The sequence below is a fragment of the Cupressus sempervirens genome, chromosome 9, assembly GCF_028749045.1.
Source record: "Cupressus sempervirens isolate cs-2001-9-10 chromosome 9, ASM2874904v1, whole genome shotgun sequence".
NCBI classification, from domain to species: Eukaryota; Viridiplantae; Streptophyta; class Pinopsida; order Cupressales; family Cupressaceae; genus Cupressus; species Cupressus sempervirens.
In genome coordinates this window covers 301,956,243-302,028,331 of record NC_143126.1, presented here as the reverse complement: position 1 = coordinate 302,028,331, position 72,089 = coordinate 301,956,243, and the positions used below count along the sequence as shown (strand labels likewise).

Genomic DNA, 72,089 nt, shown 5'->3' with positions numbered 1-72,089 from the left:
TCATGTCGAAAGCTTCCACATATTAATATATAGGAAAAAGATAAATTATTGTTTGTAGAGTAGAAATTATGGCTTGATTTTGCATCTAGATATCTCAATCTTGAAAATTTATTCCTTAGGTGTATGTTTTTTCATGTATATGCTTTATCCATGTGTACTTGAGTTGTGGAAAAGAATGCTAGGAGTTGAATTCCCTTGAGAAGGAATAACAATAGGGTTTCAACCTAGAGATTTATCCCAGGTAATGTTTAGGAAACCCTCACATGTTCAAACTCTTGCATGTTCAAAGCCAACCTATGAATTTAATTTATAGCATCCTTTATTTTATTTTAGTTTTTTGGAATAGATGTGTAGGAATATTGTACATATATGCAATTCTACACTTTAACAATCTATGTGTCACCTCAAGGAAAAGTGTAACCATAGAAAAAAAAATCACAACATAAGGGAACAAAAGAGCATCATAAGAAATAAAAACACAATAATAAGAAGCCAAAGTGTAACTATAATGAATAGATGCACAAATCTTCTTAATATAGGCACATATCTAGTGAAATAAACAAATGTGCATTTCTGCATAACAAAAGTGCATGTATATTGAATGGATGCACATAAATAATAAACAATGTGTAGCTTTTCAAAACAAATATGCAGGGATAAGGAATGGATGCACAACAATAGGGAAACTTTGCAAATCAAAACTCCTAAGTTAGTCTTCAGCATAACGATACAACATAAAATGGATATTTAATATAAGTGGTATAATTTTTATTTCTTATACTTTAAGTTACATTCTATGTTATAGATCCCACACCTTTCTAGATAGGTTTCAGCCTCATATGAGTTAAAATAAAGATTATAAATTTTGATGGTTGTAAGAAATTTCAGACTTAGCCAAATTTTAGGAATCAACATTTCATCTTGTCATTTTTGCGTCTTGTGACCTTGTATAAAATTTTGAGGGATTTACTATCTATAAATGTGATAATCATTCATGTAAAGTGTTTGATAAGTGATTGGGTGCATCTTATGTGATGAATTAGGGTTTAGTATATTACCCTAGAAATATGCCCTAAACTAGCCTTCTCTCTCTTGTGTGATTGAGTTGGAATCCAAATTGGATTTGTTTTAGGTCACCAGAAGCTTATGGATTTTTTGGTTCCTTGGATAAGGAAGTTGCTAATACCTATGTGATTCTACAATGTTGTTCATGTGAATATACTTTGATATATGAGTTAGGGTTTTGGACAAGGGGAAAGAGACCCTAGGTTATTGTTCCCTATAACTCTTTGTGCTTTTGGATTCTTTTGATGAGTAGGGTAGGAACCCTAGGTGAGTGGCTCACCATAGGTGTTGGGACTTGGAAGTGGCTACTAGGGAACCTATGTTTGGAAGCTATAATCTTGCATAGGTTGGTTCCATTTGTGAGTTACTTAATAAGTGATAACATAATAATAAATGAACTTATGGGTTGGTTTTGGGATTCACACACTAAACAAGAGAATTGTGGAAGTGTTGTTGGAGTACTCAAGGAAAGGACATCTTGCGTAACTTATAGGTCCCAAGCCTAGGTGGTTGATCCTAATATTACTTGTTCATGCATGTCCTTGCAAAGTACTCAAGGAAAAGATATCTTGTGCCTAGGCAGTTGATCCCAACACTTTAGGAAGGTATGATGACACTCACCTAGTTGCAGTTGAACCCCTCAGTCACCTTTTGCCTCTAGTTGTCCATTTTCTTTGTATTATGCTTTATGTGGCCTTATGTTACTTTGTACTTGACTTCAGTTATAAGCCTTAGATTACCTTAGAGCCTATTTGGATCATGTTATTATTTCATAGCTTAGGGGAGTAAACCATTTATGGCTCCATGTGGTTGGGTGGCAAAATATTTTTGAGGTATTATTCGAGTTTTCATGGATGGATTTTTATGGATCCTTGTTGGGAATTTGTTGAAGGTTGGTTATTGAAGTCCATTTGTGCCATTTTATTGAAGGAGATCTATCTATGTAATATTATAACATAAAACCTTGAAGAAAGTACCAATCATTTGTATATGTATCAAAAAATGAAAATCTATGTAAGAGGGTAAAGGGTATCTTTAGGAGAAATGAAGGGATATATGAATATATTGTATTATGTCAAAAGATGATGAAGTTATAGCAAGATATTATACACTCCTTGTATATAGATAAATATTTGATGCACCATGTACTCTTCATAATGTTATGGAATGAAATATCTAAGTAATTAGTGAATATAATACGAATTTGTTCACATGTATGGTTGATGATTTTATTATGTTTCTATTGGTATCTCTACCTATTGTTGTCTATTAGTGTCAAACACAAGTCATTTATAAGGTAGAGTCAAACAGTCATCACTATGACTGAGCTACTCTACATAGGTCGAATTGTGTACACAAGCAAGTATACCAAGCTCTATAGGATATGAGTAAGCGTATGGTCACTCAGTATTTTCTATATGTGTCAAGCTCAACAATGACTGAGAAAGTTTTAACCATACAAGTGCCAAGTTACATCATATGTTCTGAGCATAATACAGACCAAGTAATAGCAATGTCGAGTGTCAAAACATAGTAAAGGCTAAGTAACATAGAGTTTACACAAAAGTTAGGAATGGAACATATTTTGAGGTAAAACATTTTCAAGACAACTTAGAAAGAACATTTAATATTTGTAGAGTTTGTTACATAAAGTTTATGCATTAATGATGTTGATTACATATCCCTATGTTGTGCAATCAATGATTTAGATGGAGAAGCTATTGTGGAAGAATCTAGAAAAATCTGTATGGAACTCTTTAAATAAAGAAGATCTTAACCTAGGTCTGAGTATGAGTATGTATGAAAGTGAAAAGGTGATGAGAATGATAAGGTGATACAAAATGAAGTGAAGGATCAAGATTAGAACACAGTAAAAGGTTATGTTATCACTTAACAGAGTAAGTTACCTAATCATAGAAGTAAAAGGGAAGACAAATGTTATCAAATCAAAGGAGAGATCAGTTAGCAAGGAGAAGACTCAAAATTAGCTTACAAAGCATACTGGGAGTCAGATATTGAGTCAATTCTAAATGACTTGAATCAGGCTAAATCTCTTAACAAAGTGGTCTTAACATATCTTTATAAATCTCCCAAAAAAGTCCTTACTTTGTTGTAAGTGTTAAATCCTCTAACAAGGTGAGACCTCATAGTCTCTTAATCTTTCAATAGGGTAGACCCCTCATAGGGTAGATAGTATATTATGATCAAACATTGTAACCATAACAGATTAACTTTATTACTGCAGTAGTGAAGATTTATGGCTGTCATCCCCACCCCAATTATACCTTCACCTTGGAGGTTTTCTAGGTAACAAATATTGTGTTATGTGTTTATTTTCATGCATGTGATAGATCATATTTACATGTTATAATAAGTTATCATTACAAGTTCTACATGCAAAAGTTTACTAATACATGTGAATGAATTGGTGAAAAGTTTAAAGTGTTTAAGATTGTGATTCACCACCCACCCACCCTCGCCCCCCCTCTCCCACCCCACTTCTCAATATCTTGTTATCCTATTTATACCTCCATCAATCAATAATTGGTATCAGAGCACTAGCTCTCTAATAAAAAGTTTAATCACTTGGAGATTAGATCTTGGAGATGGAGGCTTTCAAACTGGACAAGGTTATTGATAATTAGGTGTTTGCATCCAAATCATCCTACAAAAACTTGAGAAAGCAAGACAAGATCTAAAGGATTTCCTAAAAATAAGAAAGGAAATGGGTATCCAGATAAAACAATTTTCCTATGAAGAAGTTAAGACTGAAGGATTGTTTGAATCAATCAATCCAAATGACAAGGCATCTACAAATCTACTTGAAAAGAATAAACTTTTGAATGAAGAAATAAGAGGACTAAAAAGAGAACATGAAATACAATCAATAAGATTATGTGAATATTGAAAATAATTATTCAATTTTATTTTGTCTTTGATGTTACACAAAATCTCAACTCTTTACCGAGTAGTCAATGATAGTCGAGCTCACTCGAGCATCGAAGGCAATTTCCTGTATATATCGAGCATTTAGTTATAACCAAGTTCAGAGATAGTATTGACTGAGCTCAGTCGGTTAATAAAGTGAAGTCGATATTGACCGAGTTGGGTTAGTTAACATCAGAACTCTTGTTCTAACTAAGTTGGGTCATTTAATGAAGGGATCCTCTGTGTTGATCGAGTACTCAATTATGTAACTGAGTACTCAATTTTTTATTAGCTAACTGTCAACATATTTAGTCTAATAAATTTATTGGTTAATACAAGAAGACTTAAGGGATGAAAATTGTTTGACTAAAAGAGTATTCAAGATGACTTGACAAGGTGAATCATATATATGAAAGGTCAAGTTGAGGATTGAAATGTGGAATTGAAGAAGATGAATTAAGGAAGAAAATTTGAAGGATATTTGTAAAGGGAAGAGTATCCAAGTTGACCAAGATGAAAAGAACATTATGATCAAGGAGGATCAAGTAATCAAGCCCAAACTAAGATCTTAATCAACAAAGTCAGTTGCATTAGCAATCAAGTCAAGTCATTCTTACTCTCTAATAATTGTAGCAGTGAATCAAATCTTGGTAACAACTCTTCAACAAATCCTTTAACAAGGTGGCATTTCTAGATTGAAGTGTATGAAGACCTCTAACAAGGCCACTCCTAATAGGGTGAATTAAATCCTCTAATAGGGTCACACCTAATAGTTTGTTTTGTAACCTTTAACAAGATTGGCTCCTAACAAGGCTCACTTCAGAAGAGTGAAAAATGGTAACTAGTTACAATTGGTGGTTTTCCCAAATTGGGTTTCCAAGTTAATTATTGGTGTCTCTTGTGTTCATGTTATTTCCTTTATGTTTCTACAACTAAGTTAATAAAGGTTAATCACATTAATATCTTAAAATCTAATTATCTATGTTAATGGAGTGATAGTAATATATTTAATGTTAACCAAGTTATAGTAAAATATTCAATGTTAACTGAGTTACATTAGGTTTTGGTTTTATATTGTGTTGACATCTCAAAAGGGACTTGGATTTGTTTTTGTAGTAACTGATTCACCCCTCCCCTCTCAATTACTTCTTTCCATTTCCAGAAATGAAGTGATTGAACAAAAGAAGAAAGATGAAGAAGACAGAACTATGGTTGAAGAAGACAAAAGGGTAATGGCTACTAAAATTGAAGAAAAGATATCAGATGTACAGAAGCTCACAAACACAAAACTGGACATGATGAATCAACTTATTCTTGCAAACTAGTAATTGAATCACAAGGATGTGGAAATTGCAAATCTCGAATCACAAAAGGACATATTGAAGAATGAACTATAAATTGAGAAAGAAACTATGGAGAGATTCAAAAAATATAAAGAGGCAATGAAGTACTTTGAAGAACTTATGAAGTCATCTAGTTGTTCTAATGGGTTGGGACATTCATGTACTGAGTGAGGAGAATCATCTAGGAATGGAGAACTAAGGAATGCAAATGAGAAACCATCATGCTCTCGCTACGGAAAACTTGGTCATACTACAAATATTTGTTGAAGCAAACATGGTATGCAAAATTCTAAACCTAAGTTTATTGGTTACCATTTTTATTGCAAGAAACAAGGACATCAAATACATTAGTGTAGATCAAGACTGAGGAATGCATCTACTACACCTAGATTTGAAGGATATTGCTATAACTATCAAAAGTATGGGCATAGAGCATATGAACACATATCACAGACAAAACCTTATTGGACAAATCAGAGGAAGAATTATGCACCTAACAATGCATGTTCCAAATGTCAAAAGTTTGGACATTTAAGCAAGAATTGCAGGACTCAAGTACATTTAGCAAATCAGACAAAAGATAAAGGAAAAGTCAAAGTAGACATTGAGAAATTTAGGAAAGAAATGAATCAAAAATGGAAAAAGAGAGTAGAAGATGGAAATAGTGGAGAAAATGGAATTGAGGTCACCCAATCCAATAGAGAAGGTGATTGTGTCATCTCAAACTAAGCAAAAAGATGTGTATGGAACTATATACCCAATTGATTTATCATACATTAGTTCCTAGCATGAAATGTGCCAAAGTTCATATTTGCATAATAAAGATTCATAAGAATAAATATATTAAAGGTTTTCAAGCATCAGTAAAATTGTTTATGTTGACCGAGCACATCAGAGGTGAAATGGTAGAGATTGAATAATGTGGAAGAGAACTAGCTAAAAGGCATGAATATGGACCAAGACAGTTGGATTCCACTTATCTGAGTATACAGCATTAGTAGAGACCCTAAATTGACCAAAAGAATGTATATATCAAATTTTGAAGACATTATATCATACCTTGCATACAGATTTCAAGAGAACAAAGCAATTTGGCAATTTGAGCAACTAGCAAAAGATTTCAAGAGCAATTTGGATGAGAAGCTTGAACAAGTGAATATCTGAACTATGTCGAGTAATTCAGAGAAGAAAGAACTTCAAACCCTAACAAAAATCATGGTAGCTTCATCAACCATTGGAATGAATCAAGAGGTTAGTAGAATTCAACTGGTGAAGAGTGACTCTTGTCCTCCACCAAAGTTTCAAGATATTCCAAAGATTGTGATGAAAGGAGATTCAATGGATGTGCTATCCTTAATACCACCTAAAGTTATTATGATCCATGATGTTAGAAACTGCTATGTGTGTAAAATTGGAGGAGTAGGAGATTATGAGATCAAAGAGCTTATGAGAAGTTGTGCAATGGAGGTATCTTGAAGGATTAATTCAAAATTGTTGAAAGGAAAAGGTTAACTTATACCCTAAAATTTCCAAGGAATTTCAAGATTGAATGGATTAAAGGTGTTTTGAGTAGAATCTATGACATGAAGTATTGGTTACAGAATGGACCTATGGAGATCATGAAGAAAATTATTCATAGGGCTACATGATATCCAACTCTACACAAGAAGAAAACCATGTGTTGCCTGAGTCATGAAGAAATTGAGGCAAACACCATTGCAAACATTTCAAATCCATTAATTGAATTTGCAATTAGGGTTATAGCTCACAAATTCTATCAATCAAGCAGATTGAATAGTGTGTCATGTATGGCAATGGATCAAGCATGGAAGATAGTGATGAAAGATCATGGGTATGACCTTGTCAAGCTACAAAGACTGCAACTAGCAAAGAATTTTTCATCTATAAGGAAAGTAAAGAATCCAATGTGTAAGTTTAGATCCTTCATTGTATGTATTTTCCTTTATATCCAAAGGTATTTTCTTGGTATTGGTAAATTTTTTTGGGAATAAGACAAACCAGTGATAAGACAGATTGATGAGTATATTACTCAATTAGGAGTAAATTTTGAGAATGTTATGGATGCTTATTTTGATTAATTTAAGCAAAGAATGAGATTGAGGATGAGGATACCTGGAGAATTGGTCACAAGATATTATAGCGACATATGTTTTCTTGTAGATACAGAGAACACATTTGTATAGGAAATAAAGCTGAGCGAGACTTGGTTACAAAGTTTTGGCTATGAAATAGATAATGATGTAGTAAGTGAAAACATTGAAGAACTATTGAATGAAGAGGAGGTTGAACCTTTTGGAAGATATGAGGAAGAAAAGGCTAGAATAACTATAAATATCAAGATAGCTTAAAAATAAAATAAAAGGAAGAGGATGATTGAAGACGTAGAAGCTAAACTAGGCACCGTAGGCAAGGGAAAAGAACCTTTACCGTTAAGACAAGGTCTTGGAGAAGATGAAGAACAAGATGGTGGTGATGAGGAAGAGGAAGAAGAAGAAGGTGACAATGGTAAAGCCCTAGTTCCTATCACTCCACCAAGAAAGAAAGCTCAATAAACCAAGAGGAAGCCAATAGTGAAACCCCTCTCTCCTCCACCACCAAACAAGCCAAGAACCAAGGCAGTTGCTAGTGTTGGGCAATCTACAAAGAAAAAGGTAGTAGAAATCATAGAGCCTAGTGCCCCTAAAACAAAGAGAAGGAGATTTGTTGGAGGACCACCCATAAGGAAAACAAGGTCTATTGAAGAGGTATGTGCAAACCTAAGGAAATCTATAGGATTATCTAGTTTTATATTTATAAAGTATGATACATTGGATAATACTGATCGAACCAAAGTTGAGGAGACTATGGTAGAAATGATTGCTAATCAGAAGCTTGCCCCTAGCAAAATTAAGAAAAAGATACCCAAAGATTTATTTGAGAGACTAGAAAGGAGATGGAATTAGGCAGAAGTAGAAGAGAAAAACATAAGGACTGACACATTAGTCAGAGTGATGCCTAATTTTTCCCAGGATCAATAGAACACATTTTTGGAGTAGTATAGGAGCATATTTGTTCCTAAGTATAGAATTTTTTTTATCTTACAAAATAAAATGGAATTTGTAGCACAATAGACTGAGTTTCTTTGGAAAATCATTTATGGTTTATCCACCAAAGGAGTAGAGAAAGAGATAGATATTGTAAACATTGAAGATGATTGCAGTTGTGGAGAAAGATCAGGTGTGCCAAGTTTGCAAGGTAGCATGTCACCTGTACATGTCAACACCCCTGACACTCCAAAGGTCAAGAAATCAAAGCTCATTGATACAGAGGCAAAAGGTGAACAGAAAGAAACAAGTATAGAAAGTAAGATTGTTTTAGCACCTCATATTGAGGAAAACACATAATCAAGTAAAGTTGAATTGAGTGTGATTATTGTTGTCTCAAGCATAGATGCACAAGCACAATTGAGTGGTGAAACTTCACCAACTCCTAAAGTAGTATTGAGTAGTAGCACTCCTTCACCAAAAAAGGGAGAACAATAAAGGATAATTTGCCAGATATTGAAGTTAGTTTGGATGAAATAATTGAGATGCCAAAATTAGACCTGGCAAAGATCACCTTGGAGCAAACATTTTTTCTACAAGAAGTTTTGGCAAAGAAGAAAAGGAAAGAAGAGCTAAAGAAAGATTTGAAGCAAAAGCAAGTACTTTATGATGTAAAACATGTTTTTATTATTGTTTTTGATATTCAAAATTTTGATGAAGAAGAGCCAATCATCAACCAGCTTGTAGATATAGTTGATCAATTCAATGTTGGTAATATAGAATCAAATGAAAATTTGATGGATCGGTCTACAAGAAGATTCGAGAAAAAGATTGTGGAAAAAGTTTCCATAACCATTTTTTAGTAGAAAATGCAATTGCAAGAGAAAATACACGTTATGACAAAACTAATTCAGAAGGTACAACATTTTTTTAGATTTGCCAAGATTCACAAACAGTATGCATGCACAAATTAACCAATTTCAAGTTGAGATGAAGAAGTCCAACATTATTATTTTAGAGTCAATAGGATCAAGCATTGATCATCACAATAATCTATTGAATGCTCAAGGCACATTGGTTGAGCTTCAGGTAGCTAACAACAATATGAGATCTAAATTGATCTCTATTCAAGTAATGATGATACCTCATCTTGAGGTCATGCAAAGGGAGATGAAGTCAGCCTAGGATCTTATCACAAAAGATCAAAATCTTTCAATTGTTAATAATTTAATTGATCTAGCTACAAGATTACAGTTATAGAATCATATTTTGGAGGCAAAAAGAATCGCATGGGATCATGCATTGTCCATGATCACTTGATTTCATAAGGAATTCATTGAGAAATATGGATTTCTTCCGCCCATTCAACCCTAGCAACAGTGAAAAAAGTGTTAAAAAACAAGGGGGAAATAGAATTGAAAAGGGGGAAGGAAATGAATTTTCTACTCATTTTTACATTGTTTATTCATTATGCATAAGTCATCAAACTTAGGGAGGGAGCTCAGTATCAGATTGTATTGTAAAGATGTAAATATGACAAAGTGTTTTTTCCACTAATGTCAAAGGGGGAGATTGTTGGTATCTCTACCTATTGTTGTCTATTAGTGTCAAGCACTTAGTTATTTACAAGGCAGAGTCAAACAGTCATCACTGTGACTGAGCTACTGTACATAGGCCGAGTCATGTATATAAGAAAGTATGTACCGAGATCTGTAGGAGCTAAGTAAGTGTATGGTCACTGAGTATTTTATATATGTGTCAAGCTCAACAGCAACCAAGCACATTTCAATCATACAAGTGTTGAGTTACATTGTATGTGCCGAGCACAATACAAACCGAGCAACAGCAATGTCGAGTGTCAGGAAATAGCAAAGGCTGAGTAATGTAGAGTTTACATAAAATTCAGGAATGGAACATATTTTGAGGTAAAATATTTTTCAAACCGACTTGGAAAGAACATTTAATATTTGGAGAGGTTATTATACAGAGTTTATGCATTAATGACGTGAATAACATATCCCTATATTGTGTGATTAATGTTTCAAATGGAGAGGCTATTATGGAAGAATCTAGAAAACTCTTTATGAAACTGTTTAAATAGAGAAGATCTTGACCTAGATCAGAGTATGTGTATGTGTGAAAGTAAGAGTGTGATGAGCATGATAAGGCGATGCAAAATGAAGTGAAGTGTCGAGATCTAATCATAAGTCAGTGAAAGGTTATGTTATCACTTAACAGAGAAAGTGACCTAATCATAGCGGTGAAGGGGAATACAAATATTATATCAAAGGAGAGGATCACTTAGCAAGGAGAAGGGTCAAAATCAACTTATAGAGCATACTGAGAGTCATGTACAGAGTCAGTTCTAACCAACTTGAATCAGAGTAAATCTCTTAACAAAGTGGTCTTAACAAGTCTTTGTAAATCTCCTAACATAATCCTTACTTTGTTGTAAGTGTTAAATCCTCTAACAAAGTGAGACCTAACAATCTCTTAAGCTTTTAACAGGATAGACCCCTCATAGGGTAGATCATATATTATGATCAAATATTGTAACCATAATAGGTTAACTTTATTGCTGCAGTAGTGAAGATTTATGGGTGTTATCCCCACCCCAGTTTTACCTTCACCTTGGAGGCTTTCTAGGTAAAAAATATTGTGTTGTGTTTATTTTCATGCATTTCATAGATCAGATTTACATGTTACAACAAGTTATCATTACAAGTTTTACATGCACAAGTTTACTAATAGATGTGAATGAATTGGTGAAAATTTTAAAGTGTTTAAGATTCTAATTCACCCCCATCCCCCTCAGTATCTTGTTATCCTATTTATACCTCCATTAGTCAACAAATTTCATGTATTCTTATTGCAAGTTAAGTACATGCATTTAATTATATGGATTATAGCATTAGTTCTTGATTTGGAAATGAATGTTAGAATGGATAAGGTATCAAATCAAAAGTAGATGTAAAATTAATATATGGATAAGCTTAAGTACTAAGGATGAATGCTAGAAAAGAACTTAAGTAATATTTTTTGTGGGAACCTGTTAGGACTCTACACCTATGATCCAAGAGAGCTTATTAAGAAGAATTTATGTTCAAAAAAAAATGTTCACCAAACTTAGTAAGATTTAGACTTATCCTTTTGGGTTCCTTAGCGGGGCATTATAGCAAGTTATATGAAGATGGGGTTTTGAAGAAAGAACACAAACACCTAGAGAAGACAACCTTGAATCATGTTGTGGATATCCCAAATTTATTCCATGAAGACTAGGTTAGGTTTTTGCTAAGAAGAATCTGCAATTAATACATCTGATTGAAAAAAAACCTTGCAAAATCGTGAAGGATGTGATTCAAAGGGTTACTAGTTTCAATGGCGTCAGAGTAGAATTAAGCAGAAGAATAATCTCAACCAAAAATGTTGTAGACCAGACTAGTTTTGAGATAATGGTTGTTGCACACATTGCATAATATTGTTATATTGTATTTTTTAAATTTTTTTATGTAATGTTGCACCTAGATGGGCGTGTAACATGTAAAGATTCTCATGGGATATACTTTATGAGTTGTATTGTAACATTGTGATGATATTTCATGTAATTATTTAATATTGGGGAAAAGAAATTAAATGTCCAATATTAAATGTGGGGTCAATGGGTTAGGTAGCACATGGTTTATGTAATACCACTTGGTGGTTTTGTGGGACTTGCTACTATATAAGAAGCCACAAGGGTAGTTGTTGGGTGAGAAGAAGAAGAAAAAAAGGGAAGGAGTCGAGCGGGACAAGGCTTGACAGGTTAGCCAAGGGAGCATTTGTGAAGGTTGGAAGCATGGCATAGGATGCGTGGATTCATGCTTACTCACATGGATTGTTCGATTGTGGCTATGGCTTTGAAGGCTTCAATGATTGTATTGCAATGGTGTTTTTGTTGAATAATACATGATGATGGATGCTTTTGGAGGCTGGGTTTTTCCCTCAATGAGGATTTCCAGGGTATATCTTGTGTCACAATTTTTGTGGATATGTTGTCTATTCTCTTGCATGTGGATTTCAATTGCATATTTATTTTAGATATGTTATGGATTATGTGGAAACGATTATATTCTTTCTTGCAAGTTTCCTTACAAGTGGTATCAGAGCTAGGTTTTATTCTTGTAACCCTAGATTGAATCCATGGGAATGCATGAGAGGCTAAAAGAAAGGGCAAGACATATGAGTTTTTTTATTGCAGATCTGAGATTTTTGGGTTTGTTGTTATGATCGAATATTAGTAGATTTTGGGCATGTGAAATTGTTGGACACAATAATTTTTTGGATGTTTCTTTTAAATGAGGGTTTTAGGGAGAGCTTGCAGAAATGACCTCCTAGGTATAAAACAAACCTCACCATTGGATCTAGGTTGATGTTTCCATAAATTTTGATATATAATATGCCCTAGTTTGGCCATGTTCAAAGGAAATAAATGAGTTTTTTAGTTTCAGCCCATGATAGTCGTCAAATTTAATCTCATCAAAAATTTCGTCACAAAAGAAAAATTTGCAGTGAAAATGGTAAAAAGACTGTCTTAGTAAAGTAGCCATAACTTTCTCTTAGGATATCAGATTTCAGACTTCTTATAGGCATTGGAAAGCTAATTTAAAGCACAACTTGGTGTAGGTTTGGTTCTATAATTTTGACAATTTGTCAAGTTCTAAGAGCCCTAAAGTTAGATGTTATTTATTTTTAGCACATATTAGGGCATAACTTGGGCATACTGAGTCGAATTTTGGACTTTGAGTAGTCAACAGAAATCTCTTGGAGAACTCTACACATCGGTTCAAATTTGGTGCAGGTTTAGCATGGTTTATTTAGTGATATATTAATCTGAATAGTTTATGGTATATATTGAGTATGGTAGCATTGTGAGTTTATGAAATTGTATGTTTGGAGATTTAAGATTTGATGTCATTGTATACTCAGTTCATGTTTCAGATATGTTATGGATTATGTGGAAACAATTATATTCTTTTTTACAAGTTTCCTTGCAACTAGAGGCTACCAAGATGGGTGAGCTTGCACAATAGATGATATCCCTAACTATGAGATGGCATTCGTAGCAATGGTGATTGCCTACCAAATCTACTACTTGAGTCAAGAGAACATGTCGAGTGGTGCAATATATGGTGCATACCAAATTACTCATTACACACTTGACCTAAATGAGTGGCTTCACAGGCAAATGATGGAAAATCTAAATAAGATTAAGGACTATAGAAAGCACATATTGAAGTTTGGAGCTACTCTTGTGAGCATTTTCTTTTACTCTAGAAAGGAATTTCGAGGGTACCTACCCTTCACATGGTTGAAAGCATGACTTGTCACAACACAAATTGACAAACTCTATATAAAATTGAAAGGTAAAGGAAATGCTACCCCGTGGAGGTATTTCAAGAGTTTCCAGTAGGAAAATCATCAAGGAGAGGATTCCCTTCAATCTTGTAGAAGAAAGCAAGGATGAACTGAGTTTCCTTGCAAACCTAAACAAATGTATGATTCAGGCATTTCAACCTCAAACCCATTGGCTTACTGCATTTTTGTATGAAATAAGTGAAGAAGAGGTGAGGCCACACATCAAAAGGTTATTGGTCAATACCTAGGTTTGGGACATGCATGGAGAATAAAGGTAGACTCCTTAAGCAACAAGAGATGGCTTCACCAAAGAGGAAGTCAAGAAAATCAAACAGAAAGTTCCCAAGGCCACTATGTCAGGAGTTAAAGAAATGGATGTTGAGGAAGAGCTCACTGGTGAAGCTCTGTCAAATCCTCAACAGTGGTAAACACTAAAGCAGAACTTGGACTAGCTAAAGACTCATATGAGCCTAAAGAGACTAGAAGAGATACTAGAAAGAAGGAGGATAACACAAACAAGCCCCCTAATCTTAAAACATATAAAAGGAAGAAGAATGAAAAAGAAAAGAAATTTGAAGAGAATTTGTCACTAGTACCAAAGGAAAAAGAGTCTTCAAAGACTAAGATGGATGTTGAAGTGGAAAAGGTGGTAAAAAGAGGTAAGAAGCAACACACCTCACTTGCAATTGATGATATTTTGGCCGATATTTTGCATAATGGGAATTACATTACATTGAAAAATAGATTTTCAAGTTCATGAAGCAAATAAAAATAAGGTTTTAGGTGGCATACTATTAAGTATGAGAACGTAAAATAGGAAACCAATAGAAATAAGGGGAAAAGTTCCTCTTGGACTATCAAGAATTGTGTACAAGAAATGGAAAGCTAGCATCATTTTATTCAAGGAGATGTTAGATGATGCACTGGAAAAGATGAGGCTAGAATATTCCCCATCAAAAAGGAAGGCACTGATTGAGATCTATAAACAAGATTTCTCTATGACGGAGAATGTAGCCTTAATGATGACAAGGGGAGAGAAAGAACCATATAAAAATGTTGTGAAGAATTGGATTCACCAAAAAGGAAGTCAAGAAAATCAAACAAAATACTCCCATGGCCACTAAGTGAGTAGAAGTTGAAGAAATGGATGTTGAGGAAGAGCTCACTCGTGGAGCTCTGTCAAGTCCTCAACCAGTGGTAGACACTGAAGAAGAACTTGGACTAACTAAAGATTTGTAAAAAAATCCTGAAGAGAGCAAAAGAGATACTGGTAAGGAGGATGGCACAAACAAGCCCCCTAAGCTTAAAATGTATAAAAGGAAGAAGAATGAAAAAGGAAAGAAATGTGAAAAGAAACTATCACCAATACCGAAGGAAAAAGAGTCTTCAAATATTGAAATGGATGCTGAAGTAGAAAACGAGGTAAGAAGAGGTAAGAAGAAACACACCTCACTTACAATCAATGATATTTTGGCTAACATTTAGCATAATATGAATTACAATACACTAAAAATAGTTTTTATAAGTTCAATGAAGCAAATTAAAATAAGGTTTTAAGTGTCGTACTAGTAAGTATGAGAACATACAATAAGAAACCAACAGAAATAAGGGGAAAGGTTCTTCCTAAACTATCAAGAAATGTCAAGCTAGCATTATTCAATTCAAGGAGATACTAGATGATGTACTAGCAAAGATGAGGCTAGAATATATCCCATAAAAAAGGAAGGCACCAGTTTCTCTATAGAAGAGAATGTAACCTTAATGACTACATGGGGTGAGAAAGAAGCATATAAAAATGTTGTGAAGAATTGAAATGTTGTGGTTAAAAAGTTGGTAGACTTCATCATGAATAAAAAGGAAGAAGAAGAAAAGGCTCAACTTCCTCAACATACAAATCCAAAAGGCAAAAGCATATGACTTACTTTGTTTATTATTGTTAGGAATAAGGTGTCTCAACCTTGTATAATTCCTATTCTTATTATTTGTTTTGTAAAATGTATTTCTTGCAAATAATGTTGATGTGTCGACATCTTGAATTGTGTGTAAGGAGATCATGACTAAAACGGTTATGACAGATTCCTATGACACGTAAGAGCTATGTTAGGAAGATTCAATGATAGGTGAAGACATGTGGCAACTAAGATATTTGAGTACTATACACTCTACCCCAATAGTGGGGTTTGGGGCATCGCCCCGAAAAAAATTTTGGGGTTCCTATTTTCTCGGAGAATGGTAAAACCCTAATACGGTTTACCTTTGGGAGTAGCCCTAAAGTGAAGCGCATGTTATAAGCGTTTTTAGAGTTGCGAAGAGATGCGATGCGAAAAAGGTGTATTGTTGGTACTGTGAGTGTAGACACCTAAAAACCTTTAGAAAATAAAGTATTTTTATTTTCTGAAAAAGTCCTGATGACATCATCATTTATTAATTAATTAATTATTTAATTAATTAATTAATTTTTATGCCATTAAATCCCTTTATCTTAATTAAAAATATTTAATTAAGCAATCCCTCCCAAAAATGTTTAAATCTTATTTAAACATTATTTTCTTATTTATTAATTATTTAATTAATAAATTGACCAAAAATCCTAAAATAAATTAAAAAATTTATTTTTTGCCCAAAACTTGGCCAATTTCCTTATGACCAATAACCTCTTCCAAAATCTTCTAATCCTTCTTTAATTTTGATTAAAGGCTAATCCCATCATTTCCTACCCCTAATCCCAACTCAAAATATTTAATTAAGGTTAAATATTAATCCTCATGTTTATTAAAAAAGTTTTAATAAATATCTCCTCAACCCAAACCCTTGAAATAAATAAAACTTTATTTATTTCCTAAAAATCTAATTTATCCTCACCCTAAGAAGTTCTAGACTCTTCTAGAAAGTCTTCATCCTCATCCTAGGAAATTCTAGACTATTCTAGAAAGTCTTTATTCTCATCCAAAGTCTAGACTCTTCTAGAAGATGTCTTTAAAACTAATCCTAATCCCCTCCTAACCTTGTCACATTCCCTAAACATGAGTTAAAACTTCCTAACCCAAGCCAAAGTTAACAAATATCTCCTCCTTCACCCACCCTCATTAAATGCCATCCACTTGCCTATCCCTAAGCTAATCCTAAACCATCCTAATCCATCCTCTAATCATTTGCACAAGCCTAAGCAAGCTTAAAACCTTCCTAATCAAGCCTAAGTCGAAATTGCTCTCATCACCCTCAAAATATCTCAACCATAAAACTTTATGAAGTCCACTAGGCCATAAATGACTCTTACAAGCCCTTTTATTGCTCTTACAAGTCATTATGAGGGTCTTTATGAAGATTTTATCCCTTGAGCCTCTTTTGTTGACTCATCCTTCCCCTTTCCTCCATCCTCTCACCATGTGACATGTGTCACTCTTTGATTGGTTGTAAGGAAGCACAATCCATGTGCTCTCCTCTCATGCAATCTAAGCCCTCCATGAGCTTTTTCCCATCCTTGCATCTTAGCCCTCAATCCCTCAAGCCTCTTGCCTATAAATTGGATCCTTCCCCTTTGCAAAATAACACAATCCATGAAGTAAAGTTATAATGTTATTTTGAGAGCCAAATCCATACTAAAGCCATCTATCCACACCAAAAATCCACAATCATCCATTGAAGCCTTTGGAAGCATATTGAGCATACATCCTATCCATTTAGATAAAGCTACTCAACAAGAGAGCTTCTTATTGAGAGAGTCCATTAGTGGCTCATATTCTCAATTGAGAGTTCATCTTAGTCTATCTTGAAGTTTATGAATTTTGTTTAGTTTGTAGAAGCTTTATTTAAATTTGGTTTCTATTAGCATACTAACATTGCTCATATACATTTTGGCACGCCCGGTGGGACCCCGCATGGGTCATCTTCATTAGCTTTTTTAGTCAAGTTTTGTATGTTATTTGCTGATTTTGGCTAATTTTTCTTGTTTTTGTGATTGGTAGGATTGTATAAATTGGTTTTGTAGGTCCACATGAGCATGAAGAAGACAAAGGAACTCATAATCTATCTCATAGTGTTTGCAGATTTTCCAAGCTTATAGGTGGACAAAGAACTTGAAATTCTTCTTCCTCTTCTTGTCTATATTCTTCTTATTCCATCTACTTCTTCTTCTTCTTCTTGTGGGAGATCTTGGCCATTTTTTTTTTAAGGAAGCAAAATCATACACACTTCTTTTTAGTGCTTAAAATGAACCCCCAAATCATACTTAAATCCATTGAAAAATTAAAAATTTGCAAGAAAAAAAAAATCTTTTAACAAGTGAAACTAAACCAATCTAATCATTTGCATCCTTGCAACATCAAGGTTTTAGATGCATTCATGCAAAATTAGGAACACTTCATTTTTGGGAATTTAAAAAGAACTTCAAGTTTCCATTTTAAAAGGTTCAAAATCAACACTAAGTGCACACTAAAGTTCTTTTAAAAAAATCTCATGAAAACTAAGAGTCCTAAATGGTTGTCAAAAATTGTCCTAAAAGCTTTGTTATTTGTTCCAAACAAATGTCTTATTGCAAAATCTTGAATGTTTCTTAGGTTTTTTATGCATCAAAACAATCTAGGAATATCATTTTTGGGCTTAAAATATGCAAACTAGAACACAAAATCTTGAATGAAAACCAAAGTCCAAAGAGTCATTTTCACTTTTCAGTCCAAAACAATCTTGAATGATCTAAGGTTAAAAAACAAGCACTTCAAAGTTCTTAAAACAACACACAAAATCTCAATCTTGAATGCTCAAAAGAAAACACTTGAATGTTTAACCACTTGTCTTTGAATGCATGTTGCTAAAATCACTCTTGAATGCCATGGATTAAAATCAAATTTTCCTTGAATGCATGATTAAAACAACAAATCCAATCTTGAATGCCATAGATCAAATAATCATCTTTTGGGGCATAAAAAGAATCCACATTTTTGAAATCTTCTAAGTTATAAAAACTAATAAAGACGCTTTGAGTAAGTTTTTAGTTGGACTCACCCTCTTTAATCACCCATCAATTTAACCATTGGTTGCAATCTCAGCACCATCTATGGGGATGGGTCTACCTAAGAGGGTGTTAAGTGCTCCACAAAGATCAAAATCCACTCACTTGGGTCTTTAGTGGTTTTTCTAAGTTAGAAAATTTCTTGAATGCGCATTAATCTCGCTCACACTTCGTTTGGGCATAAAAATTGGACAAATCTTGACGTGGAGGGCCTACGGGCGCGCGCTTGGCAATCGAGTTTCACACATCTTTGTTTTGGGCTTAAAACAAACTCACACTCAATCTTGAATGCCTAACAATCAATGAACATTGCATGGTTTGGACGCATTTTCAATAACGCTCGCATTTTTTATGTTGACGATCTCTCAACTTTCATTATGCTAACGATGCTATCAAATTGGAATGAACATTGTATGCCATAATCACAAGTGTCTTCAATCATAGCTTACAAAATCTAAATCATCAATTGGAATAAACGTGTGTCTTTTAAAGCCCAAGATCATGTATGTGGTCTTGTTTTACACTTTTTAGGAGGCCTGCTTGGGGATTTCATCACCCCTTGGGACGACCTCAACTCCAGCGTTCCGGCGGAGTATAAAAATCGAGAGGTGAATCCAAAGACACCTCTCTTGGAATCAAGATTTTGTCACTCGGGCTAAGCCTCAAGGAACTTTATACCCTTGAGAAGTGAAAGAGGAGAAGTGGGTTACCGCTCCTCTCAGCTGTGTGACATCTTTTTGGTTTCATCTACGGATTTGGGCCTCACGTACCTTGCGTATATCGAGGACTCCCTAGCTATAACAAATTTCATCCTTGTAGAAAGCTTCCTAGGATGTTGGTGTGTTTGACGTGCTTGCTCAAAACTTTTGTCTGCTTATTTGTTCATAGCTTTTGAATGAATGTTTGCCAACTTTGGTCAAAATCCCAAAAAAGAAAAAATATCCCAGCTCAAGGCATACTTAGCGTAGTCACTGCCTCATCAAAAAATCATCCAAGCTCCCCCGCTGCAACCGAATCTATCTAGTTCTTTGCCTTAGAACAATCCCAAATCCAAAGTCCATCCAAATCATCCCCCTAGCCAGCTAGCAACCCAATCCAGAATCACCCAAGCCTTTAAAGAGTTGTTGTCACTTTGCCAAAATTTGCTATCCAATCAATCTATCCTACCAATCAACCAATCTCACCAAGGTTATCCCTCTAACAGAGCATTGTCTAGGGTAATCTAGCTTTGTCACTTGCATCCCTCATCACCTTGAGCTAAAGATTAGGATCCACAAGTGGTCAATCTCGTGTCATGCCCATAGGATCAGTAGTCTATCCTTAAGTTGACACAATCACCACAAATTCAGCACATAGGAGAGCAAAACTCTCACTTTTTGACAGCATACCCTTGAAGTCTTCCACCCACAAGAAAGCCAAAAATCTCCAGCCAATCCTCCTTAGGTCTGTCATGCAACTTTGACTCTCCCTAGGAAATCTTTCATCAGCCAATCCAAAATTTGTGCTTAACCCAAATCCAACCATGAGCTTCCGTGTTCATCCATACGCAAGACCCCATCCCCATCAAACTCATCATCAAAGCATGAAGTACCAATCTTATCATGATGTGTTTAGTCGCATTGTCCTTGCTCCCGCCACCTCCTATTCCAATGATGATGAAAATCTTGTTGACTATGACGGGTATATTGAAAGCCTTAGAAACATTCCCCCAAGCATCCCCCAAAATCCAAGACTTATTCCAAACTATCTAGTCATGCCATCTGATATTCCAGCTTCCCCTCCATCACCCCATCAACCAAGCTTCCAATCTTCCACCTCCATCACACTAGCTATTCCTGTCAATCTACCTCCACCTCTGACACACGAGTCTCCAAGGAATCTCCTAGAGGAAATACAAGAAAAGTTGCCTCCAACAGTCGATAAGCCATGTCATCTAATCCAACCATGTGATGAAGCTTCCCCATCTATAATATCACCTCCATCTCCCATAGCTATCATCCCCATACCATCCATCAAATTGCTTAAAATCCTTCCACTTCCCGCAAGCATCAAAATCCCACCACCTGTCAAATCCCTCCAAATCCTATCCACATCACCTCCAAGCATTTCCCAAATCTCTCGTAATGACCCTTATGCATCCATCTTCTACTCACCCATCTCCACTACTGAATCTCCCATCCATCCATCCGATGCCTTTGAAGAATCCATCCCTTCACCTCCTATCGCACCATCCACTCCAAACCAATCCTATCAAGATCCTGCCCAAAAGCATGTTGACATCCCCCAAAGCATAAATGAAGATATCATCGTACCATGTCTTCCATCCATAGTGCAGTCACCATCTCCTCCATCTCCAAAACCTCAAGCCATATCTCCTCCACTACAAGATATCTTGTCATCCCACCAGCTACATCAAGATCCTATCCTTCCATCTCCCCCGCTCCATGCTTCCATCTTACCACCTATCCAAGCTATTCCACCATCTATAATCTACCCTCTTGGTTCACTTACATTTATCCACGGTGGCCCTCTCTCAGCAGAAGAATTAAGAACAGTATCTCCCCATTGCAATACACCTAATAAATCACTTCTACCATTTTCTACAAGCAAAAAGTTTCCTCAGCTTGTTCAAATGCTCAATCGATGGCATTATCAAGGTCAAGGTTTAGGACCACAAGAGAAAGGAATCAGAGAGCCTATTATTGCACAAAAAAATCTAGGATTTCATGGTCTTGGATATGTATCCAAAGGCTCACCATCTAAAGGTGTTGGTACACCACACCCCCAAACCAAGCCTATCTCCAAGCCCACCATGCCAGCCTCCCATCACTCCTTCAAGAAATCTTATGTCATCCCACCTCCACCATCTTTGCAACCCAAAACAAGCTACCATATCCCCCCTTCATCCGCTAAATCCATTTTGGGTCCCTATGTCCCAAAATCTACCATCCTCCATCCTCCTATCAGCCATCATAAAAATCCTATTTCATCCATTTCTATGCAAGATCAACAAAGGCACATATCAGGGCACATCATCCATCATCATCCCCCTACATGCTCTTTCATATCCTCTCCATCTCACAAAGCTTCTCCTAAACATCTTCCCAAAGCTTACCACAGCAATGTGAATGCCAACTTCAAAATGCATAAAGCTAGAAATCCACATCCTAGGCAATCATATGTCTATTCTAAAAGACATACTCCAAAAAGGAAAAATCCAATCAAAGAATGCAAAACAATGCAAAAGCCTATGAAAAGAAAATCCAAAACCATGTGGATCCCCAAGAAAAAAGTTGAAACCCAATGCATAATGGCATCCACCATTGCTAATCCACCATCTAGTGACTCATGTCCCCCATCTCCTAACTCCATCTTGGGTGCCTATATCCCCAAGCACGCTTCCACAAATCCTCCATCACGCTCGCATCTACCATCTATCCCCCATATGCTCTTTTCACACCCGTTCCAACATGTGCCAATGTTGCTCTTGCAAGCATCCCCATCTCATGCTCCTTTCCAGCATTTTCATCCCTCCATCTCCTACCATCAATCCCATCTAATCTGATCTATTGCATAAATCACACATCCGGTGTACCAACAGCTAGCAACAAAATTGAACATTCCAACAGCCAGTGAAAAATCCCAAAAAAGCCAAAATAGCTGAAGAAAGCCAAAATCATTCCAGCTAAGTCCAAAGTCAAAAAGTCAAAAAAGTAAAGAAAAATAAAGTGTCCACTGGTGAAAACTTGGCAATTCAAGTGCCTTGGACAAGTACCATGATGAAAACTTGGCAAACAAGCGTCATGTGTAATCCCACCATCCCCAGCTTAGCCTATCACCCTCATGCTTTTGGTCATCTCTTGACATCCAACTCCATCTTCCAATCTATCCACCTATCCTCCATCCTCCAGCTTCCATCTCACACCATCCACTAATCTTATGCAGCTTCAGCCAATCATCTCAGCTATCATCCATCTCCCTAGCCCCTTTAGCTTTTTCCATCCTAGCTTCAATCCTATCACATCCATCATAAGACCTCCTTCTGCATGTTATCTTCTAATTGGGGGCACTATATTCCTTGGAGATCTTGTCTTGTCCATCCTCCCTTGTCATTGGTATCTAGCTCTAGGCTATCCTCATGCAAACCTAATGTCATCTCTTTATATCCATCATAATCCTAGCTATCTACCATCCTATCCAGCCATCTCATCCTGCTCCTCTAGCTATCCTTGGTCACAAAATCTCTCATCATCATTGGATGCATCCTGCCAAATCCATATCTTTCACTATCACCCCACCCTTAGCTTTCGCATCTTGCACAACATCGAACCCTCCCACTATCCTATCATCCTGAGCTTTTGCCTGCTATCCTATCATCCTGAGCTTTTGGCTGCTTGTAAATATCTTGGTCAGATTCAGCTTATAAATATCTTGGTCAGTCAGCTTGTACATCCACTTTAGCTTAGTACCATTGTATCTATCCAGCGTTCGTGTCAGTTTGTCCTTGATCAGCATCTTGCACCCATCACACATCTTGGTTAGCTATTCCAATGCATCCTTTAGCTAGATTTCCTGTCACCAAAGTGTTATCTTTCTTAGTTCAGCTTGCCAGACGCATCACTCATCCAAATCCACCAGCTTAGGTGCTCTCCGATAGGTCCTTGTAGAATATAGCTTTCCTCATGTCTGATCTTGGTCCGTTAGTACCTCGTCCTACCCATCTCGTTGGCAAACGGTTCTCTTTTGGATTTTCACTTTCTTTTGATTTGGGATCTTCCCTTTTGGGTCTTGAAGTATCTTTTCCAAGCAATCTCCTTGTTCCCTCCTCAAGGTTGCCATCATCTTCCATATCATGGTATGCTGCGAATGGGGCAATTAGAGCGTAAGGTCTTGATCAGGTCTTTCGTTTGTTTTTCTTTTCTGCTTGTGGGTTCTCCAGTGTCGTTTCCACGCTGCTTCCTCTAGGATTCATGTGTGATGCTGGGGCAATCCTTGCGTGTTTGTTTTGAGTTAGTTTGTCAGTCCTCTGGACAGTTGGTGAACAGGCCTTGATGTTCTTGGTAACCTTGGCAATTAACCAATAGTCCTATAGCAAATCTAGTGCTCAACTACATGGTGGTACTTCTCTTTGAAGTATCCCCCCGCTCAAAAAGCTTCAATGGTTTTCCTTCATCTCCATTATCCCCCATCCATATCCAGTATCCGTCTCTCCTACCCCAGCTTATGCATCAGTATCTCTTTGAATCACTCATCACTCTTAGCTTTAGGGATCCACAATCCTAATCTTAGGGATCCACCAATCCAAATCAATCCACCAAGCCTCATCTTTCGAGATCCACAATCCTAGTCCTAGGGATCTCTGAAACCCATCTTCCACCAATCTGACTCTTTGAAATCCTGTTGCATCAGCTTTATAATCCCCTCATCCATCTCCCTATCCTGGATTCCTTTTTATAGCGCTCTGCTCCTTCATCCTCCACCTTCCCTAAAGTCTTAAGCTTGCTTCCTCTTGTGCATCTGATTCTCCTTTATCATTCTCCCATAGTGAGAGTTTGAGCTAATTTAGCCCCTTCTCTTTGCCAATCTGAGTTTCCTTGCTCATCCGGGATTCTTGTACATTTCAAAAAGCCATCGAGCCTCACTTTCTCTCCCTGCTGCCTTCTTGAGGGGGCATCTCACAATCCATTCTCTCCTCTTCTGCTCTAGCCTTGGGCATCTTATTTTCTTATCTTTGATGCCATGCCACTTGCGGCATCACATCAAAGAGGGGCAAAATGTAGACACCTAAAAACCTTTAGAAAATAAAGTATTTTTATTTTCTGAAAAAGTCCTGATGACATCATCATTTATTAATTAATTAATTATTTAATTAATTAATTAATTTTTATGCCATTAAATCCATTTATCTTAATTAAAAATATTTAATTAAGCAATCCCTCCCAAAAATGTTTAAATCTTATTTAAACATTATTTTCTTATTTATTAATTGTTTAATTAATAAATTGACCAAAAATCCTAAAATAAATAAAAAATTTATTTTTTGCCCAAAACTTGGCCAATTTCCTTATGACCAATAACCTCTTCCAAAATCTTCTAATCCTTCTTTAATTTTGATTAAAGGCTAATCCCATCATTTCCTACCCCTAATCCCAACTCAAAATATTTAATTAAGGTTAAATATTAATCCTCATGTTTATTAAAAAAGTTTTAATAAATATCTCCTCAACCCAAACCTTTGAAATAAATAAAACTTTATTTATTTCCTAAAAATCTAATTTATCCTCACCCTAAGAAGTTCTAGACTCTTCTAGAAAGTCTTCATCCTCATCCTAGGAAATTCTAGACTATTCTAGAAAGTCTTTATCCTCATCCAAAGTCTAGACTCTTCTAGAAGATGTCTTTAAAACTAATCCTAATCCCCTCCTAACCTTGTCACATTCCCTAAACATGAGTTAAAACTTCCTAACCCAAGCCAAAGTTAACAAATATCTCCTCCTTCACCCACCCTCATTAAATGCCATCCACTTGCCTATCCCTAAGCTAATCCTAAACGATCCTAATCCATCCTCTAATCATTTGCACAAGCCTAAGCAAGCTTAGAACCTTCCTAATCAAGCCCAAGTCGAAATTGCTCTCATCACCCTCAAAATATCTCAACCATAAAACTTTATGAAGTCCACTAGGCCATAAATGACTCTTATAAGCCCTTTTATTGCTCTTACAAGTCATTATGAGGGTCTTTATGAAGATTTTATCCCTTGAGCCTCTTTTGTTGACTCATCCTTCCCCTTTTCTCCATCCTCTCACCATGTGACATGTGTCACTCCTTGATTGGTTGTAAGGAAGCACAATCCATGTGCTCTCCTCTCATGCAATCTAAGCCCTCCATGAGCTTTTTCCCATCCTTGCATCTTAGCCCTCAATCCCTCAAGCCTCTTGCCTATAAATTGGATCCTTCCCCTTTGCAAAATAACACAATCCATGAAGTAAAGTTATAATGCTATTTTGAGAGCCAAATCCATACTAAAGCCATCTATCCACACCAAAAATCCACAATCATCCATTGAAGCCTTTGGAAGCATATTGAGCATACATCCTATCCATTTAGATAAAGCTACTCAACAAGAGAGCTTCTTATTGAGAGAGCCCATTAATGGCTCATATTCTCAATTAAGAGCTCATCTTAGTCTATCTTGAAGTTTATGAATTTTGTTTAGTTTGTAGAAGCTTTATTTAAATTTGGTTTCTATTAGCATACTAACATTGCTCATATACAGTGAGTAGCTACTGGAGTCTTCTATTGTTGATGTTGAACTTGCATTGCAAGTGTATTGTAACCTCGTGTTGAAGATAATACATTGTGCAAGTTCTAAAGGGCTGGCGTTGTTTTACCAAAAGGTTTTTCCCCACCAACAAATCCTTGTGTTATGTGTTCCTTTCTCTGTCTATTTTCTGTATGCATGTTTGGCTGCAATATTGTTGTTTACATGATATTGAATCTGTAAGTGTAGAAGATTTTAATAGGATTTGCATCATACTTTTCTTATGAGATTAGTGTAGGAAGTTGTTTCCGCACCTGAGTTTCCTTACAATTATGCTTCAGAACTTGTATTTGTATATGATTATTATTACATACCCTATGGGTTGTGCCGTGGATGTTATTTCATTGTGTATACCTTATGGTATTAGTTATCCTTATGTATTCATTTATCAGATGATGTATTTGATATTGATTTATGGTTGTGAGATATAATACTTAAGATTAATCTAATGAATAAAATTAACGTGTGTGGAATTCTATGTTAAGGAACCCTTGAGAAATGTAATCAATAATGTGTTTTCAATTGTATTATTCCATATTGTTATCATTGATGTCGGATAAACTTTTAAGCAAAAAGAAAAAGTCAATTTACTTGGTAACATTTTTTAAAGGTTAATTTCTCTTGGGTTCCTAGCAAGGCTAGGAACATGGTACGAGATCATCATCGAACTTCCTTTTATGTCTATTTATTTTAGGCACTTAGAGTGATAGATTTTTAGGTTGAAGAATTATTGTCTTTTCCAATGTATATATGTAATGCACTTGAAATTCAAATTCAAAGGTTAGAGCTTCTTTGAGGTGGAAAAGCAAGAGGGGCAATGGTTAGGGCAACAAACATAGAATGTGAAGAATCCATTATGGATGTTTGCACTTCTTTCTATTGCATTAGTATAGAAAAGATCAAAATTTGTTGCACAAAGTCTCTACATGTACTCTCACTATGCATTGGTAATATATGGTTCTATTATATAATTCTTCTACAAGTGAAATATCACTTTTGAGTTCCGCAATGAACTATTTTGATTTTCATTATGTACTTTGTATGTCAATCAACAAGTTAATAATTTGTTTTTTATGAATGCTACATCAAAATGTAATCATTGCATATTTCATTCTTGCCCTTTTGTTTTGAACTCATTTTGAAGTGTTTATCCATATGGTAATAACTAGCATATCCAAATGACGATTTCAAAATTGAAGTTGACAATAATCTTTTTTAAAAATCTAGTCTATACTCAATTCTAAGGTCTAAACCTAATCCACAATTTACCTAATCATCAAATCCCAAGAAATGACCTCTTTTGTCACGAAGATTAAAATTAAAATTTGGGAATCTTTATTTTCACTTCAATTGACCCTTCCTAGCCATTGAAATACAAATTAGTTGCACCATATGCTAAGATGACATATTCAAAGAACAAGGATAGCTTACTTTGAACATCTAGCAAATACATGAATTGGACACAAAGCACATCACAAACCTAAAAATAAACATTGGGTGAAATCACTACTACATTAAAAATCAAAGGCACATACAATAGCTTGTCCTCAATCTTATTAAAAAAACTCAAACTTGGCATTTCTTGATAGGTTTAACATTAAACTACTCCCACTCCTATTTGCAAACCAAAAAGCACATAAATAGACTTTAATGCAAGAACAAATAAAGCACTTTCAAAGAAGAAAAAAATTTTAAAAACAATGAATATTAAGTCTACAAATAGTAATAAAATTTATAAATTTCATTCAAATACCTTAACATAATGAAATTTAGTCTTTAACGAAAAAGAATTTAAAGAAAAAACATATTTCTTACATCTCAACCCCATTTTTATTGCAAAATCATATCCTACCTCAATCCTAAAACCAAAGAATTTGCATTTATTTATAAATTCTCATACAATATAGAACATATTTATCATTCTCAACTTTAATTTCCCGTGTAATTGAGATTAATGAAATTAAAATAATTTACACTAGAACCAGTAATAGATAGGTCCCTCTTGAGCATTAAATGCTCACCATGGAAAGTACCCGCCCACTCAGAAAATGCAATGAAGATCAAATCCTGATGAAACTATGATAGATCTAATGCAATATTTGCACCCAAACAGGAGGGAGTTGATGTCACAGAGATTTCAATCACACAAAATGGCATGGGAACAGAGGCACCAAGCATATAAATCAGAAACCATTTCTAATATTACAAGAAATTTTTGAAACATTTCAATTGTAAATCGAATCTTAAGCATTGTAACATAACTGTAATACTCTGTTCATGCCTGGACTGTTTTCCTTTTTTCTTCTCTATACCCATGTGTTGTTTGGATTCAGGAGAGCTTTCATGTTTGTTTTGGCTTGTCATGTGATGGCGGTTGATCAAATGTGATTTACCATTGTAGGGTGTGCTACTAAACTCTCATTAAATAACTGAAGAACACTCGTTCTTGTTTCCAAGAAAAGTTCCAGTGAACAATTTTTATGATAATTTTTTTTAGTTTGTTCTGAATCTTGGGACAATTGTATTCTCTCTTGCATATCTTATGGTGGCTATTAACCATGAATTTTCTGCGCTTTAATTTTACCATTACTTACACTGATAAGAATATAAATTATTTCATGTCGACCACACCAGGTTATATATACATCAATGGCTGCAGATTCCTGCAAAATCTTTCACAAGCAATTTCAAGGAGCAAGATCATATGGTCCAAAGCTATGTAAAATGAATCATTGAAGTTAATCTTAGCCCAAAGGAACTATAAATCATTTCATATGAACCACCCTAGGTTATATACATTTCAGTGACTGCAAATTCCTGCGAAATCCTGGGAACAAGACCATGTGATCCAAAGCTATCTTAAACGAATTATTAAAGTTAATCTCGGCACTAAGGAAATTGATTCCGTTTAAATAGATGTCGGTAAACAGGCCTTTCAGTACAGCCTGATCTTTAGAAACAGAAACAAGGCTTGAGCCCAAGCCTTGGTGCAAACTTTGACTCCATTGATATTAAGCTAGTGAAGTTCAGAGCTCAACCAGAATACAAGTTTTGTAAGGGATGCAAGTCCTTGATTTTCAGATGTACGAAAATTTGATATATATGGTTGAATCAATTTACGAAATTTTGACATGAATTCTCCAACAGGTATATCGTCCTCTACATTTTTCAACCTCGTCGATTCTTTTCTAACTTTTGTTTCACACTTTATGTAATTGTATCTCTTACATTTACCATCCTCTTCATATCATTATCTTCATCTCTTGCCACATTCAGCAGGTTGCCTGGGAACAATCTTGAACTTGCCAGTCTTTTGTCGCTGCAAAAGATATCAAAAAGCAACACACACTAAGTTATAATCTACCAGCATTGGAAGCCCCGTTAAGGTTTTAGATTTAAATTGCACAAAAAAGCACTTCAGATTAGGGCAATAGAATTGTTAGTTTTACAACTTTTTTATAAAAAATTTCATGAAAGAACACATTTGCCAATACAAATTTGTCTTATGTTGCTTCTGACTTCAATTCAAATCCACAAGACAATCACATTCTTAAATCTTCAAAGGTAGACTGCCCTGTTGCCAGCTTTATTCTCTCAGAGACATTCAAGACAGGCAACAATTCATCATTAAATGAGATCAAACCCAAGATAAACAAGGCGCATTGTATTGGTCTTTGGCATGTCCAGAGTCCCAGAAGCCCATTTGGGTTATTTGAACAAATTAAAAAGCAGAAAACTAATTAAATTGATCAAAACTCAAATAGTCTTAGGTCATTCTTTTAAAATGGATTCTTTTTATAGTAAATTTGGTTCTGTAGAAAAATAATAATCAACATTTTATACCTTATTTTATAATCTAAGATCATTCGTTTCATTGATTATCTTTGTAAGAATTTGGTACAGCTCTGATACCATGTAAGAATTTGGTATAGCTCTAATACCATATAAAAATTTGTTTAACAGAAAAATTCACCCAAGAACCAAGAACTCAAACACAAGCACAATTGTAGACCAAAAATGGATATGATCAATTAATCAAAGTATGTCCTAATACATTGCTTTATTTAGTATATGATGTATAAACACACTAGAAGTGTCTGTATATAAAAGCCTCTCAGGAAGCACCTAAAATGTCTTTAAAAGAAACCAAAAGATAAGATAAGCATCATGACAACTAAGCACATGCCTTATCCATCATTCTAGATGAGTGGATAAGAATGACAAGATTGTAGACCCCATGTGCTTAATTAGTGTGCTAACTCTTCTGTTGTAGACACCATGTGCATAAAAGATGTGTGGACCCCTGTGTTGTCAACATGACAACTCACATAAGTACACATACTCCCAAGTGGCTAATAAATAAATAATAATAAATATGCATTAACCTAAATAAACTTAAGTAAATGTAAATACTGAATAATTATTTACACCAACAATCTTTAATTCTGAATACTATCTTGTCTTGTATTCCCTCTGTTGTGACCAGGGAGATGAATGATTCTCTTATGAGGCCAATTAGTATGTCTGAATTGGAGGGGGTGGTCTTCAGCTTGCGGAAGGGCAAAGCTCCGGGGCCGAATGGTTTCCCTATTGAATTCTTTCAAAAATTTTGGAATATTATCAATCATGAGCTTTTGGATGTGGTTCAGGAGTTCTTTTCCAACAAAGAAATGCTTCGAACTTTGAATGCTACTTTCTTAGTCCTTATTTCGAAAAAAGAAGAGGCTAATTAGCTGGACCTTTTTAGGCCCATTGCTCTTTGTAATATGGTCTATAAAATCATCACTAAGCTCCTAGCAGAGAGGCTTAAAGTTTGCCTTCCTATGGTTATCTCTGAGGAACAAGGGGGTTTTGTGGCAAGAAAACAAATTTTGGATGGGGTGGTTATTGCTTCTGAAGCTATTCACTCTATGTGTACTTCCAAGGAACGTGCTATGTTTATTAAGCTTGATATGGCTAAGGCTTATGACAAAGTCAATTAAGATTTCTTGCGGAAAGTTCTTCTTGCTTTTGGCTTCAGTCAAGATTGGGTTAGATGGGTTCTTAGTTGTGTTACTACTCCTTCCTTCTCGATCCTTCTTAATGGCGAACCAACAGAGCTTTTTGGAGCTTCTAGAGGTCTTTGTCAGGGAGATCCCATCTCGCCTTATTTGTTTATCATTATGGCCGAGGGACTTGGTCAACTTATCAAGTTTCATGTTTCCCAAAATTTGATTCAAGGATGGCAATGGGGAAATGGTTTGCTTGCTCTCTCACCTTCAGTTTGTTGATGATACTGCCCTTGCTGGGAGAGCTCGGATTCGAGAAGCTAAAGCCTTTCAGCTCACCTTGGATTCTTATTTCGCTGTCTCTGGGCAAAAAATTAATGACCACAAATCCTCTATTTTTTTCTTCAACACTCTTGAGCCGATCCAATAGAGGATTGCTAATATCTTGAGATTTCAAATTGCGTCTCTCCCTTTGACTTACTTGGGGGTCCCTATTGTGGTGGGTAGATAGCCTAGGCTTTTCTGGCAAAGTTTGCTTGACAAATTTTGACAAAGGGTCAATAATTGGACTCACAAGTAGCTCTCTACTGCTAGTAGGGTGACACTCCTTCAATCTGTAATTCAAGCTCTTCCCATATACAGAAGCATGGTTCAGGCTGCCCCGGTGTATTTTCTTAAAGAATTTGATGCCCTCTCTCGCCAATTTCTTTAGAGTGGCAATTTGTAACATACTAAATGGAGCCTCATCAATTGGGATACTGTTTGTAGGCCAAAAAAGGAAGGAGGCCTTGGCCTTCGGTCTGCTATCTTGTGCAATCAAGCTCTTTCTGCCAAGCTCTATTGGTGTTGGTGTACTAGTCAGTCTCAGCTTTGGGCCCATATCCTATCACACAAGTATTTACCTAGTGTTGAACCTTCAAAAGTTTTCAGGTTTTCTCTTGAGGGAAAAGGCTCTATGGTGTGGCATACCCTCAAAATTGGTGCTCACCTGGTGAAAAGAAGTTTATTTTGGATCTGCAACAGAGGCACTAAGGCTCTATTTTGGAGTGATTCTTGGAATGGGCATCCTCCTCTCCTTTCCTCTCATCCTCACTTGCAAGCTCTTTGTGATTCTTTCCTTTCTGCTAGATGGAATAAGGTGGCTCATTATAAGGAGGCTTTTAACCTAGGCGTTGTTGTGGGTTATAGATGGAAGAATTCTTCTGATTGGCCTCTGGGTGGCTCACTGAGAGATCAGCTGGAACTATCTTAGATATTGGCTTCTAGGGAGTGTAGCTCGTTGCAAGAACCTGATGTTTTGGCTTGGGGAGGTGCTTCTTCTGGCAAGTATTATGTTTCTTTTGGGTACCTTGCGCTGACAAAGCAACTTTTTGGTGAGGTGGAGGTCTCTTGGTGGAAGAAAGTTTGGAATAGTTTTTCATGGCCTAAGTGTAACTTTTTCCTCTGGATTTTGGTTTACAATCGTGGTCTCACTTGGGATAATCTCTGCAAGCGAGGTTTCCAAGGGCCTTCCCTCTGTGTTCTCTGCCGCAATAGTGAAGAGACTATATCTCACCTTTTTTTTCAATGCCCCTTTGCCAAAAAGATTTGGCACCTCTGGTGGAGTGTGTGGAGATGCACGTGTTGGCATGTGTCCTCTTTGTCTAAATTCTAGGACCGTTTGGGCCATTCCCCTTCCAAGACTTCTTTTCTTCAAGTTGCTTGGACTATCAACCCTTCCCTTATTTTATGGCATGTTTGGCTTGAGAGTAATAGAAGGATCTTTCATGATTTGCAGTTTGAGATCAAGCACCTACGAGGGAGAATTGTTAATTCTCTTCAAGAAACACTCCTTGCTAAATGTGACATCGGTGGGGGTTTGGATCCTATTGATGCTGGTATTTACTCTCGCCTCTCCTTTCCTCTTCAAGGTTGCTCTCCCTCGATCCCCCACACTCGCTCTGGGAATAGAGCTAAGCAACACCCTCAACAAGTTGATCATCAGGGACGTTGGTCTCCTCCTGAGGTGGGCACTCTTAAAATCAACACTAATGTTTCTTCTCGAGGAAATCCTGGTCCGACTGCTATTGGGGGAGTTGGGCATGATAGTTCTAGTAATATCCAATTTCTGTTTTCTATATACAAGGGTTACCATACTAATAACCTCATGGAAGCCCTGGCTATCTTGGTTGCAGTGGAACAATGTTGTCTACGTGGCTAGAAAAGAATCATCTGTGAGACTGACTCGCAAGTGGTTGTGAACTTATTGCATAATAGGAACCTTCTGCATGTGGATTGACATTTGGCTCTGGTTATTCAGCAAATCATTCAGTTATGCAATTCTCTGGATTCCGTGTCCTTTATGCATATCCCTCGTGAGTGGAACGGTGTGGCTGATTGTCTGACTAAATGGGCCTTTGAGCAAGGGCCGGCTTGGAACATTCTTGATCCTAGGATGCTTCCCCTTGATTTATTTCAGATGCTGGATCAACTTGTGGACTAAGATAAAGCTATGTAGTTCTCTTTGTTTCTTGTGTTGTTCAGCTCTCTTTGATATTCAATAAAAATTTTACCCCTCTTTTAGTCAAAAAAATTAAAATTAAATGTAAATATTAAAAAAATTGATAAATAGCTTTCATATAAAAGTATGATTAAAATCTATTAGAATTCATTGGTTGAGCACCCTAACATAGAGATTCTGAAAAAAAGATGCAGACTAGATTTCAATCAGTCTTTAAAAAATGCCAAAAAGTACAGTATTAGAGAAGTTAATCACATCCCAAGTCTAACAAAGAGGCTAGCAATTAACCTATACAAAATTGCATACACAATGTTTTTTTAGTAGGGGAAGTTCCACCAAGCTAATTTCATGCATCTAGATCTCCTAAATCATAAGACAGATTATGTCATTCTTTTCAATGCACCTCCATAGTTGACTGAAGAGCTTAAAGCTAAGGTTTCAAGGTTTGGACATTTACGGATCTCTCTGTAGAAGTTGTGAAGTGTCAAGTGGTTGAAAAGTGTCATTTTAATGAGACTCACTCAATACCATTACGTCACCCCTCACAGTAGCTCACCAAAAAAATCAGTACTTGTAGTTAAATGTCCAATAGTAGTGCACAAATTGATCAATCACTAATCAAAAAAGACTTAAAAATGATTCACTATTAGTATATGTGTAATCAGCTATTAACATATATTTATGACAAAATATATCGCAGTTATTAGACTCCTAACAATTACTAGATCCCATCACCTAATTTAACAACAAACAATGAAGGATGCAGATCAAGCTATTGAAATTATCACAAAATTCCACTGAAACTATAAAATGTGTCACTTTATATAGAATTTAACACCGCCCATAAAAACAAAAAACTATATTTCACTATAAAATTAACAGAACGAGAAAGAAATTTCAAAATTACCATCTGCCACTTAGGTGTGTGAATGTCACAAAAGCCAACGACAATGCCTCCTGACTTGCTCTCTTTGTACTCCATATGCAAATCTCTGTCCACTCCACATGACACATGGAATGTAGAAGGGCATCTATGCTCAGAGCATTCGATGCAAGCACCTGTGGCTATCTTACAGAAAGTACAAATCATTTCCCGTCTCCTTGCAGGCACCATTGAGCAATCGATGATTTCTCTTCCTTCAGGGCACCTGAAGAACACCTCCGGGACCAAGAGGGCACAAGAAATGTGAGCCCATGAATTTTGGGTAGTGCATTTCATGGCCCCTTTTGACGAAGGGCAGAGGCAGCATGACAATGTGCCTCCAGCTGCATAATCAAATAAACCGAGTATCAATGTCCATGGACAGCCAAATAGGTCCCTGGGTTTGCAAAAGCAAATCTAATTTACCAATAAAGTTTTTCACATATCATTTAGGAGGGTTTTTGAGTTATGAGGGTTTGTAATCTACAAAATTATCTCTAATTTCTTAGTTCAAAGTCAAGGATTGATTGGCATTCTCATTTGATTTTGCTAAAGTTATTCGAGATTCAATTTCAGACCACCTCTTTTACGTAGGATCTTTCTACTTAAAAGACCTGATCTCTAATAACTTCATTGAGAACTTTTCAATTTCTATGAAGAAATAAAAATCATTATTAATGACACTGACTCAGAGAAAGAAAACAGAAAATAATGATACATCTCATAAAAGAAAACAGAAAATCAATTTAACTACGGATAATCACAAAATGTAAACCTGGAAGGAAATCACTTGCCTTCTGTGGAATGCATACACCTTGCACAGAACCAGTCCCCATCTGGAATAGCTTTAATCAATGGATCTCCATAGCAGCTAGCATGAACCATAACATCACATCCATCACAAAACACTATTGGATCCGTGGGATTCCCGTCATGACCACCACATACACTGCAAACCACACCATCGTCGTCATCTTCTTCCTCATACCCTTCTTCTTGTTTCAAATGTTGTTGGGCTTTCTCACAAACAGGCGCGCATTTTTTTGCCTTTTTGAGTTTGTTCTGCACTTGGGAATCCCTCTGTTGAGGTCCATCTAATCGTTTCCTCTTTGCATTGCCCCATTTCTTTTCCACCCTCTCGTGTTTCCCATTTCTGTACTCACTTGTTTCTACATCTTTCTCCAGTTGATTCTCTTGCTTTTGGGATTTCTCGCCAGTTGAGGCAATTTCCTCTGCCTTTTCTAACTTGATCTGGATTTGGGCACTATCAGAATACCTTGAAAGAGCTTCCCCCTTCTCTTCCAAGGCCTTTTCCTGCTCGAACACAAAATCCTTGACAGCCCAAATGCGTTTCTTGGCAGGCAAACAAAAGACATTGGTGTTTTCCCCATGAGTTTTGCTTTCCTTTTGGAGTAATTTGAAACGCTTTAGTGGTGGCAGACCATGAAACCTCCTCTCTTCGCCAAGCCCTGCTAGATTTGCCTCTGTGGAGACCATTTTAGGCATGTGTTTGTATATGCTAAGAACTACTCGTATCTGTTATTCGAGGCTTTCAAGTTTGGATGATTTTAAATAGATTTTGAAATTGGTGTAATGGGAACAGGAGAATATTTTTTGAATTTGGCGGTCTGAAATTTTTGGAGGGAGACAGAAGTATTCTCAATTTATGAAATTTCCCGGGAGAATAACGTCCGAGTGTTCCGGACGGAAGTGGCTATCAAGCATATAAAACGTAAAATATATGAGGAAAGTTTGGACCAAAAACTGTCTCATTTGGTAAGATACGCGTTTTAGTTTGCTGTTTAGAAGTTGTCGTCTCGAGTGGAACTCCAGTATGAATTTGATGGTTTGTATGATTTATTTTATATTGTAATTCTTATAGGTCGATTTTATTGGTTATTATTTATACAAATGTATATAATATAATAAAAATTAATATTATATTTAAAAATTAATTATAGATAAATGTAAAATATTATAGACCTGCTTCTTGGTGGTTTTTTCATATAATTTTAATAAAAATAAGGCTTTTGAAGGAGGGTTTTATTTTTATAATTATGTGGGAATTCATTAAGTCATATGTTGATTTTAACCTCATGAAAAAACAAGCAATCAAGTGTCTTGATCTGGGTGTGGTTTTCGTGGTTCTTGTTGGAATTATGAAGGAATGACATTTTCCATTTGATGGCATTATTGCTTGGAAAACCAATAGGCCTATCAATCAAGTCAATGGAGGAAAATGCAATTACATATTCTTGTGTTTGGAGTGAGATTGATTGAGTAAGCCTTTGCCAAATTCTATGGAAATTCAGTTAGATCCAACAAATAGATTACAAAACCCTTATGTTTTGTGCTCTTTATATACCAATGAACTAGTGTTAGTGGGTTACAAGGGAAAAAAGGGCAATCCATACAAAGGCTACTCAAGGATTATATGAGAAGACCCTCGTGAAGTTGGCAAATGCAAAGGAACTTTGTTTGTCTTGGGGATACTCCAAAAAAACCTCAAAAAATTGACTTCTTGAGAAGCCTATCAAGGTGGACAGAAAGAAGGATTGGGAAAAGGTAAAACTAATTGGTGAAACTTTGATTTGGTCAAGATCAGTGAGACTCGTTAATTCACACTTATCCCTATCCCAAAATTATTGTTCTTCATGGAATGCAAGTGGTATGAATAGCATCCCTAGAGAAAAAGTTATTCAATATTTTATTTATGTTCATTTTCTAGATATTATCTATGTCCAAGATGCTAAGATGTTTATCAAGGGTATGATGGGCTTTTTAGAATGTCAGGTTGATGTTATCCATGTTGTTGTCATTAATGATTGTCATTGATGTCAACATTGTTCGAGCCTCTTGGTGTGTCGGTTATGTATTGGTGATGTGCATCAATATATTTGGTGTATCAATTATGTATTGGTTTATGTGTACCGACAATCAATGTGTCAATTTATATGTTCTCCAAAGGATGTTCTTTAATGTTTAATCCTTTTGTCTTAGTGGTAGATCTTCTTATCATTGGCAGATCTGCTTGGCGTGCAACATGTGATGGGTCGTAGTTTTGGGTTGATCCAAGGTAAATGATGTTATTTGTGTTTTTGATCCCAACAACTAAGTTGTATAATGTATCCACCATGATTGTTGGCACCAAACTCATTGGCGATAGTGTTGTGCATTGTTTTGGTTGAGATGGTCCACATTTAGTTCCTTCTCCATTGTGGGGATGTCTCGGTGTGACCTATTTTCAAATTTATTTTGATGTTTAAGGGTAATTGTTAGAAAGTAAAGTCCACCAAGATAACTGAGAGGGGGGGTGAATCAGTTATAAAATTAAAATAACTCTCAATATCTTCTTTAATTCGGAATTATGTAAATAGTAGATGCAACAACCATAGAAAGATAACCATACACAATAACACTTGATTTGTTAACTAGGGAAACCCTTGATCAGAGGGAAAACCCCAGTAGGAATGATACCCACAAGATGATGTACTAATATAAAAGTACCTTGTGAGAGGATGGACCCTAATAAGAGTCAATGAAATACAATCAGTACATATGAGTCCCTATTAGGAGACTTTTAATCCATGTTAGGAGATTCCAACCCTATTAGGAGTTGTGTCAACCTTGTTAGGAGTTGAAAGCAAGACAGATGGACCCGTTGTCCAAACAACTTCAGTACTATCCTCGTTGAATAATATAAATGTACATCAATAACTATCCAACAATAAATTATCTTGCCAAATACAATTCCTTTTAAGATCACCATGTCTTAACTGTGCCAATCTCTATTCTAATTCAAAAGATATCCGCATTCAAGCTCACAAAATACATAACATAGATATGATCGCATGTCACACTCTACCACAAGGAAATGACCTTTCCTTTATACCAAGTCCTAACAATATATATTGAGTTCGTCTTGAGGCCTTCCCAATTTACAATAATAATATAGGACCAACTTAAGATACTACAATACGTGTTACATTACAATATTACATCTTTTCATAATTACAACCAATCTATCGACTCAAAGTCTTCATAACTTTCCACTCGTTGATCATCTTATTATCCGTGTTTAAGAAAGTCATCTTCAACGTGTCTTCAACTTTTGTCTCATCTCGCTCAATTAGATTCCATCTTTGTTAGGAGATAAAATCCAACCATCAGTACCCACTTTCCAAAAATATTATCTAAATTTTCCCTTCACTAAATTCTTCATAACTTTGTCTAGTCTTTGTATTTATGTATGTGCTCTCAACTATAGCACCTAGACATACTCTATAGCATAATCCCAAGTGCTCATAAGTTGATCTTCAATCCTCAAATCATGCAAAGCCAATCTATGTATGTTGCACTGGTAGTCTTCACAAAATAACAAGAATGTTGACATTGATGACTAACTTTGTCATTAATGCAACACATAATCACTGAATCATATCTCCAACACTACTAGAATACTCCACCACATGAATACCATCAACATTCATACTAACAGTATCAAGCAATATAGGAAGATTGAAGATTTCAATTAGTAAGTGTACATAGTACTGGTATGTCAGGTGTATGCAATGTGAGTGTGAATTTTTTGTGACAATCATTGTGAGTTAGTTAAATAAATGGAAAATTGTGTTCCAAAGTACCAGTGAGTGTGTTTAGTGGTAGAGTCAAGTTTTATTCCTTATATTATGGCCTTAAGTCCAATTGTATTGGTAGTGAACCTTCATTATATTTATGGGTAGTTAGTCACATTAGCAATGAGCCTATCAACAGTGACCCAAACTATAGTGAGAATTATTGACAATGATCTTGATGATGATGACCCAAATTACAGTGAGTGATATCGACAATGTGTCTCTTGTAAAAATCACCTTAATTGGTGTTCATTTCATTACAATTAGCTTCTATGTTATTTTCCCTATTTAGGTTTCCACATAAATCTTGGTGTTATATCATTATTTATGTATTTTTCATGTTTACATTTTCTATGGATGTTTAATGTGCTTAACTAATATATCAAATATATAGAGAAGCCAATGGGGTTGCTGATTGGATTGCTAATCATGCAGTACAAATGGGGCAAAAGATGAGTTGGCTCGATGACTTACACAATCATGTGGATCTTAAAGCAATTATTAATTATGATGTTATTCATTCCAGAGTGGGAAAGATTTGCTCGGATTAGAAATTTAATGATTTGCGAGAGTGGCCTTACAATTATCAGTTTAGCATTCCCAAGGAGATACATTCATGTGAAGGCTATGTGCTCTTTGCACGTATCCTCAAAAAGGCATCCTCGATATCGTGTCACAAAAATTGGTCTCACTTCTACCTCTCTGCTATTGATATCTGAGTGTCTCTAGTTTTTTGTTTGCTCTGCAATATGGGAGGTGAACCGAGGAAGCAAGAACCCAAAAAATGTGATGATTGGAAGGCTAGGCAAGACGTTTGGAAGATTCTCTAGAAAGGGAAGGTGGTCAGCTACATGGAGCGGTTGCATGGATTCAAACCCCATGTCACCACTGCCTTCTTAAAAAATTGGGTGGACGACAAAGTTACTCTACATGGTGTATCCGTTAAGTTGATTGAGGAATTCATTGCTGAAGTCACTGGTCTTCCCATGAAAGGTATCCAGTTTTTTGAAGCAGACCAGTATTTCCAATGTGGCCTACAAAAAATTCTCGAAGACGGAAGAAGAGGAGCTGCAATTGGAAAAGAATGGCGACTTCTTTGATGTGCAATAGATAAAAGGCATTTGGCGTGATGTGCTTGGTTGTATTCATGAATATTTCATCCTTGACGGAAGAAATAAAAGGTTGCACAAATTCCACTTTGTCTTCCTTAACCATTTCAGGTACAAGGACAGAATTTCCTTCCCTTTTTATTTGCAGTTTTCTTTGCTCCAAAGTTTGAATGCCCATAAAAAGAAACAATCTCGACCCATATTACATGAAGGTCTGATTTTACTCATTGAGGGTTTTTGTAAAAATAAGTCCATTGCTTCGTCCCCGTCCACTAGCAAGCATAAGAGTCCTAATCCTATTAAAGGAAAAATGGATGAGAGTGTTAAAAAGAAAATAAAGGCTAAACTGAATCCCTTAAGTTCTCGAAGACAAATTGAGGAAGAGGAAAATTGAGGTGGAGAGCATTGATGGCTCAGATAAGGATGCCCCTGAGGAAGAGGAGGGGACGGATGCTGGGGAGTTTAACTCTAACCTGGATGGTTACCTAGATTCGAAAGACAATAATGAGGATGGGAGAGAGGAAGATACTATGGAGGTGAATTCGGAACAAAGCAAGTCTGAAAATGAGGACACTCATATTGTGGCTGGGGGAGGTGATAAAGAGAAAGAAAATGGTGATTTAGCCATTTTGAGTGAGGAGGAAAACATGGGGAAAGCTTCCACTCCTCTTAAGGAGATTGAGGGACATGATAAGGAGGGCCAGAGCCACCATATTCATGCGGAGCCTGGTGAGGTGGAGTCGTTGAATGGGGGGATTCATATTGATAAAGATGGCCCTATTTCACACACCACTGCTGATGATGTGGGTGACTCCCCAGTGAGGGAAACCAAACTCTCCTTCCTTCACTCTGCTAAACAAAAAGCTAACTCCTTCCTTCAGGTTGATTCCTAGTTATATAATGAAATAATGGGGCTGAAGAAGAAAATGGATACCTTGCAACATAACCAGGAGGCTGACCGGGCTATTATTCAACACATGGAGGTGCTAATGGGAGATATCCCAAAAAAACTAAAGGATTATGAGCAGAATCTTAGACTGCTCATCAGGGAAAGTGGAACAAAAATGGATCAAGTTACCTCTAGCATTTGTGCAGCTACGATGACTTTAGGTAAAAGAGTTAATGAAGGAACCATATCTTCGGAGGGCCCAAGCAAGAGGACAAGACAGAGTTCAAGGAAAAAAGCTTTGATTGCTGCTACTTCTTTGGCTGCTAACTCCATCTAGGACACAGCTAAGATTGGTAAGGAGGCTGTGAAGATGATTACGAAATTGCAATAGTTTCTTGGGTCTTTTTCTCTGGTCGGGTTCCTGTGCAGGTCTTATTTGCTAGCTGGTTCTTCTGGTTCCTGTGTTTGGTCCTATTTTATGGATTTTAGTTTTTAACTTGTACTATTAGTTTCAAGTCCCTGTAAAACCTGGGTGTTTTATCTGGACTTTTTTAGTGGTTTCAAGTCCTTGTAAAACCTGATTTTGATGCTACTTTTCAGTAGGCTTATGGGCTCTTTCCTGTTGGATGGCACATTTTTTCCTTTTTTGAGGATGTGAAAGGGTTTCGGAGTCCCTTCAAAACTTGTTTTTACCGTAATCTAAAACTAACATATCAAATGTTATTGATATTATTTATAAGTTTACCAACAAACAATAAGCTTTATAATGTGTGTGGGAATAATTGATTCACTCCCCTCTAAATTTTTTGGCATGTTCAACAACTAGTATTCGAGCTTGGTTCCTTAGTACAGAGCATAACCACGTGAGGCAAAACCAATAGCACATAAGTTGAATATATCTGTGTTTAGTGGATCTAACCACAACTTGACTGGAAAAGTTAGATGAAAGATTATTTGGTTTTCATCATTTACAAAATCTAGAATCATGTGGATGCAAAGTATGTGTTACCTCGTAATGGCCTACAAATTGAAGATGAAATTGAAGCATATGAGGAGAATGAGAAAGTGATGCATATGAAAACTAGGTCTTTATCAAAGAAAACATTAGCTGAGGTTATTTCTATGAAGAGTTCTTATGAATTTTGAAGAAATTTGAAATAAGTCCATGAAGGAAATAATAGGGTTAAGTTATCTATGAAGTTAATAGCTAAAATACATTATGAGAATTTGAGGATTGAAGATGGTGAAGATGTTAAGAGATACTTTCAAAGAGTTGAGAATGTTGTGAATGAAGTTAAGAATTATGGTGACACCATTACTAATGGAGACTTCAAGGAGAAAATCTTGATTGCACTTCATGATAGTTACAATGAAAATATTTGGTCTATGCAAAAAAAATTATGATCCAAATAAGTTCACCAAGGAACAATTTTTTAACACCTTCATGTCATTTGAGCTGAGGAAATTTGCAAAGAAAAGAGTGGATTTTGTGACAAATTTCAAGGCAACTAAATATGAAGAAGAGATTGACGGTGATATGAAGAAGAAGTGAACTTTGCAAAAGACTAAATAAAGGTACCAACAAGTACAAATTTATGTTACCTCTGAAATGTTTTAGGTGTTGTAAGATTGGTCATTTGGATCCTAAATGTCCAAAAAGAGGTCATAGACAAAACTCTAAGAGGTTCAACAAAAATGCCTCCTATGCAAATGAATATGGTAGTATCTCAAATGATGAATTGGAATGAGAATATTGTTCATTTTATGTAAAAGAAGAAAATGAGAAATAAAAAATTGGCATTTCTAATATATTTGTTCAAGCTGGTGATGACAGTGAATTTGCTTTGTATGTTATAATAAATAAGAATCAATGATTGATTGATAGAAAAATTATTCACATCATATGATAGGAGAAAAAAATAAGTTTCTATCATTTCACAAATATGATAGTGGTCCTATTAGGTTTTGTGATGATAAGACAACATATATCATTGGTAAAGGATCAATTATTTTTCATGAAAAAAATAATACTGATAGTGTTTATTATGTGAAGGTTTTGTGTCATAATTCATTGAGTGTTGGACAAATGTGTGAGAATTACTAATGTTATATTAAAAAATGAAGCTTGTGATATTAAGAAGAAGATTGGAGCAATGATTGCAATTAACAAGAAGAATGATAGAAACATGTAAAATCTCGAAGGAATTGTATAAAGATATTTAATATCTCATGTTGACGACAATTAGCTTTGGCATTGAAAGATGTGTCATCAAATTTGATATCTTGGTAAGAATAAGTTCATCCCATTTTGTTAGAGATTTACCAAGACTAAGCAAACTAGACAATATTACATGCAATGAATTTGTAGGAGAGGAAAGGAGAGACTCTTTCAAGGAAAAAAATAATTCATCTACTAGTTTACTAGATCTTATGCACAAAAACATTTGTGGTCATACCTAGAAAACGATTTGTTAAGGTGAGAGGTACTTTATACTCTTTATTAACGATTTTTTGAGACATATATAGGTTACATTTGTAAGAGAAAAATTAGAAGCATTTGAGAATTTCAAGACTTTTAAGACTAGAGTTGAAAATGAATGTGTGGTAAGAAGATTAAATTTTTGAGATTTAAAAAGGGAGAATTTTGATGAATTTGAAAAGCTGTGAAAAACATGGCACTATAAGATAGTTATTGACAACTAGAACACCATAGCAAAATAGTGTTGTAGAAAGAATAAATCAAACTATATAGGCAAAGACAATGGAAATGATCAAGGAGGCAAGTCTACTAAAAGTATAGTGGAAATAAATTGTGTACATTGTTGTGAACACATTGAACATGGTTTTGTACTAGAAGAAATATGACAAGACCTCATGTGAATTTTGTAATGGAAAAGTACCTACAACGAAATACTTCAAAACATTTGGCACCAAATGCTACAATTAAAGAGATGAAGATAACTTAGGCGAATTTGATAGAAGAGATGACAAAGGAATATTTATGGGTTACTCCACCAATAAAGCATATCAATGTTATAATAAAAGCTCGAACATGATAGTAGAAAGTGTGAGTGTGAGAGTTGATGAATATATTTAGAAGACACGAGAAAGAAATTTTGAGTATGAATATGATGTAGAGGATGAGAACAGGGGAAGACAGAAGAAGAGATAAAAGTCACACCTATATCTACAAGAAAGGCACCAAGGCATGTACATAAACACCATTATGAAAATCACATTATCAGTGACATGAATATAGGAATTGTCACTACGATAAAAGAAGCACAAGATAATGCTTTATATTGCTAATTATAAAAAAAACAAACCTAAAACTATAGTGGAAGCTCGATTATTTGTTTTGGATTAATGCAATTAAGAAAGAGCTTAATCATATAGAAATTAATTAGACCTTGGAAGTAGTACCCAGATTGACAAACAAAAATGTGATAGATACAAAGTGTGTGTGCCAAAACAAGTTAGATGGAAATGGAAAGGTAGTGATAAACAAGGCAAGACTGGTCTGTAAGAATTACTCTTAAATTGAAAAAATTGACTTTAATGAGATATATTTTTGTGTTTCTTATATGGAGGATATTAAGATGTTCGTGGCATTTACAACATTCAAAATATTTGATGTTTGTCAAATGGATTTCAAATCTATATTCTTAAATGGATAATTGGATGAGGAAGTGTACATTGAGAAACTATAAGGTTTCGGATTTAAAAAAGGATCATGAAGCAATATGTAGATTGAAGGATGCATTATTGGACTAAAGTAGACACCTAGAGCATGGTGTGGTAAATTGGGTAAATATATGATTGGTTAAGGATTCAAGAAAGTTTGAGAAAAAAACAATCTATACTTCAAGATATACTCTAATAAAAATTTGATTGTTGTAGTTTTTGTTGATGGTATCACCTTTAGTGGTAAAGATGACAAGTATGGAAGAAATTTAATGAATAAATGCAAAAGGAATTTTAAATTTAAATGATTAGTGAGTTTAATTTATTTCTTGGATTGCAAGTGAGTCAAAATAATTAAGGTATTTTCATTTCTCAATCCAAGTATGTGAAAAATATGTTGAAGAAGGGGTTTAGAAAATTCAAAGGTTTTTTGAAATACTATTGTTACCAGTTATAAGTTGACTAAGGAGGATGATTCACCAAAATTAAATGCAACTAAGTATAGGTTAATGATTGAAGGGTTAATATACCTTATTGCTACTATATCGTAAATCATATATATAGTATGTTTGGCAACTAGACTTCAAAAAGAACCAAAAGAATTACATATTATGGTAATAAAAGGATTTTCATATACTTTAAAGGAATAAAAGATATGAGATTATGGTATCTAAGAAAATCATATTGTACACTAACAACATACACAAATGAAAATTAGGAAGGACACTTTCATAATTGAAGGAGTAGTGGTGGGGGAGCTTATTTTATTGGCTCTCACTTAGTTTCTTGGTCAAGCAAGAAGTAAGATTTTGTAACTTTATCCCTCCTAAAACACAATATATTACACCATCCTCATTTGTATTCATGTATTATGGATGATATAGACTCTAAAGGATATAGGAATTAGTTTTGATGGACCAATTCATATCATGTGTACTAATACTAGTGTTATCAAATTGTCATTGAATCTAATAATTCATTATAGAACAAAATATACTGACATTAGATATCACTTTATTAGAGAACATGTCAAAGAAGGTAACGTTAAGCTTGAGTATGTGCCCATAAAGGAGAATATTTACAAACATATTTATCAAACCTTTGTACTAGGATACTTTTTAGTATCTTGGGGGAAGTTTTCGGGTGCTCTTCCCCTTCCCAGTGTTTACTACATACACTAGTGTGTGCATTGCTCTAGGAATTTTTCTATACTTTTCTAGATCAATGTTTGAAGGATTCCTCTTAAGAGGAGCAAAGTGTTTTAGCAAGGAGGATATTTTTACCTTTGTTATTGTTACCAAAGGGGTATATTTTTTAGGGTGATAATATCATTGTTGAGCTTTGTTATTGATTAAATTTTTTCATCATTGACAAGGGGGATATTGTTAGAATGTGATGTTTTCATAACTGAGTTGTTTACATTAACATTTGACATTGATGTCAAAATGATTTCAGCCTCTTTGTGTTTTATATTTGCTTTGGCTTGTATGCATTAAGAGATCTATTGTATCACTTGAGTATTGGTTGATGTGTATTGGCAACCTATGTATTAGTTGATGCGATCACTAATGGATGTGCTTTGATGATTTATCCTTCAATGTCTCGATGATAGATATTTTTGGTGTTGAAAGATCTATTTGGCATACAAGATGTGATAGATCATAGTTTTGGGTTGATCTAAGGCAAAGCATGCTATTTATGTTTCAGTCCCAACAAATAATTTGTAATGTGTTCATTATGATCATTAATAGTCAAGTTTCTGGTAACAATGTTGTGTATTATTTTGGTCAAGGTGTTAGAATGTGAGGTTAATATTTTTCTATATTGTTTTTAACATATCATTATCCCAACCTCTTGGTGTATTGATTCTTGTGTGATTGATTTATTGGTGTATTAGTTTATGTGTATTGGTAGTTTTTGTATTTATCGAATGGATTTTATGTGTGATATACATTGTGGTAGATTGTAGATTTTGTATTCAATCCTATCTAGATATGCATACGCTCTTCGTACTAGTGTAATGTTTATGCGTTTATTATATCCAATATAACCAAGAATTGTAGATAAGGTGTTGCATGTTGGCACAAAAGATGGTGTGTTGTATTAGTTGAGGTGTTTCTTATTTCATTCATTATCATTGATGGAATGTCTTGGCATGACCTACTTAAAATTTTATGGCCATCCTAGTGGATCTCATCATGTTGTAAAAGTAGAGTGAGGAGTTCAATTATTCACAAGTAACTAATAAGACTTGGGTTGGTGATATGAGAAGTGATTACAAATCTACGTGAAGGAAATCCATGCTCATGTAATAGTGTGTTGATCTTAGTGGTGGATTGTATCTCTTTTCATATTTTTTGGTTATGAGCATTAGTGTATCGTCAATGATCCTTATTAATAGTGAGCCTTATCGTATTGGTGGTGAAATTTGTTATACTACCAATGAGTCTTCCTTTAATGAGAAGATTAGATAATGATTTGATGTAGAAATCACCATACATGTGTCACCTTAACACATTTTTTTGCATTTCATAAAAATTGAGCTCTCCATAGTTTTTCTTAATTTAGTCTGTTCATATAAAATATAATGTTCTTTATGTCAGTGCTATAGTGCCTCCTATTTTTGCATTTTGTTCAATGGTTATTTTGACCTGAGATATACTTTGATAGATTTTACATATTTATTTGTATATTTATATGCTTTGATTACTATAAACTATTTTTATTACTAATATTATAGCAGTTAGATGTTAGATGATGTTGTTTTTAGTTTGATCATATATGCATGATGATGCTAGTGATGCAATATGATATTTTGTGACGATACTTGGTTTCTTTTGTACTTGGACATGGATTATGGTTTATATCTTATCAGATGAATGTTACTAGATCCTTCCTAGTGATTTTTTTAAGTTGTGGATATCTATCTTTTACCTTCAATAGCCATATGCTTAAATGATGGATAATGATTGTTTAAATATTTTATTATGTGATTATATGTTGTTATGTTTTACTACAACACTGTTGTGTGTGGACTTCTCATTGGTGCTAGTATAAAGTGGAAATGGAGTTGTACTCACTTGCTTGCAAGACCCACATGGTGTTACATTCTCCTTCTTGTGATTATGTATCTTTATGTGCTTTGTCTATTTGTATATTGAACATTCACACTTTTTGTTTATTATTTATTGAATAGGTACCAAGTACATTCACCCTTTATTCAAGATTTGAGTGTGTACCTATTACCCATTTTACCTACCAGCTCAATCAAGTAGAGTCATGCTTGCTAGAAATTATTTAGTGATATAATTGTGCATGTTCAGTGCCTTTGATAATCAATTGTTTTATTCCATGCATATAAGAGTCGATTTTACAATGAAAATTAAAAGCAATATCTTATAAATAAAATTGATACACATATCAACTCTTCTAAAAATGTAAACCTTAATCGTCAAGTGTTTATTATGCATCATATAGGCCATAAAACTAACCAAGAAATCAATCAAAGCCTAATCTAATGAACATAAGTACAAATATGATATAATATAAAAGGAAATAGGAGGTTCCTGGGATTCAACCATTGCCTAGAATGACTAGCCATATTGATGGTTATCTACATCCTTGATCTCGTTCTCCCACTTTTCCACACTCTCGTGCCTATCTTTCAAGTGAAACAAAAGAGAGTTAGATCAAAATGATCTAAGAAATGACAAGATATCTCACCATTCTACCACTCAAATATGCATTCATATTCCTAATTCCTAGGCCCTAATTTATTTTTTAGCTGGTTTGTGTCATGTACAACAAAATGATCAATGCCACGTGGACATAATATGTGGCTCCATAAGGGTTTGAACCCAACATGTCATTAATCAATAAATATAGAAGAAAAAAAAATGATATTTAAGGGACATGTCAAATCATAATATGAAACCTACTATTATTGTATCATCTTAAAATGGATGTACTTTCCTTTTAAGACCTTTTAGCACCCTTTCCATAATTCCTTTATTAGACTATGGATGGACCTATACTCGATGTCCTCTTTTCCCTGTTGTCTTCTACTTTCTTCCATATTTCTTCTAGTAACTTCCTGACCTCTCTATGGCTCCCTTGAACCCTCTGTGGCTCCCCTAATCCGATCTATGGGACTAGGTCAACCCAAGTTGACCTGGTCTAGAATAGGTGGACCCAAGTTTACCTAGTGCCCAATGATTTTGAGGCTCGAGGCTTGAAAGGCCTCAGGGGTTTAATTACTTTTTCCCACCTCAAAATTCATATATAAGGAGGCTTGAAGATTTCCTTACCATATCTCAATTTACACACATTAAGTCTATACATTCTTGAAGACAAGCAAGCTATTTAAGGAGTTCAAACATTCAAGAAAGGGAGGTTTCTATCTAGCATTGAAGGATCCTTTGTGGGCATTTCCTCTTCGAGATCTAGCTTATAGTTGGTCATCAAGAGAGGAGATATACATTGAAGCATTTATTATCTTCTATATTGATGCACACTTACATACATGGCACCATGATAGGATTACGGTAGATCTGTTGCAAATTGTGGAGATAACCTATATTTCTATACCTAATTCAAGATCTACAACACATTACAAACAATATCCTTATTGACAAGGGTTTTAAGCAAGGTGAATCCTAACATTTATCTTGTTTTCAGTCATTTACATTTTCATTTATCATTTATGGTTAATTCCTTAACCTAGGACTTGACCAAGGCAAGTCCTCATCCAACCCAATAATAAAAACTCTTCATTTTTTTGTGTGTAGGAGTAAGATAGCAAAATATCACATGCAGATCCCAGAATAAATCTGCGGAAGCTTTCTACAGAAGTTGGATTGATTTCATTACATTGTTGTCGAACTACATAAACTTGCAAGAATCTATCCTTCCAAGTTGACCTAGTCCTTCTCCAGGTTGACCTTGTCCTTTCATATTTTTTGGACAAACAATTTTTGGGTTTTGTTCCTTTTGTCATTTCATTTGGGAATTCACAGTTGGATATTCAAAAATAGGGTCGAATCAATGAATTTTGGAGTTAAAACACATCTTCCTCTATGCATTTCAAGGTGAGTCTTTTATATTTTATTTCCTTTCATATCCATATCTTAGATCTATATCTTAATTGGGATGATTTTATACACATAACACCTAAATTTACATTATTTCAGCAATTGGTTCAATTTGGCATAAACATAATCCTATAAGGGCAAAAATTTCCTTGTATTGAATTCCCCTTTATAGTTATAATTTATTATTGGAAACCTATCTCCTTTGGGTTCTAGATAATCTAATTTGGATTATAAGAGGAATCATATTTGGAAATCCCCCTCTTTCCCTCACATACACATTTGAATGACTTAGTGGCCCGAATAAGTGGAGACCTACAATCCGATTAATGTGTCTCCCATTTCCCCCTAAACATTTTAGTTAACCCAATGTGTGTCCCCTTTTTCTTGGAGTTAGATTCTTTGGTTGAGGTGTTTTCCCTCTTTTTGGTGAACTCCTTTCTTTTTCTACTCATAGAGTTAGATTTCGCTATCTTGTGTGTCATTAAATCTCTCTTTTATGCTCTTTATTGCATTTATATGCTTATATATCATTAGATTCTTCTTTTGTGATCTTCTTTTATGAGCTTAATTACACTAAGTCCAACCTATAAAATTTCTATTAGGCAAAGTCGTAGACCTATGGGTTCCTTTGACCATGATTCATCTTTTCTTCCTAGGTATCATGATGACACTAACATATTTTCTCATCCTATAATAGAGTATAAATCTTCTCATTCATCCCATGATGAAGATGAAGCTTTAAGAGTTTTCCTTTTCAAGTTGATAAGCTTTGACATGAATTTGATAAATTGGAAACTTGGCTTATGCAAGAAAATTAGAATCTCGATAATGTTGTTGCAATTAAAGATCTTAAGAAGCTTGTTAATAATGATGATTATAATGTGTATATCTTGCATGGTATATATCACCTTATTAATACTCACATTAAGTCTTTGAAAAAATGTGCTCAAGGGTTAGGATATCCTCTTCTTTCCAGAACCATTGAACTTTCTATTCCAATTCCCACCACTCTTTCTAACACACCTACATATGCTCCACCTCTTATGACTACTTCTACACAAGTGTCCACTCCTTTAAGTATTGGTCTTCCTGACCTTTCACTTCCTGTGACTGTTCCTCCTAATTCCATTCCTTCTTCATTACCTTCATATAATGCAGTTCCTGTTACATATTGAAACTTTTTACTCGTTCCTTCTAATCCTTCATCAACATCCTTATATATTCATTTTTCTTCTTATAACTTTCCTAGTACATCTACCATACATATTCCTACTATTCCATCTTTGGATCCTACCATTAGTAGTTTGGTTCAAACTTTCACTGCATTGCAACAACAAGTGGCTCACTTCACTCAATTTAAGCACAACATTCCTATGTATGATGTTGCTAATCCCCTTTCCTTAGATATCCTTCATATTTTTATGCCAGACCATGTTGAGGTACCTCTTCTTGAGACTTATAATGGTAAGGGAGATCCTGTGATTTATCTTAAGAATTTCCAAACTATATGTAGTGATTTTTCTCATGATTATAGGCTTATGGCTAATTTTTTCCACGTACTTTTAGGGATAGAGCTTTGCAGTGGTATTTCTCTCTACCTCCTTATTCCATTAATTATTTTTAAACTATTGCTAATGCTTTCAATCAACAATTTTAGAATAATATTGGTACACAAATTTCTTTAATTTAATGCCCTGTAAGCAAAATGTTAAAGAGAAAGTTACTTATTTTATTGTAGATTTAAATATTTATATGCTCAGATTTCTTATCATGTGTCTGATCATGATATTCAACACATCTCATTAGAGATAAAACTATCCTTATTGAGTATACCTCCTTTTCACATCTATGTATAGTGCTTCACCATTACGAGTTACAAGTGAGTCAACTTAAGAGCTCTACTATGATGGCTCCCATTTCTAGTGATAAGAGTGACATATGATATTGCCATAAATTCAAAAAAGTTCTCTAAACCTAACAATTTCACCAAAATCAAGTCAACAAATATGAATTTTGTTCAAGTGACTATTACATCTAAAGGTATGGCTACTTTTTCCTTTTTATATCATCCTAATCATAAGTACACTCAATTATTTGAACGTTTTTCTAAGGTGACAACTAAATTGATTCATGCTGGAGTTCTTAAAATTCCTACTATTCATCCTATTGACACTACTAAACTATTGCCTAAATCCTTTGATTCAAATGCTTTATGTCGATACCACCATCAACTTGGTCATGATACTCAAAGGTGTTATGATTTGAAGAATGTTATTCATGACCTTATTGACTCTAATGCTATATCTACTAATGCTCAAGTTAATAATATGAATAAATTTGTTGCAATACTTAATCAAAATTTGTAGATTTACACTAACCATTTGCCTTCACACTCAAAGAATGTTATTAATTAACTTTCTTACTCTAAAAACCATATTAATTATGATGAAAAGATAGAAGAAGCAAATCACGTGGTTAATCATGTTGAGTTGGAACCTCAACTTATGTTTTTTGTCCACCTGAACCTAAACATACACCTCTTATTAGCTTTAGTTAGTTTGATATGTTTAAGGTACCTAATGGTCCTCTTTACATCACTTCTAGAGTTTCTCATATTCCTTCTTGTGGTGCTTTGGTTGATCCTTCTTCTACTATGAATGTTATCACCAAATAACACCTTTTTAATGAAGGGTTGCATAGAGATACATATGATACAACTCCTATATGGATTTAGACTTGTAATGGTTTTCTTTATCGTCCTCAATATTCTATCACTTTACCTATTTCTCTTTCAAGGAAATTTGTTTATACTACCTTTTTTTATTCCTATAGCTGACCAATTTCAAGTTAGGCTTGGTATTCCATGGCTTTTTTCCATGCAAGTTATACCTTCTCCTATCCATAAGTGCCTTAAGTTTCCCCATGATGGAGAAATTGTCACCATTAATCATTCCCTTTACAAGTTGTCACATCCTAGAGATTGCGCTGAGATTGATTTTTATTGGTCATCTCATCCTGAAAAACCACATACTCATCCCAATCATCTCTATAGTAACTGTAAAAAAAATAAAGTAGCCAAGATCATGAAATTTAGTCTTCTTAAGAATTATTCTCTTGTGCCTATCTTGCCTACTTCATATCTTCTTTCTACTTCTAAATTTATTTTACCTTCTACATCTATCCCCTCAACTACTATAACTCAACCTATTATTTTTCCCACTTTGGAACCTGTGGTAGTTGATCCTAATCCTTTTAGTTTATCTCATAAGACTATTCATAACCAACATGCCCATCAACGTCATAAGAATCGTCAAGCTAAAGCTCAGTCTCTTGCTTCCCAAACTGCATCTTCATCTCAGCCTTTACCTTCCTTTGATCAAATCATGTGTTAGCATACAATTTTCCCCTCTTTAAAATGCTAACTAATACTTGACTCTATTTTCAAATTAAGAGAAAAGCAAAAACACTAACAACTGAGTTATATGAGTAACAAACTCTCTACATTCACAGATATAATTCCCTAACTTCAAAAATATAGAAATATGAATCTTATTGTAAAATAATTGTTTCAACAATCACATTTTACCAAAAAGCGTAAGGCAAAACATTCTATTCACAATGATGAAAAGAATGTGCAGATTGAAAAGTAACTCAAATTTCACAATAATTATTATCTACAGGACTGCATATTATCATGAAACAACTTTAAAAAATAAAACTCAACCAAAATTAAGGCTACTTTAATTATTTGTATTCAAGATCAATACACAATGCAAAGAAAAAGAAGAATGCACACACATTTACTTCCATACAAAAATAAGAGCATGTTTCAAAAAAATTATACGATTTACCAGCCAAAACACATATATCAAATCACACAATTTCATATATTATTGTTAGAATGATTTAGAATAACTGAGAGGGTGGGGGTTAATCGGTTATCCTCAGGTCCAGATGTATCAATTAAACTTTTGAAATCATCAAATAACTTAGATCTAATATCTAATCCAGTCAGTCTCTATAACAACTTATTAGTACAATAAACTTGTAGTACACTATCCCAATAATAACAAACTTGTAGAATGTAGAAGATTAAACAATAAACAACTCAAATAACATCCACACAAGTAAGACACCAAGATTTAACATAGAAACCCAATTTGGGAAAAATCACCAGCAACATGTGACTAAGTTTTCACTCTTTCGAAGTGAGCTCTGTTAGGAGCCCACCCTATTAAAGGTTACAATAAACAATATTAGTGTGGCCTTGTTAAAGTATTTAATCACCTTATTAGGAGCGGCCTTGTCAAAGGACTTAAGAATATCCCATTATAATTTCACCTTGATTAAAGGATTTACAAATGACTGTTAGGTCAACCTTGATTAAAGGATTTCAAATGATACATTGGTTAGAAAGTAACAATAGGTTGATCTAAATAAATACAACTCACTTTGAAAATATAGATCACAATTTGGTTCAATAGTTGATTCATTAAATGGCCTCCATTATCATCTCCTTTACTAACTCTCTTGACAATACTTCAAGCAATCACTCTTCACCTCAACACTTCATTGTTTAGGCTTCTACTAAAGTTCACCAATCAACATAATCAATAACTACTCCAATTTTTTAGGTCTGCTAATCTCTTTAAGTTAATCCTTATACCTCCTTAAATAGGTAGCTTGGTCTTTTTCTTCTCAAAATCCACCATTGATCTTAGGTTTAGGTCAGATTCATTGAATCCTCCCATCATTTTGTTTCCTCCTCCTAGAAACTTCTCAAGACATCTCTCTGAATCCATGCCTATAAATGCACAAATACAATTTCTCTTGCAATAAATGTTCTAGCTCATCAATCCTTATCTTCAAAACACTTTACATATTCCAATAATTCACTATGTTAGCTAGGAATCTTGATTCCTTAACAATCTGTAAAATGCTAACACTCAACTAATACTATGTTCCTCGGCCTCGATCATCTGTAAACTATCTTGCTCAGCTTATATTGTCTTTGCTTTGTCCTTTTACTAGAACTCGATCTAACTTTTCTGATACTTTGTTTTTAATAGTGCGTGGTCGACACTAAATTTGTTCAGCTTCTACTATTCACTCAATCAACACTAGCACAACTTGGATTCAACTATTAGTTCCTTAATATTCTACTTTGAAGCTCAATTAAGCCTACGAGTTTGTACTTCATTGATCATCTCTTCTAGGATGAAACACAACTATCTTCTCCACTTAGTGTTATGGTTAAAAAACACATTATCTTGTCAAAGTCCAACTGATCAAGTACCCATTGTAATTCCACATAACCCAACCTTTCCACTAGGTCCTCATGTTATCTCTTCTTCTCAAATCCTCTTCATCAATCATCAAGATATGACATTCTGCTCAGGTAGCAATTGTCTCACCAATAAGGTTTGACATGAATGACAACATAACAATTCTTCCAATTGTAATTCCAACAATCTCCCTCTTTGTAATTAATGGCAACACCTCTAGCTACCATGCAATCCAAAAACCTTGATTTTCTTCAGCCAACTTCCTTTGTGTTTTGTATGAGATTTTCATTAATATCCCTAGTTTCATTTTGATTCTCATCTCAGTATTCAATAATCTCTCTCTGATCTCATATTTTAGTTTCATTCTAATTCTCATTTGTGCAACTCTAATATGCAACACCTCTAGTTATAACAACTCCCTCTTATCATACCATAACATAGTATCCCTCTTTGATATACATCTTCTAAACTTCTTCACTATCTCATAATAGAAACACCCCTTCCTCTTTTCTTTGTAATCTTTCCATCTTTACTGTGAGGTAACATACTCTCCCTTTTTGACTGATTAGACAATCTCTCCCTCTTTTCTTTTGCTTCTCATGGTAACTGATATGCAATTCTCTCCCTCTGATGGTAACTGCTTCATATCTCCTTCTTTACTCATGTTTCCATCGTAATTATATAATTTTTTAATTTTTTACACTATGTTGATGGTAACTGCATAGTATCTCCCTTTTTTACAACAATGCCAAAGAAAATTCCAACGATACTTCAACATCTTCAGTTAAATCCATCTCATACATCTTCAACATGTAGATCTCTCTTGATCAATTCTCTAAACTATATTCTTATTTTGTCATCTTGTTTCTAACTAATTCAACATCTTGTGCTTCTTTGTTCACAACTTTATACAAGTCCTAAAGTGTGATCTTTTGTGTCAACTTGTAAGATATTATGATCAACATATTTTATGTAGAGCACCATATCAACTTAGGTAGCTTCAATTAGGGGAATCACCCCCAATTTACCTCTTAGATATTCATGTGCATCTTTAGGTAAATATTTTGTGAATATATCATCTATATGTTGCTTTGTATTCAGATACTCCAATCTCACTTCTTTGTCTTGTACCAACTCTCTCAAGTAATGATAATAATAGAAATATTCTTGGTCTTAGTGTGCATGATAGGATTTTTAGATATGTTTATAGCACTTGTGTTATCACAAAATATGACAATAGGTGTAGTGATCTCTTCCTTTATTCCTTTCAACAATTGCTTGATCCAGACTATGTTAGAACAATTAAATGTCAATGCTACATATTCAGCTTCTGGTATATATTGGGAGATACAATTTTGCTTCTTGTTTGTCCATGAAACTAGTCTCTTTTCTAGATAGGAAGCTCCACCGCATGTACTCTTTCTGTCATCAACATTTCCAACCCAATTTGCATTAGTATAAACTTTTAGTTCAAACTTTTCATTTTCTTGTAATGCTATTCATAATCCTCTATTCCTTTCAGACATCTCAATATTATTTTAACAACCATCATGTGATTCTCTTTAGGATTTTCATAAAATCTTGCAACAATCCCAACTACTAGTGCAATATCTAGTTTTCTATGAATAACATATTGCAACTTTCCAATCATTGATGTATACAAGGTTTGGTTCAAAATCAGTAGAATCATCATTCTTTGAAAGTTTATGTCGAGTAGCCATGGGTGTTCCAATTGATCTTGAGTCTTCCATACCAATTTTTTTAGTATCTCCTTGATATATTTTGATTGAGTAATGTAGATATCTTTCTTCATTTGATATACTTGCAAAACAACAACAAAATTAATCTCTCCAAACATAGACATCTCAAACTCTTGCCTCATTTGATCTACAAATGACTTACACAATGCATCCTTTCCTCCAAATATGATATCATCAACAAATATCTCAGCTAATAGTATTCCTTTTTCAGATTTAGTCTTCGAGTATATATTTTCATTATCATTAGCCTTTGCAAAACCAATCTTCACTAAACATGCATGTAATCTTTCATATTGTGCTTTAAGGGCTTGCTTCGATCCATACAAAGCTTTTTGCAAATTACATACCATATTTATGTTGTTTGGGTTAACAAATCCTTCAGGTTGTTCAATGTAAACTTCTTCTTCCAGAATTCCATTCAGAAATATAGATTTGGCATATCTGGTATACTTTGAATCCTTTGTAAGCATAATATGCAAGCAAAGTTCTCACTCCTTCCAATCTTGCAATACGAGAAAATGTCTCCCCATAGTCAATAACTTCTTGTGCATATCCCTTACAAACTAGCCTTACTTTGTTTCTTGCGACTTCACCTTTCTCATTAAGCTTGTTTTTGAATACCCACTCTGTTCCAATAATATTCTTGTCTTTGATCTATCTACCAATTGCCAGGTTTTGTTCTTCTCTATGTGCTCAATATCTTCATTCATTTCTTGAATCTAGTGTTCATTATCCAAAGCATCCTTCATTGTTTTGAGCTCAAATTCACATAGTAGGCATGTATCATTCTCTAGTCTTTTTCTTCTCATAACTCTAGAGTCTATCTCCAATGATTTGATCAGAAGCATGATTTATTCTCACATATTTTGCTAATGCAGGCTCTTTTGTTCTTTATTCTTCTTCAAGTTCATCTTGTAGATTTCCTTTAACTTCATGTATTTCATCTTGTTCTTATGGTTGTTCAACAATCACTTATTGTTGCTCGAAAAACTTTGCCCAATACTTGGCATGCACTTCCTAATGCTTAGAATGCACTTTCTGATGCTTAGCATCAATTACCTAATACATGGCACATTATTGCTATAAGCCAATATGTATTGGTTGCTTTTGCTCGACAACTTTCTTCTCAAGTTCAGGTAAGGTGTTGGGCTCACCTTCATCAATGTATGTGAAAATTCTATAATCTTCAGATTATTTCTTACATTCAACTTCATTATTTTCTACATATTCATCAAATTTTATATTTGCACTTTCCACAACTTTGTTAGTGTTAGAATTCAAACACTTATATGTTTTTCTCTTAGTAGAATAACCTAAGAATATGCGTTCATCACTTTTAGCATCCAATTTTCCATTTCTATTTTCCTTTAATATATAACATTTACTTCTAGAAACTTTGAAATATTTCACATTAGGTACATAACCATACCATAATTCAAAAGGTGTAATATTTGTACCTTTACTAACTTGTACCTTGTTTAAGGTATAAACAATTGTACTTACAACTTCTCTCTAGTGTTTTGGTGCAACATTCTTTTCTATCATCAATGTCCTAGCATAGTCCATGATTGATCTATTCATCCTTACAAATTTACAATTTTGTGGAGGGGTTCTAGGAGTAGACATTTATCTCTTGATTCCTTTGTCATTGTAAAATGTGTTGAATTCCCCAGATATGAATTCACCACCTCTATCAGATCTCGAGCACTTCATGCTCTTAACTGTTTCCTTTTCAACTCTAGCCAAATACTACTTAAACATTTGAAATATATAAGATTTTTCTTTCAGAAACATCACAGTCATCATTCTAGAGTATTCATCAACAAATAAAATTAAGTATTTGTCACCACAGTAGCTTTGCACTTTAATAGGTCCACAAATATCAGTATGAACCAACTCTAAAATAACATAAGAAGTATAGGTATTGCTCTTGAAACTAGACTTTGTCATTTTTCCCAACTAACATTGTTTACACATCATATTATCAGGTTTCTTCAATCTAGGTGACCCTCTTACTTTCCACATTTTACTAATGCTTACCAAATTATCAAAGTTCACATGACATAGCCTCTTATTCCATAACCATTTAGCATCATATTGTGAAAAAAAAATGTATCATCAGATAGGCCTATATAGAACAAGTTACCTCTTGTTCATTCTCCACTTCCAATCAGTTCACTAGAACTACGGTAGATCTTAGCCTTCTTGTGCTAAAATTCAACTTTGTAGCCTGAACTGTTCAACTATACCACAACCAACAAATTGTATCTAAGTCCTTTAACCCAATAAGCATTATCACATCTGATCTTGTTAGTCAATTTTATTGATCCTTTACCTTTCACAAGACATCATGTATCATTACCAAACTTAATACTACCTCCTTATTATGTTCTAAGGTTTCAAACTTACTTCTATCACTAGTCATGTGATGTGAACAACCACTATCAATTATCTATATACAAATTTACTCATATATGAAATAAGTACAATTTTCTCATCTTAATCATAATCATCTTTCATAGCAACATAAACAACTTCTTCATCATTACTATAATAATTATCACCACTCTCTTCTTTAGCAATATAACAAGACTTATTACCTTTGCCTGTGTAATCTGTGTATCCATTGTTTTCTTTTTTATCTCTTCTTCCTTTGAACTTGTTGTCTTTCTTTTCATCCTTGTCATCCCTATTAGGACATCTTGCAACAATATGACCAAATTTATTACATGAAAAATAGATTATAGGGAGTGTACCTTTGTATTTTCTTTTTCCTCTTGGAAGTCTCCTAACCATTAATACTTCAAGATCCTCAAGATCATTATTAGAAGATTCACTCTTACTAACTTCATACTTTCCTTTCTTCTTCTTAGACTTGTGTAAAACCAATTGTGACATTAAAGAAAATCCAATAGCAGGGGCATTCAAATTATCAAAATTTAACAATTCAAAAGTAGTAAGTCTACCAATCATACTATCCAATGTTAGATCATTACTAGGAGTACATCTCAGTTCTTGTATTGCAGAAAATCAAATAGCATAAATAGGAAGTAATGTTTTCAATACCTTATTGATCACAGTCTCATCAATAATCTTTCCATCAGCTCCTTTGATAGCATTCAAAACTTCTTTGATTTTTCCAACATATTGAGAAATGTTCTCACCTTCTACCACCTTCATGTCATCAAAATTTCCTCTCAAAATTTTTGATTTGTCTCTTAGTACATTCTTATCTCCTCCGTGGATCTTTTCCAACTTTTCCCATATCTTCTTTGTAGTATCATTGTCCTTTATATCATCAAACTATGAATAGCTTGGAGTAGATGCAATCTCCAACATTACATTATTGTGTTCTTGTTTCTTCTTTATCTACTAGGCTGTCAAGGGTGTAGGTACAATTACATATTCATGCTCTAAGTAAAATACTATCGAATGTCCAATTTCAATAATGTAAAGCTTCATCAAAATTTTCCATGTAGGGAAGTTCTTCTTGTTCAACTTGGGTATCTCCTTCATGTACATCTTTGATCTTTAGATGTACCTTCAAAATTTACTCTACAAGCACCAAATCTCCGATACCGATTGTTAGAATGATTTAGAATAACTGGAGGGGGGTGAATAAGTTATCCTCAAGTTTAGATATACCACTTAAACTTTTGAACTCATTAAACAACTTATATCTAATATCTAATCGACCCAGTCTCTATAACAACTTATTAGTAACATAAAATTGTAGTCCATTATCCCAATAATAAAAAACTTGCATAATGTAAAACATTAAACACTAAAAATCTCAAATAACATCCACACAAGTAAGACAACAAGATTTAATGTGGAAAGCCAATTTAGGAAAAACTACTAGTAACATGTCACCAATTTTTCACTCTTTTGAAGTGAGCTCTATTAGAATCCAACCCTATTAAAGGTTACGATAGACACTATTAGGTGTGACCCTATTAAAGGATTGAATCACTCTATTAGGAGTGCCCTTGTTAGAGGACTTAAGAATATTCCATTAGAATTTCAACTTGATATGAATAAGTACCACTCTCTTTGCAAATATAGATCACAATTTGGTTCAAGAGTTGATTCATTGACTAGCCTCCATTATCACCTCCTTAACTGATACACTTGGAAATGTTGGTCATAGAATGGTCTTGACATTCGAGTGTCAACACACTTAACCAACTCCACCATATATGCTGAGTACACTATGTATGTCAAGTGAGTTATAGTAGTTATTGAGTCTAAGTTTTAACAAGTGTCGAGCAAGTAATAGATGTCAAGTAGTATACATGTGCTGAGTCATAGTTCATGTCGAGAAAGACGGAGTATAGTATGTGTCAAGGAATACTCATGTGTTGAGCAACACAGAGTGTAATAGGTGTCAAGCAATCCAAAAATGTAACATGTGCCAAGAAATATAGGAACATTCATGTGCTGAGCACCAGTAATATAGTATGTGCCGAGTAACACAGAATCAACATATGAGTTTGTGCCCTCACAAATTCAGATGTAAACCATTTTTGGAGGCGACATGGAGAGATTTTGAAAAGGAAAAAGGATAAGGATGAATCATTTACATTCTCTATGCAATCTACATGCAACCAATCAGAAAAATGGAGAAGGCATGCAACCAATGAGAAAAATGTAAGGTATGAGTAGGATTTTGAGATTCAATATGGATCGTAGATCCATACCTAACCCTAAGTTTTCACAATATTTAAAAGTCCATACCTAACCCTAAGTTTTAACAATCTTTAAAAGGAGCTTGAAAACTCCATTAGATATATGGATGAGAATAGTGTATGGGGAGATTATAGTGGAATTTCAGTGTGAAGAAGGAAAGACTTAGAGGAATAGAGCAGCATTTTCATATGTAGTTGATCAGAATAGAACAGTGGATACATACAAAGATCAGATCAAGCAAGGATCAAAATAGGAAGAATGGATCTAGTACCTGAACCAACAATTGAAGATTGCACTCTATCAGGTCAAATGTTCTAATACTTTCTTACCATTGTATTAGATGCTAAAATCTTATGTTGATAGGTTAGCTTAACAAGCAGGTAGGAGAACCTTGTGAAAAGGTTATTGAAAATCCTATGTATTAGGTGGATTTAACAGACTATTATAAATCCTTTAACAGGGTGACACTTCTTGTAAAGTGTTTGTAAATCCTCTAACTAGGTCACTATTGACACAGTGTAAAGCCTTTAACAGGGCAGGCCTCTAATAGAGCAGACCATTAGAAGTGGTTGAACATATTGCTACGGTAATTTATGTGGGTGTCATCCCCACTCCAGCTTTACTTTCTTATTCCTGGAGGGTTTCTGGGTTACCAAATCTCTTGTGTCATGTGTTGATGCATGCTTTCATTTCATGTTTGCTTATATGTTTACATGCATGTACTTTACTTTCAGTTATGTGTTAATGAGGGTTTAAAAGGTTAAAAGTGTGATACTTTTGATTCACCCCTCCTCTCAGAAGTACTCTTCCCATTTGAACATTCCAACAATTGGTATCAGAGCATTGGTTCTCACAAGGAGAAGCCTAATAGCTTGGAGAAAAAGATCAGAAGATGGAAGTCTTCAAACTTGGAAAGATTATTGACAATCAAGTGATTGATGTGCATCTTGCTCTACACAAGGTAGAGGAAGCCAGAGAGGAACTGAGAAAATCTTTGAAAAGAAGAAAGGAGATAGCCATAGTTGAGAATGACACACACTACAAGGAGATTGATACCACACAAGTGTTTGCCAATGGAGATTCCAAGGAATTTGATGCAGCAATAACAGAATTGATGGAGAAAAATAGAGCTCAAGTAGAAGAGATAAGATCTTTTAAAATGGAACAAGAATCACAAGCCATAATGCTTTGTGAAATACCTGAAAAAAAGAAGAGAGCAATTGAGGATAGAGCCATGCTTGAGGATGATAAAAGAAACCTTACAAACAAACTTGAGGAGAAGTCCACAGAACTCACAAAGATCTCAAACATGCAGCTAGACACCTTAAGGCAGATGATGAATGCTCAACATGAGCTAAACATGAAGGACATTGAGATATTTACCCTGAAAATGCAGAATGAACAATTGCAAAATGAGTTGAAAAGAGAAAAAGAGATAGAAAAGAGCTTCAACAAGTCAAGTGAAGCCATCAAGCACTTTGAATAATTACCGAAATCACCAAGGGATAGTAATGATACTTCAGGACTTGGTTACACTAGCACTAAACAAGGAGAATCATCCAAGACTGTAGTAGAAAGGACCAACAAAGGTAAGAACACTAAGCTCACTTGTCATTTTTGTAATAAAAAGGGGCACACTGCTAATGTTTGCAGGAGTAGAAAGACCAACCAACAGGACACATCCAACAACAAAGGTTATTGTCACAAGTGTAACATGCAAGGACACTCAACACAAGACTATAGAACCAAGACCATGAGGACACCAAGATTTGAAGGTCACTGCTACAACTACAAAAAGTATGGACATAGAGCCTTTAAGTGCATATCAAAGCCTATGTGGACACCTAATTAGCCTGCAAGAAGAAACAACTATGCACACCACTACAATTGGGATCACAACACCAGGCAAAGTTGTCACTATTGTCAAGAATATGCTCATGTTACTCATAACTACATAAGAACACACTTCAAAGGAAATTATAGTAGGTGGTTAAGCCAAACCACATGTTTTAGTTGCTTGAAGACAAGACATGTAAACAGGTATTGCCCAACAAAGGCCAAGGCACCCAAGTTAGAAGTTAACAAGGGTAAAGAAAAAGTTGATGTGGAGCACATCAGGGTAGAAATGAAAAAGACATGGAAAAGAAGAGATGGATCAAGTACATCCAATGGAGGGATTACTTCACCCAAGAGGTCAAGTGATCACACTTCATCCAATTAAGCACAAGACAAGTATATGGGGCTAATATATATAAAGATGTATCATACATCAACCCAAAAGAACAAAGAAGTGTTGCTAATAAAAAATCTGCATGAGAAAAGATGTGAAGTCAAAATTGAAAATTTTGTAGAAGATGGCAAGCTACCCTTGGATGCCGAGTGAAACTCTAGTATATGCCGAGCTGGAAAGTCTAGTTGATGCCGAATGAGATATGGAAGTCAAGTAAATGAATTACAATGGAAGCCAAGTTATAATAAATCCTTCAAGTGCTGAGTGTAAAGTTGTAAGCACTATGCAATAAATGCTAGGTTTTGAGCCTAATAAAGTTGAAAATCATTCATTTTCAAGTCATTCAAACACAGTGAAAATGAGAAGAGCAAAGAGGTGATCAAACACAAATTTGCACCGATCTCAATAACAATTGAACTCAAACTCTTCAATTCAAAGGTATTTCATCAAGTGCTGAGCTACGCAGTATTTGAAAGTTTATTTAAATAATAAACCCTAGTTTGATCAAGATGGCATTTGGGTCTAAAACCACAAAGGGAAAGGATAGTCATGAAGTCCAACTTGTCAGTAATGAGGTTAAGCAACCATAATTCAAATCCATTCCCGAGGTCGTGTATAAAAATGACCTAGCTGGTGCTTTGTCAGTCATTCTAGACAACGTAGTAATGGTCCAAGACATCAGGAAATGTTATAACTATAAGATTGGAGCCATAGGTGACCTAGAAATTTTCAATGCCCATGATAAGCTGTGACAAGGGTATATTGAAGAATGAGTTTCAAATTGTTGAGAAGAAGGGTTTAACTAAAGCCCTAGTTTTCCCCATTGTATTCAAGACTGAATGGATTCATATAGTGTTGAGCCAAATTCATGATGGATCATTTTGGTTAGAGACAAAGCTAGTGAAGATCACAAAGAAAATTGTTCATAGGGTTACTAGATTTCCAGCCCTAGATCGGCCTAAGATCCTAAGAAGTGACAAAAAGGAGGCCATAGAGAAAACCACTGGTGTCAAATAAAATAACAAGGGAATGACCATTGACACCATCACTGAACCCCTACTTGATTTCACCGTCAGAGTCATATCTCACAAATTCTATTAATCAAGCAGATTGAATAGCATGCCATGTATAGCAGTAGATGTTGCATACAAACTTGTCAAGAAGGACCATACTTATGGCCTAGTAGAGCTCATGCTACAAAAAATCAATGAAAATTTGGGAGCCATAAGGAAATCTAAAGGAGCTTAATGCAAATTTGGATCAATGTTGGTCTGCATATTTTTCTATGTCATGAAAGAATTTCCTCTAGTTGGAAAGGTAAATTGGGATCCTAACAAGACAATTGTCACACAAATCAATGAGATTATTGAGAAAATGGGAGACAATTTTGATACTCAGATGACAAGCTACTTTGAGGACTTCAAGAAGTCCATGAAACAAAGGATGAGGATACTAGTATCACTGGTTGAGTAGCATGTAAATAACATTTGTTTCATGGTTGACATAGATTACACCTACATAGAAGCCGTGGTACCCAAAGTAAGATGGCTTAGGCCACTTGGATATGAGCTTGATGTAGACCAAGCTTCAGCTGCAATCACTGCTTTAGTTGTTGAAGAGATAGACAAGAATGCTCCTCACGTTGGGACTTATGATGTTGTTAAGTCCAAAGTTGAGATTGAATTGAAAATAGCTTCTATCATCAAGAAGAAGGATAAAATGGTAAGAAAAATAAAGAATACTTTTGGGGCAAACATTGAAGGAGAAGTAGGAGAAGAAGAAGTAGAAGAAGTAGAAGGAGATAGTGAGGAAGAAGGTGAGCAAGGGCAAGAGCCAGAAGAGTTGACACAGGGCCTAGGAGAGGACAAAGAAGAAAGTGTTGAGGAAGAAGAAGCTGATAAAGCACCCACTAAAGCCAAAGCCACCAAAAGGAAAGTCAAAACTTAGCCTGCATCCCAACCCAAGGAAAAGAAGGGGACAAAGCCCACTGCAGTCAAAACAAAGAAGCCTACTACAAGGGCTACTGCTAGGGCTACAACTCGAAAGGCAAAAGATGAAGCCAAAGAGAAGAAGAAAGCCACAAAGTAGACTGGTGAAGAACCAAGGAAGAGAAGGAAATATGTTGCCCAACCAGACTTAGATGAAGAAAGAATGGAGTGAGATGACAACAACCAATTTAGAGTGGTAAGTCATCCCTCCAAGTCTGCCATTGATAAGTTATGTGTAAATATTAGAAAAGAAAACTTGAATGGTTTAAAAATTGTAGACTTTAATAAGCTCAATAAAGAAGAGCAAAATAAAATAGAGGAATCAGTGTATGTAATGATGGCTGAATACAAACACACACCTCTAGAGTTAGATAGTACAATGCCCAAGGAACTATACAAGATAGTTGAAGATAAGTGGCATTTTTGTTTACAAATGGAAAAGGAGATAAGAGAATCAACCTTAGCTACAGTGCTGCCAGACCTGACTAAAGGTCAAATAGCTAAGGAAAATAAAAGGCATAATAATAAATTTTCTCCTAAATATAGAGCATTTTGCATCCTCCAAAATAAGATAGAGGATGTTGTAAATAAATCCACAAAATTGTGGAAGTCAATATACAAGAAAATTGATGATGTATTTGATGAGGAATATAAGGCAGAAGCCAGTGCCAAGAGAAAAGAAGCAAAAGCGATAACAGAGAAAGTAGAGAAGAAGAAAGAAGAGGAGAAGAAAAGTGAAGAGGAAAAGAAAGGTGAGGAAGGAAGAGTAGAAGAAGAAGTAAATAAGGAGGAGGAAGAAGAAAATATAGCTAAAGGATAAGAAAATGCATTAGATGAATAGGAAGAACAAAGTGTGCAAGAGACACAAATGCCACCTCCTAGGCCTCCTCATGCCACCATCACACCTACAGAGATCATAAAAATAAAGGATGTTATTGACACTTCATGTCAAAACATCAATCCTTTAACTGCAGAGGATCTCTCAAAGATCCTTCACCAATCTACCCTACAAGCATAGTTGTGTAAAAGACCTGTATTGGTGAGTGTAGATGAATTAAAAAGAGTAGTAGTAGCACCTCAAAGAGAAAAGGTGAAGCCAAAGGAACAACCTTTTACATACACTACTACTAAACTCCTACTACTTCCACCACTATCTCCACCAAAAGCAGCAAGTGATGCACTTCAGATGTCAAGTGCAACAACAGGAGAAGATACAGGAAAACAAGAATAGTGAATAGGTTCACCCCCAATAATTGTCAGTAATAAAGGGAAATCAAAAGAAAAAAAGGAAGAAACAAGAGATGAGGAGCAAGCTACAATACAAACACTGGTTGAATTACCAAAAATTGGTACTCCCACTTAGACTCTTCATAACCTGAGCACTGATATGATATCAATACAAGTTCAAACACTAGGCTTGAGCTCTAGAAAGGTAGCTAAGATACTTCATTATGGAGATCCTGAACTTGATGAAGAAATCATCATCCCCTCCTATGAATCCAACACCCTTACCATAGAAAAGATAAATGAAATACAAGATGCACTGGATAGGAGAAAGAGACAAGAAGTATTGAGAAGAGAATACAAGTATAGGCAAGCATTGAATGAGATAAAGGACATCTTCATGGATGCCTTTAGCTTGTAGTCACCAAATGAAACAAGGCCTGTAGTAGAACAACTATCATATATAGTTGACCAGGTGACTAATGCAGACCATAATACAAATGTAAAATTAATGGAATGGCCAAAAAGAAAATTCTAGGGCAAAGTAAATGAGGAAAAGATCAAATGATATAGCACTAGCACAAGTTGAATTGGCTAAGAAACTAGAAAGAGTGAAAATTGTACTTGGGAACACTTTCTCATTGCACAACAAACTGTGTGATTTTTCCAACTTCACACAAGAGACTAGCCAAAGAATAATGAGCTTGGAAAGAAATCTCAAGATTTCTAACATGCAACTTCCAACAAATCCAGCTCAGAGTGAGAAGCATTTTACATAGATGCTTCACACACAAAGGGAATTAGCTGTATTAACAACAAAGGAGGTAAACATAAAGGCAAAACTGATGCAAATCCAATCCTCCATAACCCCACACTTAGAGGTCCTCCACAAGGAGCAAGCATATGCAGAAACAATTCTAAAGAAAGATCCAAATCTTTCTACCCTAGATGGACTTGTACATCTTGTTGTAGAGACTGCCATCCAACACAAGTCATTGGACATTGCATTGGAAAATTGGGATGCAGCTCTGAAGATACTCTTGGAGGTAAATAGTACATTTTTGGCTAAGTATGGTATTACTCCTTAGAACCCTTTGACATCAGTATCAAAAAGGGGGAGGTATATATATTAGGGGGAGATATGTATATATGGAGATATATGAAGATATATGGAGAATACCAAATTTTGATAATTTTGATTACATTCTTTCGTTCATTTTGAGAATAAAGTGGAAAGTCTGTAGATAGCCAAAAAAGGGGGAGACAAGAAATAAGACAAAGTGAGGGTGAGATGCAAAATTTTGACAAGCATGTAAAAGGATAGAGAGAATCAGGCACATCAACACAAAATTTCAATTTCAAGAATGGACTAGGCATAATCAAATTAGGGGAGTCATAAGGTATATTGTTGCTCACAAAATTTTGAACAATTTTTGAAATTTTGCATGTATGCCAAGCAAGAATAAAGAATGTACTCAATCAGATCAGTTCATTAATGCATAGTTAAGTGTTTTTGACACTCATGTCAAAGGGGAAGATTGTTGGTCTTAGAATGGTCTTGACATTCGAGTGTCAACACACTTAACCAACTCCACCATATATGCCGAGTACACTATGTATGCCAAGTGAGTTATAGTAGTTGCCGAGTCAAAATTTTAACAGGTGTCAAGCAAGTAATAGATGTTGAGCAATATATAGATGCCGAGCCATAGTTCATGTCGAGCAAGATAGAGTATAGTATGTGTCGAGTGATTCAGGAATTTTTCATGTGCCAAGCAACACAGAGTGTAATAGGTGCCAAGAAATCCAAAAATGTAACATGTGCCAAGCAATACAAGAACATTCATGTGCCAAGCACCAGTAATATAGTATGTGCTGAGTAACACAGAATCAACATATGAGTTTGTGCCCTCACAAACTCAGATGTAAACCATTTTTGGAGTAGACATAGAGAGATTTTGAAAAGGAAAAAGGATAAGGACGAATCATTTACATTCCCTATGTGATCTGCATGCAGCCAATCAGAAAAATGGAGAAGGCATACAACCAATGAGAAAAATTTAAGGTATGAGCAGGAATTTGAGATTCAATATGGATCATAGATCCATACCTAACCCTAAGTTTTCACAATATTTAAAAGGAGGTTGAAAACTCCATTAGATATATGGATGAGAATAGTGTATGGGGAGATTATAGCAAAATTTTAGTGTCAAGAAGGAAAGACTTAGAGGAATAGAGCAACATTTTCATATCTAGTTGATCAGAATAGAACAAGGGATACATACAGAGATCAGATCAAGCAAGGATCAAAACAGGAAGAACAGATCTAGTACTTGAACCCAACAATTGAAGATTGCACTCTATCAGGTCAAATGTTCTAATACTTTCTTACCATTGTATTAGATGCTGAAATCCTATGTTGATATGTTAGTTTAACAGCTAGGTAGGAGAACCTTGTGAAAAGGTGATTGAAAATCCTATGTATTAGGTGGGTTTAACAAGCTATTGTAAATCCTTTAACAGGGTGACACTTCTTGTAAAGTGTTTGTAAATCTTCTAACTAGGTCACTATTGACACAATGTAAAGCCTTTAACAGGCAGGGCTCTAACAGAGCAGACCATCAGAAGTGGTTGAACATATTATTGTAGTAATTTTTGTGGGTGTCATCCCCACCCCAGTTTTACCTTCTTATTCCTAGAGGGTTTCTAGGTTACCAAATCTCTTGTGTCATGTGTTGATTCATGCTTTCATTTCATGTTTGCTTATATGTTTACATGCATGTACTTTACTTTCAGTTATGTGTTAATGAGGGTCTAAAGGTTAAAAGTGTAATACTTCTGATTCACGCTCCCCACCCCTCAGAAGTACTCTTCCCATTTGAAAATTCCAACAGGAAATCCTTCAAGTAATCACTCTTCACCTCAGCAATACATTGTTTAGCCTTTTTCTCAAGTTCACCAATAAAAAAAATCAATAATTGCTCTAACCTTTTTAGGTCTGCTAACCTCTTTAGGTTAATCCCTATACCTCGTTAAATAGGTATCTTGATCTTTTTCTACTTAAACACCACTATTGATATTAAGTTTAGGTCAGATTCATCAAATCCTCCCATCATTTTGTTTCCTTCTTCTCCTTCTAGAAATGTCTCAAAAATTCTCATTGAATCCATTCCTAGAAATTCACAAACATAGTTTCTCTAGCATTAAATGTTCTAGCTCATTAATCCTTATCTTCAACATGTTTTACATATTCCAAGAATTCAACTATGTCAGCCAAGAATCTTGATTCCTTCACAATCTTTAAAATATGAACACTCAATCAATATTGTGTTCCTTAGCCTCGGTCATCACTAAAATGTCTTTCTTGACTTATACTGTCTTCACTAGGTCCTTTTACCGGCACTCGGTTGGACTTTTCTAATACTTTTTCTTTACTAGAGCTCGATCAACGCTGAATTTTCTTAGCTTCTACTAGTCACCCGATCAACACTAGTACAAACCAAATTCAACTATAAGTTCCTTAATCCTTTTCTTTGAATCTCAATTAAGTCTATGAATTTGTACTTTATTGATCATCTCTTCTAGGCTTCAAGATGACTATCTTCTCCACTTAGTGTTATGATTAAAAAACACATTATCTTGTCAAAGACCAATTGATCAAGTGACCATTTTAATTCCACATAACTCAACCTTTCCACTAGGTCCTCTTGCTATCTCTTCTTTTCAACTCATCATCATCAATCATACTCATATGGAACTCTACTCAGGTAGCATTTGTCTCACTAATAAGGTTTGACATCAATTAAAACATAACAATTCTTCTAATTGTAGTTCCAAAAATTATTGTATTTAACAAATATGTATCAAAAATTCAAAATTAGATAAATAAATATGAAAGTATCAGTAACCAAAGTGCCAACCCTATCAGAGTCTCAAAATCCAACTTATATAACATGCAGGGCTTCAAGTAATAGTTTTTAAAAACTAACTCCCATGGGGAGTTGGAAACTAACTTCTTTAGATAGAGTCTTTTTGAAACTAATAAAAAATAATAATGCTAAGGAAAGTATCCCCTAAGTCCTATCTAATCAAATCCCAATTGCTACATTAGAAATGACTTGTTTTTCCTAATTTTTAGGAAGTTCGCCACCAATGTCCTTCGACTTTTTATATGTGGCAAAAAATCCAACTAACTCATTTTTTAGGGGCACTCCAATTAGCTCCAGCCTTAGCTTCTAGATGTTCTTAATCCTGTAAACATGATCCATCTTCTTCTCACGTGCTTCCAAATGATCCCTGCACAAAATCATTATAGATTTTGCATAGGCAATGGTGACAAAATCGTTTACTATCAACTCCTAGATTTCTTTCATTATCTTAATTCTATCATAAAAAGATGCCAACACCTCTTGAATTCCCCTATCATATTTATCTTAATTTTATATGATCCTAATATTAATGTACTTATTGTCATTGTCTAGGATCTATCCATCTCCCTCAACATCTCTAAAACTTCTTCTAGGTCTTGCTTGATGGTCATGTTCCTCTACTCTAGATTAGATTTCATAATGAATAAGAAATCAACATCTACAACAACATTGGGAACATCTTTAAAGAACTTGGGGGTACCATAAGTCTAGACTTCTATAGTCTGGATGATGTATTCATCCTACTTCACTTTCTCATTGTCCAAAGCATTCAATTAAAATTCTAGCTCTGTTACCATCTTAGTTGCCTCTTCTTAGTCTCAATGAATTTAGAGATGTAAGTGATCCCATTGGCCAATACATTATCTACCCAATCATTGAAAAATTTGGTGACTGACCTATCTCTCTTAAAATGATCAATAAATTTTTGATTGGTGGGACAAGTGACATCTATCTCTGAAGCACTACTTGGGATGGCTAATGCATGAGGGTTTAGGAGGATGTGGATATCTTCTACCATCAACTGTATGATTTTCTTCATTTCCTTTTTGTCTTTCCAATCCTTC

General features: G+C 35.0%; 1 protein-coding gene across 1 annotated transcript; it reads right to left on the bottom strand.

The window, feature by feature from the left end:
- Nucleotides 1-28,809: 28,809 nt before the first annotated feature.
- LOC149538603 (uncharacterized) lies at nt 28,810-36,226 on the bottom strand. Its single transcript, XM_089799915.1, has 3 exons — nt 35,309-36,226; nt 34,500-34,858; nt 28,810-29,423 (listed from the first exon to the last, which is right to left on the bottom strand). The coding sequence occupies exons 1-3, from the start codon at nt 36,018-36,020 to the stop codon at nt 29,361-29,363; spliced, it is 1,134 nt and encodes a 377-aa protein (XP_089656041.1). The 5' UTR covers nt 36,021-36,226; the 3' UTR covers nt 28,810-29,360.
- Between the last annotated feature and the right edge of the window lie 35,863 nt (nt 36,227-72,089).

Bases quoted from the DNA above. Each gene is read 5' to 3' on its own strand.
- LOC149538603 (XM_089799915.1), bottom strand. From the start codon at position 36,020: ATGCCTAAAATGGTCTCCACAGAGGCAAATCTAGCAGGGCTTGGCGAA. The intron at 34,859-35,308 runs GCAAGTGATTTC...TTGATTATGCAG, and splicing joins GTGTATGCATTCCACAGAAG to CTGGAGGCACATTGTCATGC. The intron at 29,424-34,499 runs GTAATTTTGAAA...TATCTTTTGCAG, and splicing joins ACACACCTAAGTGGCAGATG to CGACAAAAGACTGGCAAGTT.